Raw genomic sequence first — 72,089 nt, 5'->3', positions numbered from 1 at the left:
AAATCATAAAATAATGAAATGAAAGCACAGACCAGAAGACTTAAGACACTTTAGAGTTATCGTGGATTTCTTCAGGGGTTATCAAAATTTCTTATGAAATCTTGAAGGTTATAGTGTGAAGACGTCATTAAATTGTTTAATTTTTACCACAATATAAAGTCGTGTACCATCTAATTCCTAGATTACCGGTAATGGGATCTGTGTTGCGTAACTTAACGGGTGCAGTTATACCGAAGACCGGTTTCAGGACTTTAATTTTATAGCCAAATTTCACTGGAACCTACGTGAAATGGTTCTTAATCGAGTGTGTCGAATTTTGCTGTCTTGGAAACAAATCAAAAGACCCTACCGATACTGTGTATCTCTGGCGACAAAAGGGTGAAATGTGTTATTTCTGTCAGTGGTACATAAGATAAATGTATTTCTCTCTGGTAGATAGACCGCTAATTAGAGGGATTGTATTGTTGTTTCGGTGAATCATTTACATAAAATGTTGAGCATTCTGAGAAGATGCGCTCAGCGTGACGTTAAGAATTGACACATCGTCATTGGTATCTATTATTCGTATATAGATGTACATGGATATTGATTTCGGATTTCTCCTTAGTAAAGAAGAGAAAACGGAAACCACATGTGTACGTGTACCTCACCCCTCATGGTAATGTACATGTGCGTCAGTGAAAAAGACCAATAAAAAGGTGTTAGCATGTGGACGTAATGTGCTGTTCCAGTCTCTTCTGTACCTAAGGTCGATCACCGTTCCCTTTGGATTCCTACGTAATTCTGTGCTCTCCGATACACACGATCGAACACCGGAGGAGTGGTACTCAAGCGTCAACTTTAGGTTACAATATCTCCGGATGTAATTAACATTTTACAATGCAACAAACGGCACTGATTACGTATTTGTTTATATGTTCAGATGTGCTAACAAAACTAACGGGGTTCCATTTAAAAAAAATAGGTTTGTGTTAAAAAACATACTTCCGTGCATTTTTTTATGGTTTGTATTAACCAATTACTCTAGCCCCTCTCCTCACGTTCGGTCTGTGGAATCGATTCGTCAGTATTTGATGTGGTTTACGAAATATATCCAGCGGTAATGTTAGGCGACTCACCCTATATATATATATATATATATATATATATATATATATATATATATATATATATATATATATATATATATACCGGGTGATCAAAACGTCAGTATAAATTTGAAAACTGAATAAATCACGGAATAATGTAGATAGAGAGGTACAAATTGACACACATGCTTCGAATGACATGGGGTTTTATTAGAACCAAAAAAATACAAAAGTTCAAAAAATGTCCGACAGATGGCGCTTCATCTGATCAGAATAGCAATAATTAGCATAACAAAGTAAGACAAAGCAAAGATGATGTTCTTTACAGGAAATGCTCAATATGTCCAGCATCATTCCTCAACAATAGCTGTAGCCGAGGAATAATGTTGTGATCAGCACTGTAAAGCATGTCCGGAGTTATGGTGAGGCATTGGCGTCGGATGTTGTCTTTCAGCATCCCTAGAGATGTCGGTCCATCACGATACACTTGCAACTTCAGGTAACCCCAAAGGCAATAATCGCACGGACTGAGGTCTGGGGACCTGACAGGCCAAGCAGGACGAAAGTGGCGGCTGAGCACACGATCATCACCATACGACGCACTCAAGAGATCTTTCATGCGTCTAGCGATACTTTTTTTTTTTGTTCTAATAAAACCCCATGTCATCCCAAGCATGTATGTCCATTTTTACCTCTCTATCTACATTATTCCGTGGTTTATTAAGTTTTCAAATTTATACTGACTTTTTCATCACCCGGTATATATATATATATATATATATATATATATATATATATATATATACTTGACGATTCATGGAGTTTGGAAGGCAACAGCAATCTGCCTCCACTACGCCTTTGCCAAGAGGCTACCAAGTTCACAATCCAGATTGTCACTATGGGAATGGGATTTGATTTTTTACTTTTAAAATTAGAAACCTTTTGCAATATAACAGTGATCCGTTTACCACCACAGACAGACAGACAGACATTTCAACCATATCAGTTTCTGGTGGTTCTCCATACCACTGGAACAGCTCTTTATCCTCCATAAAACATTAGAAATAGTAAGATGAAACTTTGTTTGTACACAATCAAAAAAACCAGGAAAGACTTTTTGATGCTAATAAACAGAATTTTCTTCAAGTCCATAAATTAACCGATATTTTTCGGAGCCATCCTTTATTAATCGCTTTGATTATGGTGTTCCGTGATGAAATGAGGAATAATCGTACAATATGCATTTCTCGCATTAAAATTAAATGGCAAGCTGTTAGTGACTTAAATTACGATTATAAACTGTTCCACGAAGAAATTAATATACAAAACGCTCAGCAAATCGACTGTTCAATAAAGTGGTACTCAAGAAATCTGTGATGAATAACTGAATGTGGAGTCATGTCATAACTGTTTTCGGCAGTTTTGTAAATGGTTTGATGCTTGATTACTATGCATGTTGTGATGTTTTAGAACGGTATTTTGCTAAACAAACACTTTTGCAATTTTCATAGATATTCATTATGATTGTAGTACTAGCAGTCAGTGCCTCATTGAGACATGACATCTATATCTGCCGATGTAGAGGAAAATATATTTCACTCAACGCACTTTACGAAGGCTGTCAAGGTGAGTATTGCCTTGGTGTTTACATCAAAAAGTATTACGAAGATATCACATAAAACTATCCTATAAAGAACTATTGGGTAATGACAATTTCACCTCGATTCCACAGGCCTTTTGTCGTGAGACATTCTCACAACTTAGGGTACGTTTTGCTTATTTTCGATACATGCGGATTTGATTTCACTTAGAGCTACACGATGGAGAATAAACATACCATTTCTTTTAAGACATATCTTGGAACATGAGCATAGCTAAGGATTTACCAGTGGAAAAGCTACGCACAGGGTGCGATTACAAGCCGACATTAAAGTTTTCATTTCCCACAGTAGGTAAACCTATTATATTGAAACTTCTATACCCTATAATTCCCTCTAATTGTCAGATGTAGGTCCATTTATCGTCTAGCAGATGTTAATGGTGTCCAATGTCCTTCCAGAAATCCTATCACGTCCTGTAAGTTTAAGACACGTGATGTTTCGTTTTTCTCGAGCTGCCTTGTTCTCATATTCCACGTCTGGTTAGCAATATGGGGGCGGTCCAAGAATTGTGTGAACGCACTGGCTGGCTCGCGTGCCTAAATTTCGCCCGATTCTGCTACAAAGTACTGTAGCCGAGTCCGACTCATATCTCTGTTCCGGGCACCAGCGCTTCGGGCATTTTGTTATTCATGTCGTGTAAGTTGTTTAGATAAAACTTTAGGCTTAAATTACGATTAGAAACTCTGCCGCGTCCCCCTAATACATAATTGCTAAATCATATCGATGCTGTTCGTACTGTAAAAGCTTCGTTATCGAATGCTATATTACTGAGTTTTGGAACGCCTGAAATATCGTGAGTTCAAAGCGCTCTTTAGATATAGTCTGCTGATAACTCTCACTCTTCGGTCTATCCAGTGGGGAATGGAAGCTACAGATGTTTGCTGGTTTTTCTTTTGTAGGATGTAAGTCGTCGCCCGTTGTTTTTAACGATTACGTCAGTGATTTATCGATAGTTAGATGCAATTAATTTTTAATCCGCGAAAGTATTATAAGTGCAGTAGAAAGACCCCGGCTCAGTAACTGTGCTTTTTCCTTCTGGCACTGAGAGGTAGAGAGTTCTCTAATACTGACTACCATACTGATCCTTATGTGAGGGATGTGAGAGGAGGACCCTATTAATTGAGAAAGTGATAGCACACAACATTCAGACCAGTTTCAGTGCCTGATCATCGCTCACCTAGCTCGGGAGGAATACTTTATTTTTTACTTTAGCCATTTGGTGGTCACGGCCACTGTTGATTAGTCTTACACAGCCACAACAGCTAATGAGTGCGCATCGCCTCTTTGCATTTAGTGGAGTATCGGGTCATGCTAGACGTCGGTAAATAGCCAGTCCCTTCGATCATCCAGCTGGGTTTCTACAGGAGTATATTATAGAATTTAGAGGAACAAGTCAACAATGGTTGATTGTTTGAAACAACCATTCATTAACAGTAAAACAGAAGCCACTCAAGATCTTAAAGAACTTGTTTCTACAAAGAATCAAGCTCAACAAAAGTGTAAATTAATTACTGAAGAACTGTAGGCCCCTGGTGTCTTCATGTTTTCCGGCATGGCGCGTTGCTGAACTGAGAATGCCTACAGAAAATCTTCTTTGTAGAGCTCGATTTGTGCTCTGAATATGAGTTACGTTTTAGCTTGAGTAGCGTTTAAGAGCGAAATGTTACCAGTGACCAGGCAAAGATATTTGGGGATGTGATTCATGGTCGAACGTTCCATAGCAAGAGCTGCTCACTTTTGCTTTGAGGAATACAAACGAGAACTTCAGAGCCTGCATGGAATGAGCAGCTACGTCGCTTGCATTCCACAGATATCCGTTTTGCTGAATCCAGTTTGTCTTTCGTGCAGCAAATGACTGATGGTCGTCACGAACAAAGGAGTAAAGTTGCACTTTGAAACGCTTGTGGCACACACATTACGTATAAGAAAATCCATTCTGTGCAAAATTTTAATAAAGAATGCATGAAGTGTTCCAGTACTCCTCCGTGAAGTCGCACATTCTGTATCATTGTGGAGCTACAGCGTGGTGCGCCTGAATCGAAAGAGTGAAAAAAATCTTTAAGAAGGAGAAGGGTATCACCGTACAGCTGCTGACAAATTTCCTGTGCACCGCTCATTGACGAGCTATGGGGCAAAGCATGTGCAGGAAGCGGTTTCAACTCGGTCCTCCTTTCAATTGTATATTTGTCCACAAAATACGCTAAACAAACACACTTCTTCGCACTCATACGTGCGACTCCCTTATACGTCACCCTCTCGCTGGCGGAAGAACTTTACCGGCGCAGTGCAGGATTCCAACGCTCATTAGCGAATATAAGATTTCCAAATTATTGACGATTTGAATACTTTGTCCACTGTCTGTCGTATCTGTTCCGTACCTACGTATTCACGAACGACAGCAGAACGTTCCTACTCTCGAGAAGTATACGAAAGGACAATTTAAAAATGTAGCTTACTTTCTGTTTTGTTTGTCTGCGAGCTGTCAGTGGAGTTTAGGTATTCGTAAGAATCACCGCCGGACCGGACTGCGTCTTTGGCGGCAGCACGTGACAGGGGCCCCGGAGCGCGTGCAGTCGCGTGCCGCGCACCGCGGCCCGTAACGCCCGCCCCTGCCCGCCGCCCCGCGCCGCACGTGACACATTCTTGCCGGCGCGCCGCTGGCGCCCCGCCAGCACGCACGCTGCTCTGTGCTGGCATTGTTGTCAGGAATCCCGCGCCCGCGCCTCCCGCCCACTATCCTATGTTTACCGTCGTAGCCGCCACGATTCCGTGCCACACTCACGAAGACGGCTGTAGTACTAGCGTTGCTATCGAAATGAGATTCTGACAACTAAACAAAGACAAAAATGTTACTCGTACAGCATACACAGATGTATCACAATTTCTATTCTCTGGCGTAGAGCTACGTTTAAGAAGAATATCTTCACTAATATTAAGTAACACCATATTCTGAAATTTTTGATAAATTTTCCGAACAAGTGTTACATGTACGGATAATACAAGTTGGCCGGGTAAAACTTGCAGATGGAAGGAAGTACGAAACACGTACATAATCTTTGCTAATGATACCTGTGTTTAGTTTATTGTGCAGATGACTGTCTAAGTGGATCATTTCCTTTCGTCACCTAGTGACACTTCGGGTCTTACTAACAATTGCGAAAAAAGACAAAAGCTGGAGGCTTCCTGTTCCATTCAGGTTTCACGAAAAAAAAAATGCTCTTAAAATTGATTGACACGATATCCTCATCAGCCTCTATGATGCCGGTTTCGGGATGTTTGCGTGTGCAGAGGTTGACTGAGATACAGCGTGCTAGTGCAACGAAAACTGTGGGCAAATTCGTTTAGCTCCCACAGTTTCATATGCTCTTCAGATGTCATCAAGGTGATTCCAAGGGATTGTAGCCTGCGAAAATGCTACGGACGCTGGGTATACATTTAACGTACTTTAAGTCGGTACTAGATAAATGCAGTAACTTTAAAATTAGTAAATTTCCTGTTTCCAAAGTACAGTCATTTCTTAAAAATATGGTCTGTTCCGGCCTCTAGTATCAGGCCGTCTTCAGATAAGCCACCATCCGGCGACGATGATGATGCTCGGAACAGCTGTGCTGACCCCAGTCGCAAACATAGTATCATAAGTGCAGGATGCTTCTAAAACGCATCTTACTCAATAGTTTGATTTCTGTGTTTAGCTGACTACTGGTTCACGCATTCGACACCCCAACTCCCATCCAGAACGTTGCGGGTAATCAACCGCCGCAGCGACAGAACAGGGGTGCCGTTAACAATAACGGGCTTCGTAACATATCTGAGGAAAGAAACAAAATTCGGCAACATCGCAAGAAGTATGCGTTACTGATGCAGACGCGAACGGTCGGAGCGCGGCGCGGCGCGGCCGTTACCTGTTGATGTACATGTGTTGCTATGCGGAAGTCATTGGCGCCCGGAGTGGACGTCTCGGGTTCGCTGCCAGGGTGGCGGTGGCGATCACTAGGGCATGTTCCGGCGGCGCGCCACTTTGCACTGAGTCTCGAACCGCGGGCCCGCCCCCACCAGGCGGCCCGCCCGCCGCCGGCCACGTGACCGGCGCCGGCCAATGGCGCGCCGAGCTGCGGCGCCGCCGGCCCGGCGTCTCGCCCGCCTCGCGCCGCCGGCGTCGGCGTCGCCGTCTGCGTCTGCCCTGCCCGGCTGAATCACCCTGCGCGATCACCATGCTACTTCTTTTTTGCTCGTCACAGAAATTTCCTGTTTCCAAAACTCTGTATTCCAAACGCGGAAAGAAAAGGTGAAAACGAACTTCCGTTTCTCAAAAACGCCTACAAAATTTTTATACAATAACTTGATGCTGTTTATCGCATTCTTTAAACTGCCAGTAACAGTTATATGAGACATTGGTGACGCAGTTCGATTTCTTAAATTATTTAAAATATTATTGCCCGAAGAAAAATCAGTGTGCCTGCTGCATTAGAATGAATAAGACTGGTTAACTTCAAAGCCGAAATGCAAGAAGAACTACGGCTCCAATGTGTGCTCTAGTGCGAAAGGTTACAAGCCGTCTGGCTTGCCTTCTTCCATTTATATGCTAAATTCAAACGACCCTTGTCACGACTGGTGAGAACCAGGATACACACTAAAAATCTCATGACGTTATTTGATGCTGTAGACGTAATTTAAAAAAACTGCAGTGGTTGTCGATCGATGCTTGTGGTTCTTTTCTAAGAATTTGTAAAAAACGCTCACTTTGCACAGGACTCCGAAGGCGACAGGGGAGGGCACACAGCATTCAGAGGCTCTGTTCCAGCTTACGGCTGTCAAGGAGCCACCTACAAGGGCTCACCGAACTCCCCTCAATCGCGCTGAGACGGAGTTCGCGGTATCCGGTCCGGTTTGGCTAAGTAGAAGACTGAGGGGTGCCGCCTAATAATTTATGGTGAGAAATCACAAGTCTCGGAATGTTGGGGTTACGCGATGGGAGGCGCAGCGTCGCAGAGTTCCCGTCACGTTGGTTAGGCTTCTGGTCATTCAGAAGTATGAAAACTACGCTCTGATTTGCCCATCACCTGCTGACGTCAGACGGAAATTTCTAGAGCAAACTGTTGAGGAAGATGTGCTGTGATTGGCCCGCGTCTGGAGACATTCAGTAATGTGAAGTTATTAAACATGTCAGTTTTCACGGTATTGGCGGAAAATAGGAACTTTTTTCCTGACTGGCTGGAACGGCGAAAACAGCCAAGTCGGGTGCAGGGACACAGGAAAACGACCCTTGATCTGGATATGGATGGTGAAAGGTCGCCGGTTTTACTCGCGTCGGGCATTGAATTCAGACGGTGGGTGGAACTTTAGGGTGCCCGAGTCCTGACGAGCGAGATTCTGGTTCTTCACATGCGACCACGAACTGTCAACCTACCGTCACAGCAGACTGCTGAGAGTGTGCATCATCATCGGCAATAGGTGGGCGTTGATGTTTGCAATGAGGAGTACCGTTGCCACAGTACCGATAACCCTGATTCCAGTCGTAGTACCGTTTTGATCTATTATTGAGCGGTCCATTGCAGTAACTAAAACATTTGGTGGGTTGCATTTGTACTGGTGATTGAATACACGATACAGTCGTGCTCTCCCAATTGGTTCATACCTTTATTGCAGGCACTTTTTCTACCAGTTATGTCATTGAGTTTTATGCTATGTTATTGCTTTTAATGCAAATAAAACATCAATTTAATTTTATTTGTATTTCATTTGAAGGAACTTGTAGTTTCGTTTGACTAATTATTGTTTTAGTACAAACAGTCATTCAGTAGGAGTTTATAGAAATTCCCCACCTTAGGATTCCACGTTAGGGTCATTTTTGAGATAGCGATTCCGTTAGGAAACTCAAATTTAACATCGGGTCATTAAGGGGTGTGCGCCGGCCGCTGTGACCGAGCGGTTCTAGGCGCTTCGGTCGGGAACCGCGCTGCTGCTACAGTCACAGCTTCGAATCCTGCCTCGGGCATGGATGTGTGTGATGTTCAAAATGGCTCTGAGCACTATGCGACTCAACTTCTGAGGTCATCAGTCGCCTAGAACTTAGAACTAATTAAACCTAACTAACCTAAGGACATCACACACATCCATGCCCGAGGCAGGATTCGAACCTGCGACCGTAGTGGTCGCTCGGTTCCAGACTTTAGCGCCTAGAACCGCACGGCCACTCCGGCCGGCTGTGTGTGATGTCCTTAGGTTAATTAGGTTTAAGTAGTTCACCCAGAAATATTCGGCTGGCACAACAGAGAGAGGCTTGGCTATACAAACAGGGGAGGTGCCGGTACCTTGTTTGAAGTCTGGGTATTCATTCCCAAAACAAGGATGCCGAAAATAATTCTGGGGAAGTATTGTCGCGTTTTGCGGGTCCCCACGAAGTTGTGTAGATTATTGCGCCAGTCACCTTTTGGGTATAAAGGACAACCATGGACAAGACAACAAGGGTTCGTTTAAGTCATATTAAAAATGGAAGAAGCTCAGACCTAGAAGGAGCCAATACTGAAGCCCTTAACCATGCATGAGAGTAGAGCTGGGAGGCTGACAAGGGGAGGCCGCCAATTGTGAAATTCAGATTCAATTCATACTGAGCATAATAAAAGCTCATGGCCAGAGGTGTAATGTGGCAAAGCACCAAGATGCACTTCTCAGCCGTTGTCGAGAAAATCGAGTTACAAGAAACCGTTACCGTGAAATACTCTCAACGACTAATAATCATCGACAGCGTCGTGGCGCAGCGATAAGCGCTCGGGTTTGTAATCCGAAGGTCGCCGGATCGAATCTCGCGCCATGCAATTTTTTTTTAGTATTTGTTTTTTGTTATTCAAATGTGTCTACACACACACACACACACACACACACACACACACACACATATATATATATATATATATATATATATATATATATATATATATATATAATTCCCGGCAATCAGTTGCAACAATTATGCATATAATAAGTTGTTGAAAGTCGTTTGTCGTGGAAAACCTGGCGACTTCGAACATCATTATGTTTTCCGCAAACAAAGTTGTATTTCACAAATGTTATTAATTGTCTTCATAATGTTAACCACGTATAGTTAACGGAAGACGTAGAAACGATATTCCGAAACGAATACGTATAGCGTAAGTCAAACGTTCGAATTAGAATAGAGACCCCACGAACACAAATTTGCTGTGGCAGGTATGAAATATAAGCTCCGTTACTCGCTCGTTACACTTGAAGGACAGATGTTGAATGGGCCGAAACGAGACGCCGCATAAAAGCGTATTTGCCTGCTAACTTCGAAAGAAGGTAGATGCGGTCCCTAGCGCAACTTATAACATCGTCGAAAATCAGTGTGGACGTGAGAGCTTTGGTACACCCTGTTAAACAAACGGAAAAATGGAGGCGGTACAATTGGAGAGCGAGCCGCCTTCACTAAAATGCATAAGCAATTCATTAATAGTTTTAATAGTTTATATATATATATATATATATATATATATATATATATATATATATATATATATATATTTGAATTACAAAAAACTAATAATAAAAAAAATGTTGCATGGAGCGAGATTCGATCCGGCGACCTTCCGATTACAAACCCGAGCGCTTACCGCTGCGCCACGACGCTGTGTAAGATTATTAACTGTAGAGGGCATTTCACCGCAACGGTTTATTTTAACTGTCGATTTTCTCGACAACGGCTGAGAAGTGCATCTTGGTGCTTCGCCACATTACACCTCTGGCCATGAGCTTTTATTATGCGCAGTATGAATCGAATCTGAATTTCACAATTGGCGGCCTCCCCTTGTGAGCCATGCACCGGCTCCTATCGATACCTGACAAAAGCGGACAAAGACGGTGTTACTGCATGGCGGCGCCACGGTTTTCGCTGCCGCGTGATAGGAGGCACGTGAAGATTTAATGCCGCACAGCGGAGAGAGCAAGAGGTCTGGAGCTCTCGGTTGTTATGCCGCGTGGTGTGGAAGGCTCCGCGCATTGCACTGGTCGCGCTGTACCGTCTGTTTATCGGGTGGGTTGCACCGTGAGGAACGACTTTATCGAGATGTGTCGTCCGGCAGCGCGTTGCGTCGCTTGCGTTGAAGATTTCTGCCAGGCAAGATTAAAACTTCGCCGCAAGTCGCTGAGGCACGTTCGCTGGTGATTTGGTGATTTTCGGCCATTTCATTGCGTAATTGGATTGTGTAAGATTGCTAATCTGAGCCAGCGCGTCTTCTCCTGTGGGGGGCGTGCTTTGACTGTAGTGTCCCCAGCTCCGCTTTGGCAATAACAGAAATATTTCAGTTTAACTTTGTTCAAAAAATGGTTCAAATGACTCTGAGCACTATGGGACTTAACATCTGTGGTCATCAGTCCCCTAGAACTTAGAACTACTTAAACCTAACTAACCTAAGGACATCACACACATCCATGCCCGAGGCAGGATTCGAACCTGCGACCGTAGCAGTTTAACTTTGTTTCAAGTGGCTTTTCTTGTGGTGAAACCAGTTGTACTCTAGTCAGTTTCTCGAACTCTACTAACTTAATGTATGAGCCAACTAGAAACTGATGTTACATAAACTGATAACATTTCTGCCGCTGGATTATTGGGTTATTGTAGTGCCTAGTATAGCTTAACTAGTAATTTTTCTTGCAATGCATTTCATGTTCTAATGTCCATTGACTCGCTATATTTCTTACGCATCCCATGTATGGCATGTGTGTAATTATCATTTATGTGTGTTGTAGTCAAATGATCCATTAGTGCTAGTGCATTCGTAACTTCTAAGGCAGACGCACCAACTGCGCGGACCTGATTTTATTTGCCTGGTATGGAGGAGCTGATTATGAATTGTTGTTTCTTTAGAAAACTGTCGTCTATCAGCGTTGCTAGTATCCGAGTATTTAAGGTTGTAACTGAAGTGTGTTATTTTATCCTTTTATTTGTATTTCAATAGCTTTGATAATTGCATTTGCTTAGTACAAGCTGCTACCTTAATAGTCACGATTTGTTAAATAATTTTTTTTATTTAATTTCAATTGGTGGTTCATTAAAAGTACTTTGTTAAATTGGAATATGCCTTCTAAATGATTGGCCGAATTTCTTTTGTGGAGATCTCTGAAAAATAAAAACAATTATTGTGTTAAAGCCTTACTCTACTGGATCCCAGTACCTACCATTTCCCTGCTCCCTGCAGTTGCTATCATGGTAAATATCCCTCAGGATGTTACACGCATCTCAGTAATCTTCTGGCACAAATCTAACAACAGCCAATCACGTATGAATGAGCTTAGGCAAATTGCGATCTTTACACTGAGGTGCCAAAAATCATGGGATACCTCCTAACATCGTGTCTCACCTCCTTCAGCCCGCCGTTGTGCCGAAAATCGACGTGGTATGGACTGAACAAGTCGTTGGAAGTCCCCTGCAGACATGTTGAGCCGTGTTGCTTCTATAGCCGTCCATAATTGCGAAACTGTAGCCGATGCAGGATTTTGTCCACCAACTGTCCTCTCGGTTATCTCCTATAAATGTTCGAAGGATTCCTATCAGGCGATCTGGGTAGCCAGACCATTCGCTCGAATTGTCCTAAATGTTTTTAAACCGATGGTGAACAGGTGTGGCCTTCTGACATTGCGCATTGTCATCCATAAAAATTCCATATTTAGAAACATGAAGACCATGAATGACTGCAAATGATGTCCAAGTAGCCGCACATAACCATTTTCAGGCAATGATCGGTTCACTTTGACCAGAGGAACCAGTCCATTGCATGTCAATGCAGCTCACACCATTATGGAGTGTCCGCAGCTCGTGGTCGTGGGGTAGCGTTCTCGCTTCCCGCGCCCGGGTTCCCGGGTTCGATTCCCGGCGGGGTCAGGGATTTTCTCTGCCTCGTGATGACGGGGTGTTGTGTGCTGTCCTTAGGTTAGTTAGGTTTAAGTAGTTCTAAGTTCTAGGATACTGATGACCGTAGATGTTAAGTCCCATAGTGCTCAGAGCCATTTTTTTTAACCATTATGGAGCCACCAACAACTTGCACAGTGCCTAGTTGACAACTTGGATCTATTGCTTCGTGGTGTCTGCGCCACACTCGAACCCTGCCTTTAGCTCTTACCAATTGAAGTAGGGACTCATGTGACCAGGCCAGAGCTTTCCAGTCGTCTAGGGTCCAACAGGTTTGGTTACGAGCCAAGGAGAGGTGCTGCAGGTGATGTCACGCTGTTAGCAAAGGCACTGTCCTAATGGTCACATTCGTCGTATGTTCGTCATTGATTTCTGCGATTGTTTCACGCAGGGTTGCTTATCTATCGATCGGTAAGTGAAGGGTGTCAGCCACTACGTCACCCGAGGCGCGAGGTAATGCCTGAAATTCGGTGCTCTCGGTAAACTTTTGATATAGCGGATCTCGGAATACTGAATTCCCTAACTATTTCCGAAATGGAATGTCCCCTGCGTCTAGATGCAACTATTATTCCGCATTCAAAGTCTGTTAATTCCGCGGTGTGGCCTTTTCATATGAATCGGCTGAGTACAAATGGCAGCTCCGCCAATGCATTGCCCTTTTATACCTTGTGTACGCGATACTACAGCCATCTGCGTATGTGCATATTAGTGTCCCACGACTTTTTGTCACCTCAGTTGCTTTCGATGCGAAATTTGTGAGAATACTACAGTTAACGAGTCAAGAAGAGTAACTGCGCCCAAGCTCGCTTTCCTTGTGATTGGACGCCTGCTCTCTCTCTCTCTCTCTCTCTCTCTCTCTCTCTCTCTCTCTCTCCATTGTTAAACAGCAGACGTACAGAATTAATGTCACACAGCAGACGTATCACTTCCTCATCTCTTACTGGTTAATATTTCACTATGGATAACATCAGACATTGGTTGTTCTTGATGATCTAGAGACGCCAATTGTTTACCGTGCATGTTACCTCTATGCATACGCCATCTTTTAGTTTCTTCGTCGGCACAGTCCCACTCACGAGAGTTTAAAATGCGACACACAGCGATCTGTCGTTGCATCAGTGCCTTGACAGCGGTGTCCATCTTTAGAAATATTGGTGGACTTGGAAGACAGTGCCAGGTGCATTCCAGGAAATTGTCTGTGCAACAGAATAATTTCCGCAAAATTTTGCTGCCAGAAGTTCAAGACCCCATCCGACAAACTGTCCAGATACTTGAATGAAATTTTCACTCTGTAACGGAGTGTGCGCTGATATGAAACTTCCTGGCAGATTAAAACTGTGTGCCGGACCGAGACTCGAACTCGGGATCTTTGCCTTTCGCGGACAAGTCCTCTACCAACTGAGCTACCGAAGCACGACTCACGACCCCTTCTCACAGCTTTAATTCTGCCAGTACCTCGCCTTCTACCTTCCAAACTTCGCAGAAGCTCTCCTGCATACCTTGCAGAATTAGCAATCCTGGAAGAAAGGAAGAGCACTTACCCGCAAAAGGCAAAGGTACCAAGTTCGAGTCTCGATCGGCACACAGTTTTAACCTGCCAGGAAGTTTATATCAGCGCATTCTCCGCTGCAGAGTGAAAATTTCATTCTGGAAACATCCCCCAGGCTGTGGCTAAGCCATATCTCCGCCATATCCTTTCTTCCAGTAGTGCTAGTTCTGCAAGGGATGCAGGAGAGCTTCTGCGAAGTTTGGAAGGTAGCAGGCGAGGTACTGGCGGAATTAAAGCTGTGAGGACGGGTCGTGAGTCGTTCTTGGGTAGCTCAGTTGATAGAGCACTTGCCCACGAAAGGCAAAGGTCTGTATTTGAGTCTCGGTCCGGCACATAGTTTTAATCTGCCAGGAAGTTTCTTGTCCAGATACGTCCCTCATCAAAAATTGAAGACGAGTGAAAACAGTCTATCGTAATATCACCAAAACATTTAATTTTAAATCATAAAATATCTGTACAGAACGTACACTATCCGAATAAAAGTGTCTGGAAACCTATTAGAGGACATTAAAACGGGGCGTGTTCACCCTTCGCCTTTATGACGGTTTAATCCCTGCTGGGGAGACTTTCAGTGAGATGCCCCAACCTCTGTGAAGGAATTGTTCCTCAGGAGCTGAGGGCATAGGGGGCAGGACGCCGGGGTCAGAGCTAAATCGATGTTGTAACTCACCCCAAACGTGTACCATAGAATGCAGGGGGGGATCTCTGGGCAGGCCAGTCCTTTCGGGAACGCTGTTGTCCACAAGCCATTGCAAAAAATGGTTCAAATGGCTCTGAGCACTATGGGACTTAACGTCTGAGGTCATCAGTCCCCTAGAACTTGGAACCACTTAAACCTAACTAACCTAAAGTCATCACACACATCCATGCCCGAGGAAGGATTCGAACCTGCGACCGTAGCGGTCGCGCGGTTCCAGACTGTAGCGCCTAGAATCCCTCGGTCACCCCGGCCGGCCACAAGCCATTGCCTCACATATGCTGCTTTACGACAGGATGCTTGTCATGCTGAGACAATCGTCTCCGAACTGGTTGTCATGCTGATATGAAACGCGGTACACAGGGCAGTCAGATGTGTTCGTGTAATTCCGCATCAAGCATTTGCTTAAGCTCCAGAAGGGGACTACACCCTAACCACGAGAAACACCCCCATACTGTACACCAACTCCTCTGTACTTCACTTTCTACACACAGTGATAGGTAACGTTCTCCAGACGTTCCCCAAACCGAACACTCACATCCGATTGCCACATGGTGTAGCGTGGTCCATCACTCCAAATCACTCGTTTGCAGTCATAGGCTGTTCAGTCGCTCTTTATACCAGTTTAAGCGTCGCTTAGCATTAACCACAAAAATGTGTGGCTTATGAGGAGCTGCTCCACCATTGTACCCATTCTTTTTAACTCCCTGCCCCCTGTCCGTCAGTACAAGAAGTGTCCTTTGTCTTGATTTAGCTGTGTCGTCGTTCCACGTTTCCATTTGACAGTCACGTCATCAATAGTCAACTTGGGCAGCATTTCAAGGGATGAAGTGTCCCAAATGGATTTGTTATTCAGGTGATATCCAATGACTAGTCCACGTTCGAAGTCATTGAGTTCGTTGACCGACTGACCCAGTCTGGTCTTAGTGCTTCTCCATTGACAACACAATAATCCCCACTTCCTTTTATACTGGCGGGTCCTCCTTTCGCCACACCTAGTGCTCAATTCCGCATTAGAAAGAGGTACCTGGATACTTTTGGTGAGATAGTGTTCATCATACCATCAATAATAAACGGGTAAACGCAAACAACTCTGCCTAGAGCCGTAGAAAAAGGGGAAAATAGTATGTAAAACAAGAAAGAAAAAAATCTGGATGCATTCCTTTCACCCAGCTTTATCAAAACCCTTATTCATAAACCACATTCAGGTGAAGCTTTCTGGCGGATTAGAAACTCTGTGCCGGACCTGACTCAAACCTGGATTCCTGCCCTCCGCAGGTATGTAGTTCTCTTACCGACAGAGTATTCCAGTCACGTCTCATGAGACACCCTCACAGCTGTTACCAGTGCCTCCCTTAAACTCTACAGATTTCACAGAAGCTCTGCTACGTACCTTACTGCACTAGGCCTGCTGGAAGAAGTGATGAATGGTGTTGTAAATAGGCCTTCCAAAGGTTACCTGCGCGACTTTTAATCGACTAGACTCTTCTTCCTCCCTCTGAGAGGAGAAGTAAAGAAACCAATGCTAAAACACCAGGCCCTTACTTCTTGAAGCAGAACCTGAAGGAAACTCGTAAGAGCATTCCTATGCCCATATCTAACGACGTGGGTGTCTGAGGAAATGAAATATGTAAGACAACTAACAGGAGGGAAGAAACGGCTGCAGGCTTACAAGTGATGATGATGATACCAGTGATGATGATAAGATGACGATGATGGAGTCATCGCGGAAATAGTGATTGCCTCAACTGTAGAACAGGTAGATGGAAACAAGCTGTGAAAGCAAAAATACATGTCTTCTTTTTATTGTTATTCTTGTGCCTTTGTACCGCGTCGGCGCACGTTCGGCAAGGTAATTGATGGATTTGACGTCGTTCAAAATGGCTCTGTGCACTATGGGACTCAACTGCTGAGGTCATTAGTCCCCTAGAACTTAGAACTAGTTAAACCTAACTAACCTAAGGACATCACAAACATCCATGCCCGAGGCAGGATTCGAACCTGCGACCGTAGCGGTCTTGCGGTTCCAGACTGCAGCGCCTTTAACCGCACGGCCACTTCGGCCGGCTTGACGTCGTTAGTTTAAGCGTTGGTTGGAGGCCCTTCCTGTCACCACCCCGTTACCTCTGGCAGAGAATATGTGTATCCCAAATGTCTGTGCGTAATGTTATTCACGTGAAAGTGAGCGGAATATTTCTAAATGTTTGCGAATCGTATAAGTGTGGCAGAACTTGGGTACCAGTCTGGTATTCTCATAGTTGGCTGTGGGAAAAACAGCCAAAAAGTTACATCCAGACTGACCCATGTCGTTAACCTGCCGGGCGGATTCGATCTGTACCTCCCCGTTCCGAAAGCGGCGCTTTAACACGCACGACTGCCCGGCTGAAACGAAAAATACAAGTAATCTGTGTTATTTTGTTACAAATAATTACGGCTACCAATGGCTGGTTACTTTCCACAGGTAGTGTCAAATCTTTAGGTGGATTTTAAGATATTTAATGTCAATAACACATTATTTAATTTTCATTAATTAGAATTCGTTAAAAATTAGAATACTTCAAGAAGCCTCTTCAAAATATGAGGCACAGCTTATATTCGGGATTTCTTTATTCGGTGGTACATCAACTAGCGCTAAGAAGGCATTTAATATGCCATTTTATCTTCGGCAATGCCATTTAGATAGAGCAACTGGAATGTTTTCCGTAATTTTCACTCATTTATCAGTTTTTATGCCACGCGATTAAATGTCATCTATCCTTGCCTTTTTTTTAGCCTGTTGCCAAAGCTTTCGACGACCCTGGAGGCTACACCAGAGCTCACAATACATACGGCGTGGCAGCGTTCAGCATTCATTCCATTTCACGGCACAGCGCAGCGCCGTCGCTTCGGCCGCGGCATGGCAGCCTGCCACCGGCAGAGAAACTTTCTGCTCTGCCTCGCTGAAGCGTGCCACTTTAAACGCGACGTCTCTCTGTGACACTCACGTTGTTAAGTAAACAGCTTACCATGCAACGAGAGAAGAGAAATAATGTTTTAAAATTGAGGCTCATTTAGTAATTACGCTGGTGAAAGAGGTCAAACGAGATATCACACGTTATGTAGAGATAAATTGTTTATTCATTCTGATATCATAAACAGTGAGATATACATTCATACGGGATAATATACTGGCTAAGTCTGATATGAACATTCTGTTTATGACTTTACGGCTGGCAGTAAGAGAGGACAATTTTTGCAGCAGCGAAGTAGCTCGTTAACGGGTGAAGTAATTACACTGGCGGGAAAAAAAAACATCGTTTTAGAGGCTTCCTATTCACTCAAGATTTATTGTTGCAACAGTGCATATGGATTACATGAAATGATTACATTTACAGATCAATAGGACAAGCATTTCTGAGGTACCAGGTATTCAACCATACCGAAATATACACATTCGTACGTGGTGTAGCCTCCGTGGGCGGCTATGCGGGCACGGATTCAGGCATCCAGCGGATCGTACAGATGGCTAACAATGTCCTGGGGTACGTTATGCAACGCCTACTTGGTCTGTTCACGCAGTTCTGTAAGAGTTATTGGCTGACGAGTCGCACGACTCACTTCTCGTCCTAACATATCACACGTGGTCGACTGCAGACAAGTCTGGAAATCGTGCTGGTCAGGGAACTTGCTGCACGCCTTTCAGAGCTCGTCAAGTTTCACGGGTGGTGTGTGGGCGAGCATTATTCTGTTGGAACAACGCATCACCTTCGTATTGCAAGAATGGCAAAAGAAATCGTCTAACAATATTCTGGACGTACCGAGCGCTGGTAAGCATCCCCTCCCCCCCCCCCCCCCCCCCCCAGAAACACCAGAGGTGAACGAGAGTTGCAGCTTATCGTACCTCAGACCATAAGGCCTGGGATGGGGCCAGTTGGACCAATGCACTCTTCGAGACGGAGATCACCAGATCTACGCCGTACTCGCAAACGACCATCACTTGCCTGCAAGCAGAATTTGTTTTTATTGCGGAAGAGGACGGCGCGCCTTTCTATCTTCCAAGTGATCCTCTGACGGCAACAGTCGAGCAGTGTACGTCGATGCTGTGACGTGAGCGGAAGACTGGCCAGAGGAGTGCGTCCCTGTAGTCCCTCTGCTAATAAATGGTTCGTAACACTTCGTGTTGACACGTCTATGCTCACAAGCCCTCTTATCTGTGCTGTGGTAGCTGTACTATCTGTCGCTGATGCCCTTACAATACAACGACCCTGGTGGGTATTGGTGCTGCGTGGACGCTCAGAACTTCATCTACTAGTGTGAGAATGTCCACGTGATAACTGATACAAGCATCGTTGCACAAAGCATCACCGCACAAAGCACCGTTGCACACTGACACAGCACGTCCAGCTTCTGCCCCATTTCTCCGAAAGGACCATCGCGCCACTCGGAAGGTCACAATCTGACATCTTTCAAACTCGCTCCGTTGGCTGTGGGAAACAAGCGTTCATGTCCATGCATGATTGTCTGCGTGCTTCATATGTTACCAGCACACTGATGCTTCTGGCTGTGAGCATTATTTATTGAAGGGTAGACACAGATGGAGTTCTGGTAGGTATGCCAGAAACCATTATCAGCATATCTGCTATCCCCCATGTGGCATGTGCCTTCATCGGATCAAACTCGACGTCATCTTTCCAGGTATATTGATTTTTTCCGACGGTGTTAATTATTATTTTCTAAACTGTTATCCGATCACTAAACGAAGGACAAATTTCATGTCGCATCTGCCTGTCGGAAATATGGCCTCTTCATGGACACTTTTCACTTCTCAGTAATCGAGTCGACATCAGGTTCACTGTTTTACATGGATGTAGCTGAAAATCGGTCGTGGCTTATTCAAAACCTGAAGTGGTTTGTGGATATACCGGATATCTAGTTCTGGGTGACAGTAAAAAGGTTTGACGTGTGATCCTTCTGAACACGGATGCATAAGTTTAGCGGCTGAACCATTTTGCTCGGCTATTCAGTCCTCAGCTCCGGGTCACGGTAATTGTTGATCGTGCTGCAATACATTTTCCATCCGAATCAGAAATACACTGAGGTGACAAAAGTCAGGGGCTAGTGATATGTACATATACAGAAGGCGGTAGTATCGCGTACGCAAGGTATAAAAGGGCAGTGCATTGGCGCAGCTGTCATTTGTACTCAGGCGATTCATGTGAAAAGGTTTGCTGCGTGATTATGGCCATACGACGAGAATTAACAGACTTTGAATGCGGGATGGAAGTTGGAGCTAGACGCATGGGATATTCCATTTATAAAATCGTTATGGAATTCAATACAAAATTTCAGGCATTACCTCGTACCTCAGACAACGCAGTACCTGACGGCCTTCACTTAACGACCGAAAGCAGTGACGTTTGTGTAGGTTTTCCAGAGCTAAAAGACAAGCATCACTGCGTGAAATAATCGCAGAAATCAATGTAGTACGTACGACGAACAGTGCTGTGAAATATGGTGTTAATGAGCCGTAGCAGCAGACTCCGGCCGCGAGTGCCTTTGCTAACAGCGCGACATCGCCTCTCCTGGGCTCGTGACCAAATTGGTTGGACCATAGACGACTGGAAAACCGTGCCTGATCAGATGATCCCTATTTCGGCTAATAACAACTGATGGTAGTGTTCGAGTGTGGCGCAGACCCAACGAAGCCATCGAGCCAAGTTGTCAACACGGTACTGTGCAAGCTGGTGGTGGCTCCATAATGGTGTGGGCTGTGTTTACTTGGAATGGACTGGGTCCTCTCGTCCAACTGGGGCGATCATTGACTGTAAATTGTTATTTTCAGTACTTGGAGACCATTTGCAGCGATTCATGGGCTTCATGTTCAGATAACAATACATGATATCATCGGGCCACAATTGTTCGCGATTGGTTTGAAGAACATCCTGGAGAATTCGAGCGAAAAATTTGGCGCGCAGATCGCCCGTCATGAAACCCATCGCACATTTGTGGGGCTAATCGAGAGCTCGATTCGCGCACAAAATCCTGCAGCGGCAAGACTTTCGAAATTATGGACGGTTACAGAGGCTCCTCGGTTCACTATTTCTGAAGGGGACTTACAATGATTTGTTGAGTCCATGCCACGTCGAGTTGCTGCAAAACGCGAGGCAAATGGAGGTCCGATACGATATGAGCAGATATTCCATGACTTTTGTCACATCAGTGAATGTTCGATAGGATACAAGCCCATCGGCAGAGCCATTCCGGTGACTTTCTGATCTTGCAACATGTGTAGCAGCAACTAGGGAGATGAGAGTTTTCTCTCACTTACAGGACAAAATGGGCAATGGCATCATGGCGCAACAAAATGTCGTAAGATTTCGTTCCTTCGGTAGCGATTTATGATTTCCTCTTAGTGAACAAAAATGCTGAAAGAACCACATACAGATTCGATTATATTTTAGCTTATTTATGTGTTTCCGTGACTGTTGAATTATAGTTTATATAATGCGCGCATTTCTAGAAAGATTCGTTTAGTTTTTATCTAAAGATGCGTTTGTGGAAGGATTCGATCATGTTTCAGTCTAAATGTCCATTTCGTACTGGCATGAACTCTGGATATGGTAACAGTGCATCCGATAATGTTTTCTTTGCTCGTCAGAGGATGCCGCAGAAGAACGTTAAAAATTAGGTGGCCGATAAGATAAGCAATGTGGAGTTCCTCCGCAGAACGGCGAAGAAAGGTATATATGGAAAGCACTGACAACAAGAGAAGACAGGATCGCAGGATATGTGTTAAGACGTCATGGAATGACCTACGATACTAGAAGAAGCCGTAGACGATAAAAACTATAGGGAAAGACAAAGACTAGACTGCATCCAACAAAATACTGAGGACGAAGAGTGCATTGGCTACTCTGAGATGAAGAGGTTAGGGCAGGAGAGAAGTTCGTGACGGGCAGCATCAAATCATTCGGAAGACTGATGACTCAAAAATAGATAGATAGATAGAGAGAGAGAGAGAGAGAGAGAGAGAGAGAATTGGGGGGAGACTGGATTGTTGCGGCCCTACCTATGGTACTCCTCCGTCCAGTGTATTCGTTATCATATTGTTAAAGGGATACACGAAGGGGAACAGTAGATAGAAACACACCTTCACTAAAACGACAGCCGATAGATCAGTTTCATATTATGCGTTATGTATTTGGTCGCCAATTCTCTTGGGATATTAGTTTCAAGTAAGGATCGTATCAGATGCCCATAGTCAAAATGGTTCAAATAGCGCTGAGCACTATGGGACTCAACTGCTGTGGTCATAAGTCCCCTAGAACTTAGAACTACTTAAACCTAACTAACCTAAGGACAGCACACAACACCCAGCCATCACGAGGTAGAGAAAATCCCTGACCCCGCCGGGAATCGAACCCGGGAACCCGGGCGTGGGAAGCGATGCCCATAGTCATTCGTGGATGAATAACGCTGATATTTTTCGAAAAGTAAAGGAGGAAGATTACGGTTTAATGCTCCATCGACAAAAAGTCATTGTGGACGGAGCGTAAGTTTGCATGGGGTAAGGGTATGGCGGGAACCGGCCATGTCGTTTTCAAAGAAAACGCGGAATTTGGCTTAAGCGGTTTAGGAAACAAAAGGGAACCAACATCTGAACGTCTTGAGGGGTATTTATGATCTAACCGAATACTATTGCAATGCCTTAATCACTGCGCCACATCGCTCGGTAACATCTGCCAGATACCTCCCACAGCTTGAAATCGAATCCACATTCAAAAATGGTTCAAATGGCTCTGAGCACTATGGGACTTAACATCGGAGGTCATCAGTCCCCTAGAACTTAGAACTACTTAAACCTAACTAACCTAAGGACATCACACACATCCATACCCGATGCAGGATTCGAACCTGCGACCGTAGCGGTCGCGCGGTTCCACACTGAAGCGCCTAGAACCGCTCGGCCACGAATCCACATTCCTTTCACTTATTTGCTGCATTAATCATGGCTTAAAAGGATGTTACACAATTGAAAATCCTCTCTTGTGCAACATTTTGTTTTAAATATAATCCGATAAAATTGTGTTAATAGCATGGCGATAAAATTGTGTTAATAGCATGGCAAAAGACAGTTGAAATGTAGTGAAACAAATCAGAATCGAACTGAAATATGAAATTTACTGCAGCACAACGCGACTGACAATATTCAGCCATAGCACTGCCTCACTGTACAATAAACGGCGGTAAGATTCGTTGTTGAGACACTGTACAACTTTTAAATGCAACGAAGTGAACGTCAACATCCAACGTAGGCTTTCTAGCTCCAATAGTTGTGCAGACCGACGTAACGAAAATTGCTCTGACGAGATTAAACTTCTAGCCTTGTTTCCCCAGAGTCTGCTAGCTAAACTATCGAATACTGACTGTGGATATGTCTAAATATTTAACTCATAACCTTAATGAAACAACATTTAATGACTAGAAAATTGGAATAACTCGAAAATAAAATTACTATAAAATCACGTTCACAATTAGTAAACAAAACTTTGAGAAGTATAAATTGCAAAATTCAAATAAATACTGTTGTAAAATAACCGAAACACATGATAGTATTGCCCAGAGATAATTGAAAAAGTAAGCACGCTCACTCATGATTTCGAAAATCGTGCTATATGACGAGTTCCAGAATGTAAAAGCAAGATCATTCCCACTTTTTAAGACATTGTAGCTGTGAGAAACAACATATTTTATTCGGACTGGTCGGAGCCAGAAACCTAAAAGTGCACGCCACAGATTGCGCACATTTTACGGAAAATAAAATGTAAACATGTAAAATTTCTTAACATCATCACTGAACACACATATCACATTTGCGGAGCGAATCTTCCAGAAATATACGTGAAGATGTATATAACGGCAGACTAGAACAAAAATAAAGCTAAATCAGCAAACAATAGTTGTACCGATATGATATGCTAACAGTGAGAACTTGTATTCTATAGTTACTAATGAGCTATCTTCACTGTAAAGCACATGTCTGATTAAAAACGAGCTCCTAGTCCAGGCCTTGAAGGCTCAAGGGATGTCGACCGGCCGCCATATCATCCTCTGTCATTCGGCATGATGCAGATACGATATGGAGGGGCATATGGTGAGCACGCCGTCGTCCCGGCCACGGTCGGCTTTCTTCTCACTCAAGCAACTCTTCAATTGGCTTCACGAAGGCGAGTGCATCTTGTTCTAGTCCCCCTTCCAAGAGAAAATCCCTATCAATACTAAAAATACGTAGGCAATTCAGCCTAGAGCATTTCACGAGACTCCCGCTAATTTAATCACACAATGTTCATCGCAATATTAAGTCCAAACGGTATTCAGAATATGTTCAGCGGTACTTGGCATACTTTTCATTCCAACACGACACCGACCCACTGCTATCTCCGCATTCATGCGAATGTCACACGCAATCACAATATTCCACTCTTCGACTATTTACATACTGCTCCCACTTCCCCTCTCGTGTAGCAGTTCATTATATCCAATACATGTAGTGTAATTATCACATGATATTGAAATATTGCACACCAAAAAAAAAACATGTTAATAATAAAGATGTGGCACGACGTGATAAAAGTAATGTATAATTATACATTTTGCTATAAAAGAAGCAGATAAACCAGCAAAAGAAGTATGTACAATGTTACTAGGTTGCAGTGACGTAAAAAGAGAAAAGAATTAGCAGGGTCCTCACTCCCAAGTGTCAGTTACAGGGGTTGGACAAAATATGTACACACTGCGAGAAATGCATGCCTCAAGGTAGATGGAGAAGCTAGCCAAGCCTGCAAGATGCCTGTTGTATTTCACCAAGAACGACTGCTGTGCAACACCCTCAGTATGTGTTACTGGCCGCGCGGTCTGGGAGTCTTGTCACGGTTCGCCCGGCTACCCCCGTCGGAGGTTCGAGTCCTCCCTCGGGCATGGATGTGTGTGTTGCCCCTAGCGTAAGTTAGTTTAAGTTAGATTAAGTGGTGCCTAAGTTTACGGACCGATGATCTCACCAGTTTGGTCCCATATAACCTTACCACAAATAACTACCAAATGTTCTAGTATGGTGTGTGCTCCCGTAACCAAGGTAGCTGAAATGCCTGGTGTTTCAAGTATACCTCTTGTGATTCTTGAACAGGGTATTCTCTATTACTAGCTGAAACTTGTTACAGAACTCAATTAATCTTTCTCCTCTTTCATTTCTTTTCCCAAGCCCATATTCTCCTGTAACCTTTTCTTCTACTCCTTCCCCTGCAACTGCACTCCAGTCGCCCATGACTATTAGATTTTCGTCCCCCTTTACATACTGCATTACCCTTTCAATATCCTCATACACTTTCTCTATCTGTTCATCTTCAGCTTGCGACGTTGGCATGTATACCTGAACTATCGTTGTCGGTGTTGGTCTGCTGTCGATTCTGATCAGAACAACCCGGTCACGGAACTGTTCACAGTAACACACCCTCTGCCCTACCTTCCTATTCATAACGAATCATACATCTGTTATACCATTTTCTGCTGCTGTTGATATTACCCGATACTCATCTGACCAGAAATCCTTGTCTTCCTTCCACTTCACTTCACTGACCCCTACTATATCTAGATTGAGCCTTTGCATTTCTCTTTTCAGATTTTCTAGTTTCCTTACCACGTTCAAGCTTCTGACATTCCACGCCCCGACTCGTAGAACGTTATCCTTTCGTTGATTATTCAATCTTTTTCTCATGGTAACCTCCCCCTTGGCAGTCCCTTCCCGGAGATCCGAATGGGGGACTATTCCGGAATCTTTTGCCAATGGAGAGATCATCATGATTCTTCTTCAAATACAGGCCACATGTCCTGTGGATACACGTTACGGGTCTTTAATGCAGTGGTTTCCATTGCCTTCTGCATCCTCATATCGTTGATCATTGCTGATTCTTCCGCCTTTAGGGGCAATTTCCCACCCCTAGGACAAGAGAGTGCCCTGAACCTCTATCCGCTCCTCCGCCCTCTTTGACAAGGCCGTTGGCAGAATGAGGCTGACTTCTTATGCCGAAAGACTTCGGCCGCCAATGCTGATTATTTATCAAAATTTAGGCAGTGGTGGGGATCGAACCCGGGACCAAAGACGTTTTGATTATTAATCAAAGACGCTACTCCTAGACCACGGGTACCCCTCGTACTGAGGCATATTGGCAGTAATTTTCCCCTAGCTCCATTTGCGAGTGGAACAGGAGAGGAAATGGGTAGTTGTGGTACAAGGTACCCTCCGCAATGCACCGTACTGTGGCGTGCGGAGTATATACGTAGATGCAGATGTAGAATGTTTATTTCCCAACGGCGAGCTGTTCACAAAGCTCACATCGTCCAGGTTTGGTTTTGTGAGCACTAAGATGAACTGTCGCAGCTACCCTGGCTACCGAGCACCAGGTCTCAATATTACCAAGTCTTTGTGGTCTACTTTGGAGAGAAGGCACGTGGTCTCTATATGCCTCCACCATCATCAATAGATGAGTGGTCTGTGTGGCAGAATGCCCTGCGACGGGCCAGAGCACGATTCCTAGCTGGGTCGGAGATTTTCGCCGGTCGGGGACAGGATGTTGTGTTGCCTTCGTCATCATATCGTCCTTGCCGACACGCAAGTCGCCGAAGTGGCGTCAACTAAAAAGACTTGCAGCAGACGACGGGTCTATACGACGGGAGGTCCTCGCCACACGACATTTCATTTCATCGTCACTTGAACTTGCCACAATTTCGCAGGAAAAAAGGTATAACATTCCCTTGAAAACCTGTATTTATCCATTCCGAGACAACCTGAAGCTGTTTTGAATGGCAGTGGTTTCAAAAAAGTTCAAATGTGTGTGAAATCTTATGGGACTTAACTGCTAAGGTCATCTGTCCCTAACCTTACACACTACTTAACCTAAATTATCCTAAGGACAAACACACACACCCATGCCCGAGGGAGGACTCGAACCACCGCCGGGACCAGCCGTACAGTCCATGACTGCAGCGCCTTAGACCGCTCGGGGCAGTGGTTTCCCTAAGCGGTATTAGGCATGGTAATTTGTTGTTTTTGTAGTGTTTCCTTATTTTTGTTACACCTTGTATATCTAGATGAGCAGAGTGGTATCAACCTAGTTCATGTATCACTTCTAGTACCGCACTACTGAACTGTCACTACGTCTCTGCTGTATCAGTGGCGTACCAACTAATTTTTAGTGCGGGAGCAAGCAAAGCTATTCACTGATTTCGTCTAAAGTGAATTAGACACACATGTTTCAACAATTATATATATACACGGTGCCTTATTTATCTTGACCACCTAAATAACTGTTTGTCCAGATGAAAATTACCAAATGTTTCAAGCAAATGTTCTTTAGCCGTCAGGGGGACATGAATCAGCATGATTGCCTTCGTTGTAGCTTTGTTGTTTTACAAGGATATGAACAGCGGTATGACTTTTGTAAATGGCACCCTGAATTTTTGTTCGGTAATTCATTTCCTCGCCTAAATACCTATTCAAAAATGAATCATAGTGTACCTTTCACTGAAAAACAACGTTATTAATTACGTAACACAACACTGACTTTGAACCTGGGATCACAAACTCGTCCACCTGCTGCAGAAAACAAATGAAAACCAAGTAAGAATACAATACAAAATTGACTTTGACTCTCCTGTACCATTTCCAGGAGTAGAACATTCAAAGATGCTCAAAGTAGTGACCCTGGACACAGATACACTGGTGCACTCGTTGAATGAACGAATTATTTACTGCTTCCAGTGTTGGCTGCTGAAGAGAATTACAAGCAAGCACGATACGTGCCTGCATGTCCTCTGGAGTTGTTGGAATATCGCGATAGAGAACGTCTTTAATGAATCTCCAAAGAAAAAAAGTCCAGAGGATTTAAACCAGGAGACCTAGCAGGTCAAGTAACTGTTCCTCGTCGACCAATCCATCTGGCAGGATAGCTTCGGTTCAGAACACGACGTGCACGGAAGGCATTATGTGCTGGACATCCATCGTGTTGATAGCACGTAAGCATTCTGGTTCTTAGCGGCACTTCATCCAGAAGAGGAGGAAGAATTCGTGTGAGAAAGTTGGCATACGCTGTGCCGTTTAGACTACCATTGATAAAATAAGGGCCAAGAATTGAAGTACCAAGCATCCCACACCAGACGTTAACTCTCCATTGACGCTGATGTTCCACCTGTCTAAGCCATCGTGGGTTGTCGCTGGACCAATAATGCATGTTATTTGTATTTACCTGTCCTTTCTTTGAGAAGGAACTTTCATCGGTAAAGAGAACATTGGAGAAGAAGTTCGGGTTGACAAGGATTTGCTGCTGTGCCCACTGACAAACTGTACACGATTCTCGAAATCATTTGGTGTATAAGGTAACGATGGAACCGGCGACGTATAAGAATATGATATACACTGGTTTTAGGAATGCCAATCTCGTGTTCAAGCTGTCGTGTGCTCACTTGTGGATTCATAGCAACGGAAGCGAGAATAATAATTTCCGCAGCTTTGTCTGTGCGAGTGCTACGACGATTGCGTTATCGTGGGTTGAAACTCCCGTTTCCTGAAGCGTCGCAACAAGATGAGAAAACATCCGTCAGGAAGATGGATTCTTGTCAGGATATCACTCTCTGTACAGTTCCGCTACCTGCGAGGCATTTCGCCTACCTTCAACAATAACAATAAAAGGAACGTTATGTCGATGCAGTTTGTAGGAAGGGCAGCATTTACTGTATACCTACTCTACACAACAGTATTTAAAAGGACTAAACCACTGTACTAAATGTAACCGTACATAAGAAAACTATATTGCAATTACTGTTCTGTTAACTTACATTCTGAGTAGCATTTCTACCTTCTCTTCGTTGGTATACATTCTACTCACACAACTCTTCAACTGACGATGGTTGACGGTATGACGGGTGTGCATTCTACTTATGTTTACATTTGTCCTCTGTCAACGTCAGCACGTGGATGTGTTCCATTACCCCGAGTACATGCACTAAGCGCTGGGAGTGTCAACGTCAATGTTGTGTTATGCAATTAATAACTTTGTGTTTCAGTGAATGGTACACTGTGATACATTTGAAAAGGTCTTTAGGAGAGGAAATGAATTACCGAATAAAAAATACAGGGTGCCATTTAAAAAAGTCATATCGCTGCTCATATCTTTGTAAGAAACAAAACTACAACGAAGGCAATCATGCTGATTAATGTCCCCCTGACGGCTAAAGAACATTTGCTTGAAACATTTTGTAATTTGCATCTGGACAAACAGTTATTTAGGGTGGTCAAGATATATGAAACACCCTGTGTATACTGCATATACAGGGTGGTCCATTGATCGTGACCGGGCCAAATATCTCACGAAATATGCGTCAAACGTAAAAACTACAAAGAACGAAACTTGTCTAGCTTGAAGGGGGAACCCAGATGGCGCTATGGTTGGCCCGCTAGATGGCGCTGCCATAGAGCAAACGGATATCAACTGCATTTTTTTAAAATAGGAACCCCCATTTTTTATTACATATTCGTGTAGTACGTAAAGAAATACGAATGTTTTAGTTGGACCACTTTTTTCACTGTGTGATAGATGCAGCTGTAATAGTCACAAACATATGGCTCACAATTTTAGACGAACAGTTGGTAACAGGTAGGTTTTTTAAATTAAAATACAGAAAGTAGGTACGTTTGGACATTTTATTTCGGGTTGTTCCAATGTGATACATGTACCTTTGCGAACTTATCATTTCTGAGAACGCATGCTGTTATGCGTGATTACCTGTAAATACCACATTAATGCAATAAATGCTCAAAATTATGTCCGTCAACCACAATGCATTTGGCAATACGTGTAACGACATTCCTCTCAACAGCGAGTAGTTCACCTTCCGTAATGTTCGCACATGCATTGACAATGCGCTGACACATGTTGTCAGGCGTTCTCGGTGGATCACGATAGCAAATATCCTTCAACTTTCCCCACAGAAAGAAATCCGGGGACGTCAGACCCGGTGAACGTGCGGGCCATGGTACGGTGCTTCGACAACCAATCCACCTGTCATGAAATATGCTATTCAATACCGCTTCTACCGCACGCGAGCTATGTGCCGGACATCCATCATGTTGGAAGTACATCGCCATTCTGTCATGCAGCGAAACATCTTGTAGTAACATCGGTATAACGTTACGTAGGAAATCAGCATACATTGCACCATTTAGATTGCCATCGATAAAATGGAGGCTAATTATCGTTCCTCCCACAATGCCGCACCATGCATTAACCCGCGCCGGCCGGTGTGGCCGTGCGGTTCTAAGCGCGTCAGTTTGGAACCACATGACCGCTACGGTCGCAGGTTCGAATCCTGCCTCGGGCATGGATGTGTGTGATGTCCTTAGGTTAGTTACGTTTAAGTAGTTCTAAGTTCTAGGTGACTGATGACCTCAGTAGTTAAGTCCCATAGTGCTTAGAGCCAGTCATTAACCCGCCAAGGTCGCTGATGTTCCACTTGTCGCAGCCATCGTGGATTTTCCGTTGCCCAATAGTGCATATTATGCCGGTTTACGTTACCGCTGTTGGTGAAGGACGCTTCGTCGCTAAATAGAACGGGTGCAAAAAAATCTGCCCTCGTCCCGCAATTTCTCTTGTGTCCAGTGGCAGAACTGTACACGACGTTCAAAGTCGTCGCCATGCAATTCCTGGTGCGGTTCTAGACGCTACAGTCTGGAACCGCGCGACCGCTACGGTCGTAGGTTCGAATCCTGTCTCGGCCATGGATGTTTGTGATGTACTTAGATTAGTTAGGTTTAAGTCGTTCTAAGTTCTAGGTGACTGATGACCTCAGCAGTTAAGTCCCATAGTGCTCAGAGCCATTTGAGCCATTTGCAATCGATGTTGATGTAGCATTCTCAACACTGACGTTTGTGAGATTCCCAATTCTCGCGCTATTTGTCTGCTACTGATGTGCGGATTAGCCGCGACAGCAGCTAAAACACCTACTTGGACATCATTTGTTGCAGGTCGTGGTTGACGTTTCACGTGTCCTGAACACGTCCTGTTTCCTTAAATAACATAACTATCCGGCGAACGGTCCGGTCACATGGATGATGTCGTCCAGGATACCGAGCAGCATATATAGCACACGCCCGTTGGGCACTTTGATCACAATAGCCGTACATCAATATGATATCGACCTTTTCCGCAATTGGTAAACGGTCCATTTTAACACGGGTAATGTATCACGAAGTAAAAACCGTCCGCACTGGCGGAATGTTACGTGATACCACATACTTATACGTTTGTGACTACTACAGCGCCATCTGTCACAAAGCGAAAATAGTGGTCGAACTAAAACATTCATATTTCTTTACGTTCTGCAGGAATATACAATAAAAAATGGGGTTCCTATTTTTGAAAAATGCAGTTGATATCTAGCGGGCCAACCATAACGCCATCTGGTTTCCCCCTTTAAGCTAGACGAGTTTAGTTCTTTGTGGTTTTTTCGTTTGACGCTTATTTCGTGAGATATTTGGTGCGGTCACTATCAATGGACCACCCTGTATATAGTATGGGATATGCTGTGTTGCTTTACAAAGAGAAAACATCATTAATATTAAAAGTTGTGAATATGGGCCCCTATTTTATAGATGCATTCATATGGCGGAAGATGTGAACGCGGTGTTGAGCATGATGTTTTTGGTGTTCCCGGTGTTATGATGTAGGGACGCATAAGAATGGGCGTACTGACCTCCAGATCTTTGAACACGGTATTCTCGTCGGACAACGCTATTGCGACACTGTACTCCTCATCTACGTGCGTCTTTCCATTTCACGGGTGCATTTGGCTCCGACTTCATTTTTATGGAAGACAGTGCGCGACCGCGTCGAAATCCGCAGTGGAAGAATACTTGAAACGAGAGGATATTCAGCGAATTGACTGACACGTCGATTCCCCCTGACTTAAATTCCATCGACCACGTGTGGGATGCGTTGGGGAGACGTACTGCAGCGCGTCCACATGCACCATCGACCGTCCAGCAGCTGTCATCCTCGCACATGAGGGAATGGAATGACCTACTGCAAGAACTCCTTACCAACATCGTGGCCAGCGTAGGAGCCCGTTGCAGAATATGTCCTGCCGTCCGTGTCGATCACGCATCCTATCAGAACCACGCCCCGCCTTTTGTAATGTCTAGAAGACTTACATAAATCATGGTGACATCAGTGTAATTTTTGTTCAAATGGTTCCAATGGCTCTGAGCGCTACGGGACTTAACATCTGAGGTCATCAGTCCCCTAGAAGTTAGAACTGTTTAAACCTAACTAACCTAAGGACATCACACATCCATGCCCGAGGCAGGATTCGAACCTGCGACCGTAGCAGTCGCGCGGTTCCGGACTGAAGCACCTAGAACAGCTAGGCCACCGCGGCCGGCGTAATTATTATCATTGAGTGGAAATATCATTTCAGCTCGTCACTTTGCTTATTACTTTCAGTTACTTTCTGTTCTGTACTGCCGGCCGCGGTGGTCTCGCGATTCTAGGCGCGCAGTCCGGAACCGCGCGACTGCTACGATCGCAGGTTCGAATCCTGCCTCGGGCATGGATGTGTGTGATGTCCTTAGGTTAGTTAGGTTTAAGTAGTTCTAAGTTCTAGGGGACTGATGACCACAGCTGTTAAGTCCCATAGTGCTCAGAGCCATTTGAACCATTTTTTGTTCTGTACTGTAGCGGTTCTTTCTGTATATGTTGCAAGTTTCATCGAGCTATGTTACGTGGCAATGAATGACGCATTGAACGAAACTTACTTTCGTCCTTAAGCTTGGCACACCAGTTTATTTGGGACGTCTTTCTTAGTTACGAAGACGTAGCACAATGGTCACAACATCTAGAAATTTTCTGTAGTGCGAGATCCAAACAGTGACTACTACAGTGAATGTAACAACTATTTGGCTGCTGTTGAGCGAGAACTTCTTTGAAAACCTTGTTCTGCGACACGTTAGCTGCTCCATCGAAACAATGGGCGCGTGTTCTTTTACTTCGAGAGTCTGATGATCGACGTATCGTACACAAAGATTGAACTGCCTCTGGCCAGTTACAGCTGTCATTGAATCTACCATCATTCCATAAAAAGCAGAATTTTTTATTTGATGCACAATGTCTCACGCGAGTCATAATCCAGGGTATTTGGTCAACCAAGTGTCGTGTCGCTTCAGCAATATCTTCAGTTCCTGTACATCGTTCTTTCCTTCGTCGTGAAGTTTCCACTTATCGTTTGATTACCTCTCAGTGCGTTTCCTGTTCGATCCAGGCATGTTAGCAGACTGATAATTACTAGTAAGCTGTGTTATTTTCCCGTTGATGGATAATTTAGATACGCTCACGACGAAAAACAAACTTTTCTCCTGTATTTTGAACTTTTCTGAAGTTTCTCTTCTTGTTACAGGAACCTTCTTTAAGAAACGCTGTTTCTTTCTGTGGCCAGAAACTCCTCACCTTTTGAATAGACGTAATGCAGAAATAGCAGAGAACGCTGTCAATCTCTGCATCGTAGTGTAACCCATTACGTTATAGAAAATTCTCTATTCCTTCGTTGAGGTTTACGAGAGGACAGGACAAAAGGTAACTCGAGTTATAAGGCGTTTGAAATTGTCTAGGCGATAGCACCTTCAAGCGTGCAACAGTTTGATTGAATTATAAGCAAAGATTACCATCTACAAAAAATATGATGGCATATTTGTTTAGATGGAGCATAATTTTTATCGTTTGCTGCAAATTTTGGAGGTCAACGGTCCCTAGGCTTACACACTACTTTTTCTATCTGAAATTATCTTACGCTAAGGACAATACACACACCCATGCCCAAGGGAGGACTCGAACCTCCGACGGGGGGAACCGCGCGAACCGTGGCAAGGCGGCCCAGACCGCGCGGCTCGTTTGATGCAGAGTATGTAAATCTCCAAGTGCGTTTGAGGGGGGACGTGCATCTCGCCACCAGCCTACCCGCCTCTCCTCCCCCCCAGTTTCAGGTGGGGAAGGTGGGCGAACGACGCCCCCTCCCTCCATCCCGGTTGATAAGCCGCTGATTATTATTCAGTGCAGCTGTGTCGGTGTCGATCCGCATCAGTTGTATTAGCATGTGCATCGCTTTAAGGATTGTCTGATAGGAGCTTAAAACGTTTGAGAGTCTATACTACCAAGAATAAGCATCGCATTTTAGTTTTCTTTCTTCTCTGCCAATGTCTGTTAAACTGTCGGATTCCTTATAATTCGCTGGCTTAGTCCTTACAAAGGTCGAAGGAACGCATTGGCTTGCAGTAGGGCCATCTAGTAAAGCACTGTGGTGCTCAACCTGTCTTCGTGTTAATGACAGCTTTACTTTTATTAGCTCAAACGAATGAAAAACCTTTATTACAAAGCGACAAGTGGATTAAACGTTTCGAACAGCTGATAAATAGATCTCGACGCCAAACTCGATTTTATTCTTACAGTCTGGTGTCTAAAAAACAATAAAAAAAAGTCTCAAGAAATTTTGTGTTGATTTATATGAAATTCGTTTCCTCCGAAGGCACCCGTTAACGGACGGAGTGCACATGATTAACAACTGATGATTCATGGCCGGTTACGGATGATGATGACGTTTGGTTTGTGGTGCGCTCAACTGCGCGGTCATCAGCGCCCGTACAAAGTCCCAATTTTTACACAGTCCATTTTCTTTTCACAATCCAGTCTAGTCACTCTGACAAATGATGATGACGATGATGATGAGGACCACACAAACACCCAGTCCCCGGGCAGAGAAAATCCCCAACCCGACCGGGAATCGAATCCGGGACCCCGTGATCCAATGGCATAAATGCTAGCCCCTAGACCACGAGCTGTGGACCCGGTTACGGATGCCAGTTACGCATCAAGTCTGTATACGTCTGCTGTCAGATTGAAAGTTCAAACTGCGCCTAGACAGAGAGAAGAATGACTTTACATTGATCTACATCTTTTGCAGACGATGTGCTCGCTAAAAGCGCTGTCACGTCGATCTGTACAAGACCTTCGGTGGTTTTACGCTTACAAACACACTTTTGTTCGCTCCCTATTATTCTAAGTACGTAATTGCAGTTATCATACTCAGCTTGGTAATGCTTGCTCTAAAGTATATTTTTGAGGAAAAAAAATATATAAATAGTTATCTTTTTTTCCAAACCATAAATTTTTCCCAATTTCTTTACTCAAATATTTGTTTCATAGAACATTCATTCGTGTCAGATAGTGAACCGGACATTATTTTGATTATTTTTTGTCGATGGTGTTTCCCACGTGGAAACGAACTGGCTGAAGGAGTTCGCACCTAACTTATCAACGACGCTCGAATGTACCGGGTGGTTATAATTAAACTTTCCCTGTTTAACACGTTATAAAAGGAAACTAATTGCCGGCCGCGGTGATCTCGCGGTTCAGGCGCGCAGTCCGGAACTGCGCGACTGCTACGGTCGCTGGTTCGAATCCTGCCTCGGGCATGGATGTGTGTGATGTCCTTAGGTTAGTTAGGTTTAAGTAGTTCTAAGTTCTAGGGGACTGATGACCACAGATGTTAAGTCCCATAGTGCTCAGAGCCATTTGAACCATTTTTTTGAAACTAATTACCGTACGAGTACCAAACTCGGTAATATTAATTTCAAGGACTTGTGGAAGAAAAATAAAAACAGAATCAATTCAACTGAAACACTTTTAATGTGCTGTTACGGTGCATCATACCATTACACACCGGTACCATTACTGCTACAAAAGGAGCTCGGTATGGTGCGCATCAGTCTCCAGAGGAGTCTGAAAGCGCAGGATTGTATTCTGCACAGCAGAACGAAGCATGTCCCTATGCTTGCTACCTCTCTTGATATGTTGCGCTTCAGATCAGCACATGTGTGGACGTTCCCGTGGTAAACTCTGTCCTTCAGGTAGCTCCACAACCAGAAATCATACGGAATGAGATTAGGTGATAATTCGATTGTTTCCAGATGTGTTTCGGAGAAGCAGGTGAACTTCACAAGTGATTTGCGGTGGAGCCCCATATTGCACGAAAACTTTTGAGTTCAATGCGTCTCTCTCCTGTAGGGCGGATATGACATGCTGGCGAAGCACATCGCAGTAACGCAGGCCAGTCACATAGCACGTCTTTGGTTCTTGAGCGCCAACCTGTTCAAAAAAGAATGGGCCAATGATGACGTAGTCGTGAAGCAACACCATACGGTGACACGTTCACCATTCAGATGAACTTCATGCACAGTGATTGGAAGTTAAGATCCCCACACTCGGCAGTTCTGTGTGTTCAACTCATCCTCTGAGCTTCATTTCTCCATAGAACGGTCCAGGGCCAACCCTCGTCAACTTCAATCCTTGCAAGAAAGTGGAGAGCGAAGTCAACACGTCGTTGTGCATCCTTTGGTGCAAGCTGCTGTACGATATAGAATTTGTACGGATAGCATTTGAGAACGATTCGAAGAACCTTCCGCACAGTGGACCACGGGATGTTCAACTGTCGTGACACAGCACGGGCACTGCCGCTCGAGAATTGCGCGTAGGGTAGTCTGCCACAGCAACAGCGATTTCATCAACCACCTGTGGTGCAACCGGTCGCCGGCCTCTTCCCGGAGACACGCCCAGTTCTCCAGTTGATTCGAACTTCTTCATCATGCTCCGCACAGCAGTTGGAGAAAAAGGACCCTGACGTAATCTTTTCAGCCGACGATATTCTCGAAGTGCAGTTGCGGCATTGCTGTTGTTCAGATAACAGAACTTCACCAATACTCCCTCCTCCTTATGTCCAAACACATGTTAACATGTCAACAAGTGCACTGCGACTGGTCGGGTGTGTGAGAATATGAATCACGATGACTGATCACGGCACCTGGTAGCCATAATTGTAACTGGACGGTGGCGATGTGAGGCATGGAATCATGCACCCCATACTCTGCACATTTGTTGTGTACATAGTTCCGCGTAGTCAGCGCGTACACAACTTTCCCACTAGAGCGTGCCCCGCTAAGCACAACAGCGCAGGCGCAGCGCTCGTCCGTCTCCGCTCTACGAGATGGCGCTACCATAAAGACGGACCAAATTCTGCTTCCGCCGATCCGCTTATTGATATGTAACACAGCCAATGAGATTGCTGCTAACGCAGAACCTTTTCTCCTCGCGGATCACGCTCGCGCAGTGATACCTGAACGCGCGAGGTATTATAACGAGTGTAGAGACCTCCGATCAGTCAGTCTGCATCAGTCTGCATTAGTCTGCACCAGTCTATAGTCAAGTTTCAGTCTGTGCCCAATAAGATTACCATATTCCAGTACATAGCCATGAAGGGAAATGTGTAGATACTTTGTCAAGTATCAGAGATATGTGAGAATAAGATTAATGTACCAAGACCAAAGGAACTTCAGATTGTCAATTGTAAATAGCATCCAGAATCAAGTTAAGTAAGGTTTATGATTTTTATTATTTTTAATAAATATGTGTGAAAATTAATCAAGTTCTGTGTAAAGTTGGTCACCGTCAATCTGCTACTCTAAGCGTGCAAGTGGCATTTCTATCCTCTGACCTAACGGCAGAAGATAAACACGCCACGATAAGACCACGAGACATATTGCTGACACTCGCCTACTTCGTTAGAGCGACAAGTCAAATAATCTAATGGTGTGTGTACCGAAAGTCTTACAGTACGCACACCACAACATTAATGCTACGAAGTCTGGTACTCGTATGGTAATTATTTTTCATGTTATAGCGTGTTAAATAGGGAAAGTTTAATTGTTGCCACCCGGTATTAAAACTTGATCCATGAAACACAGTGTTTTCGTGTTTACTACACTTAAGACAGTACTCGATATCTGATAATGTGCCGTTAAAACTACGGTGTTCCGTACAAAACAATGTTGGTCAGACAAAAATGGAGCAAAATGATTAAATCTTTGAAACGACTTGACAGTGGTAACTTATAGCGTAATAATGGCAGAATCGCCAGATTTGAAGTTTCAAAGTTCACGTTTAGATCATTTGAACGAAAATGGTATCTTACGACACTTGTGAGGCGGGAGATTCTATAATGTGTGCACCGTAAGCATACCTTTTATGGCTGCTGTGTGTCAGGTTAAAAACTGTATGGTCTAGATTCAGACCTCGGATGAGCAAAGAAACCTCTCTGGCACTTATAGTCAATACCACCAGTGGTGAAGCGTTACGTATGAAAAAAAAATCTATCTGTACTGTAAGTCGGTTCCACGTTTAAAGCCACTTGTATCTGATGGAGTGCGCTGAATCTCATGTCTGAAGAAGACAAGAGCGCATCGTTTTCAGTGAGACCATGCCAAGTAAAACCACATATTGCGTTGACGACGTTGTACTTTTTATATATAATGACAACGAAGCAAATACCCTTTCACCGCTGTCTGACGTATTTCTCGTGAGACAGATTTGATACGTGTCCGTGATTCACCGGTACTTCATTCTGCTAATTACTATTGCATCAACTACATGACCAAAAACGAAAAGTATCCGATCTATGATAAGTCTGGCAAATGCAAAAGTCAAAGGCGAACACGCTCCACATTTTGATTTCAAGCAGTTGGGGCTGTCTTTCTAGAAAACCATGCAGCCAGAGTGCTGACAGGGTGGTGCGAATGTGATGTCTGTTGCTTCTCCGGGATAATGAATCCTGTTGGGAACATCCAAAATTGATAATAAATGTGATCACTGACGATAAGATAAATCTTTGTAAAATACGGTACTGTGACATGGTGGAGAGGCTACAGTGGACTGGTTTCAGCTTTCTAAATATTTATTCAGCACAAAATCTCGCAATTATTTCTCTGTGTTTCCAGTTTTAGCTGCCACAGGAAACATCTCCAGATCGCTTTACAGCTGTAGTAGTACAGTGAAAAATTAGTATGTGTTAAAATACGTGTACGTCAAATGAAATTTTAGTGTCACATAGCATAGTTCTTTCTGTTCGTTTATCATCAAAATGCCACAAGCTCATGAATATTGTTGACGAATACATCCGCCGTGAAATCAGAATAAACGTAGGGAGTTGGCAGCAGGTCGCTTTATCGGGTATATTTCGGAAACAACGGATAACGATGATGCAGTTTTCTGACATTAAAATGATTAGCTGATCATCCTTGCCTTTCATAGACATAGCTTTTACCTATTTTTTCTTTTTTATCTATGTGTTTCGTCGTCATTTTTCGTCATTTCTGTGAGGATGTCACATAACACCGCTGAAATTCCATCATTGAAATTTTCACTGAGTTTAATATATTACAGAGGGTAAACCGTCCCTGACCGAACACGCTGAGCTACCGTGCCGGCATCTACTGACCTATCCGGCACAAATTACGAGCGCGTCTCTGCTCTTTTTCAGTCCCTGGCATCGCAGCACTCTCGAAGGAAAGCGTACACTCTGCTGCGGAGTGAAAGATTATTTCGTGCTACGGCTGTAATTGCACATAAATTTTGCTTCTTATCCTTTGGTAAATGGGAGACCTTAGATACTGCCCTCGAGTCCAACTTTCAGAAATGGAGGATGAAGCTAATAGCAGAGTCTTCGTGTGGAAAATTACGTCTCATTTTTCCTACTCCTGAGACAGTATTCCAGAAAGAAAACATCTAATCGTACGATCCATGGCAGGCACAGCCTTCTTCGCAGTACAACTCGCAAACTTCCTTTTCCTATCACTCACCTGACATGTGATCAGTTAAAAATATATAGTACATCATGACTTATCACCTTACCACTTACATTTATCTCACCGTTTACCTCGACAAAGTTTTCCGCTTACTGTAGTCTCGTATCATAAAATGTGGCGGATGAGATATCGGAAGCGACTCAGTCATTTTCATCTGTATCGTGATATGCACAAATTCCTGCGGTAGTAATTTATGACTTCATGAAATATTGTTTTTATCTTTCAGTAACACTCGATAGCCGCATTAAAACGTTCGTCAGACGAGTTCTTGAGTAAATTCTTTATTGTAATTCGGTCAGAATTGTGGCTAATTATGCTAGCGACTAGTTTCGAACTACATGCTTCAGCCAGGTGTACCAAAGCCACACTAACAGCGCTTGATTAGGTGGTAGTAAATGTACACTTAGTAATATACGCATAGCACATAGGCAAATGGAATGAGAGACCAATTTCACAATGTAGGTGTGTTTACAAAGTGCAGTTGAACTAATTACACTCCTCCTACCATTGTACAAAAACTTACGACTACACTGTTTTTCCTTTATTCGACGTTTCTTGGTCTTCATTGTCTGGGCTGTATCATGTATTTCTCCTGTCACGCATACCTTGCACGCCAGTTGGAATAATTCTGTCGTGACTGGCTCTCCCGAGGATCTTAATAATTGTGAAGAAATATCGTCTACTCCAAGAGCCTTGTAGGTCTTTCAGCGCTCAGTCAAATCCTTCGTGTTGTACCGTACCTCCCATCTCATCTTCACCTACTTCGTCTTCTCTTTCTACAGTCATGTCCTCAAGTTCAATTCCGTTGTATAGACACTATACATATTTCTTCAACCTTTCAACCCTTTCAGCTGTACTTTCTTTGTTTACCTTGGGATTACCATCCGAGCTGCTTCTCTTTTCTCTAAAGGCCTCCGTAATATTCCTATTTATTCTTGCTTCTACAACCTTGCATTTGTTGGATAACCATCAGCTGCATAATGGAATGACAAAATGACAACAATGAAAATTTGTGCCGGGCCGGGACTCGAACCCGAATTTCTCACTTATAGCGAGTGGTCGCCTTACCATTTAGCTATCCGGGCACGAGTCTCGGATAGGCCCAAAATTTGTGGCGTCAGCCATGTGTCTACAAATTGTACTCGTACATCCATAATGTATATTCCCGTAAGGGAGGGCATTTTACTTAAATGTCGCTTACCCGATGTCGGAGGATAAATACTATACTGTAGTGCCTGTTCGAACGAACAATGCATCGTAATTCGGAATAACACAGACCTGCAATATCATATAGGTAAATATTCTGTCTCTTTGACCCGATTTGAGAGAGCCTCTTGGAATCATAGTGATGCAAATAATTTTGGGCAATACCAAGATAAGACGAAATTATGAACAAACAGTTACTAGATAGCGGACTGTATGTCAGTGTTTTGAAAGCAATGCCAAACCCGTGGTCGGTATGTTATATAGTTCCATCGTACGACGCATCTGACGTAGATTTGTCCTGTAGATTGTCACGTTACCTAGAGAAGAGATGTAGGCTTTCTGCTGTATTGGTCACCTAGTTCTCTTTTCTCAATCATCGCCATCATCATCGGCGTCGTCGGTGTCGTCATTACCTAAACACAAACACTACAGGCCTGTATAATGTCTAACCATTGTCATCTTCACTGGAATGTTCAACTAGAGAGACAGTAGTATTCGTAATGTGTCACGAAATGAACCAACTACGGCGTCTTTACTGACAGGTTTCAGAATCTCTTTAACACGTATGTCGTATATAAGTTATTACTTTCATTTTCCTCTTTGAGTGGTGCTTGTCTGAAGAAGATGTATCGAAGTCATTTCAGTAGTTCATCTGTACCAACGTATTTGTCATCACAATAATAATGCTTATTCACAGCGCCGAGTAAACTCAAGTGAGTTGCTTCACGTGTGTACTAGCACAGTGATATCAGCTCTCGCAGCTGGTCGTTTCCCGCTCCGCCAGCCACTCTGATAATCTGTAGATTACGCGTAATCTGCTCGGGTTTAAGCGCTGTGTGTCCTCAAAAGAACTTTAGAGGAGACATCGAGATTAATGGAGGAGGAGACACAGGTCGACCGCTGTCACTGATGAAGCGCTATCGTTGACAGCGACTTCACCTTTTGCTTCTATTCTACAGATGCACATTCTGATACTCTCCAAGATAAATTCGATTTCGAGAGATAAGTAAAATAAATGCGGAATGTAGCGTCGTAACTGAACATACACGCGTCAAAACATGCTTGTAAATCATGTTACCATTATCAATCAGAAAAAAGGAAGGGAAATGGAAGATTAGTGTGTAACGTCGCGTCGACATCGAGGTAATTAGAGACGGAGCACAAGCTCGGATTTGGGAAGGATGGGAAAAGGAGTCGGCGGTGCTGTTTTCAAAGGAACCACCCCGGCATTAGTCTTAAGCGGTTTAGGGAAACCATGGGAAACCTAGATCTGGATGGCTGGACAGGGATTTGAACCGTCATCTTCCAGACTGTCTGTCCATGATGCTAACTACTGCGTCACCTCGTTCGGTTCTGTCAGCAGAAAATCTCACCCAGTAGAAGAGCAACAACTGTTATCACCAACTTGCGCAGCAGTATTTTGCGTTTATTCAAATTGTATGTTCACTTTCAAGATGTTACAAACGAACAGTCTGCTCAATGGCGTACTGCTCTGGATCAATATCCACGGTCTCATTTGTTATCCAGACGTTTCCCGATTACTTCGATTCGTAATAAAACCACACAGAAGTCTTCATAAGTGATACTTTAGCCTCACGCACAAAGCTCTTCCATGTTGAAATATCTGCGTAGCACGCGACGTCCCTTTCACTAAGGAACCTTCACATGTCCAGTAATATGCGTCACAGTTCTAAACTACGGCATTTTAAAAGCTTAGTGTTTTCACTGCTGGTCTGCCTCTGATAAATGATTTTAAAGGTTATTCATTTTTGTAACAGTAGTCGAAGTAGGCTATTCATCAGTGAACCGGAATTATGAGAGTGTCAGAATAGAGGGTGTGCGTCATTTATTGGTAGAGCGCTGTGTCCGGCTTTTAAATTACACGCTGCCCGTCATCTGCATATGAAAAGAACTCAGTAGGCGTCTGCTGAGGCGTGCACATGGACTATTGAATGACATCACAACATACATGACTCTCGCCTTCCGAGGCTCCCTTCGCTGCGCCAGTGTTTAGACGTAGTCTGCTTCTCCCATCTACGCTCACATATTAACCAATTTGCTGCTAAGTGGGACTATAAACGTCACTTAACGCAGCTGATACTTTCTCAAGATGCAGTAAGAACTTCTGGCGTTACGGGGTATCCATTCCCTTCATTTCGGAAAATAACTAACACCGAACGACGAACGACGTGCATAGAAAGTACACTACCAGATCAAAAGTATCCGAGCACCTATTAGTGGGAATTAATATGGGGCATGTCCACTCTTTGCCTTTAAAACAGTTGAACTCTGCTGGGGACACTTTAAATGAGGTGTCTGGATATCTGTGGAGGAATGGCGGCCCACCCTTCCTCAAGAGCCGAAACCAGAGAGGGTTGTGATGTACAGCGTTGGGCTTTGGAGCGAAGAACCAGAAGTGTTCCATTGGGATCAGGTCGATTCTCTGGGCAGGCCAGTCCATTTTAGGAATGTTATTGTCGACAAACCATTGGCTCACAAATGTTCCCTTAGGACACGAGCCATTGATATGCTGATACAAACAATCATCGTCTTCGAACTGTTCCTCTATCGTACGCAGAACGCAATGCTCTACAATGTGTTCATATCCTTCGGCATTTATCGTTTTCTTAACTGCAATAAGAGGACCACACCTATACTGTAACACAACATCCTCTGTGCCTCGGTTTTGGCACTCCACACCGGATGGCGACAGTGTACAGTGTGACTGCTCACTCCAAAGCAGCAGTGTCGCTCTTCACACCAGATCGAGCGTCGCTTAGCATTGGCTACAGAGACGTGTGGCTCATGAGGGGCTGCTCCACCACTGGACCCCACTCTGTTTTATTTCATACGCACAATCATTGTAATAGCTGAACTTCTGGTCGTACTATAGAACTTCAAGTGATAATTTTTTACATCCACCCTCCGCAGTGTTAGACGGTCCCCGTCCATCAGTACATGAGGCCTGCCTGGTCTCGGTTTGGCAGCAGTCGTTCCTTCGCACAGCCACTTCACCATCTGCCGACCAACAGCCGACTAGGGCAGCCGTAGAAGGGTTGAAATGTACCTAACGTGAAATCCACTGAACGGTCCACACTCCAAGTTACTGCCAGACTCATTCTGCCGTCACTGCTTCTCAACTGAGAACACAATACTCCGTGTCTCCTTTTGAACTGGCGAGTCCTCCTCTCGTGGCATCCAGCGCTCAATGCCAGATTACACAGGGTTGTTTCAAATACGTTTGATCAGATAGCGTATGCTAGTCAGGTTCCTTTCAGAGTATGCTGATAGAATAGCTCCATATTTAGCAATATTTAGCAATCGTTGGCTCATAGAAAGATCCGTATCTAAAGACTGGAAAATTGCTCAAGTCACATCAATACCTAAGAAGGGAAATAGGAATAATCCGCATCGTAAATCGCACGTGCGAAAAATTTGACCCATGATATAACAAGCTTGAGAGAACATGCAAGTTATGGCTGGATGAGACATCTGCCTAGGAGTTCTATTGAAATACGTTAAGGAGGTTTCACTAACTTTATTGGGAATGAAGGAAGATAAACCGGACGAAGACGAAAAATTTAACTACGTAACAAAATCTCCTCCGTGGGTTGTGTGTGTTTGAGTTTTCTCTTTTCTGAAGAAGGCTTCGGCCGAAAGCTCAAGGTGCAGCAGTCCTTCCGTTGTGCCTTCCTGCAACTCAGCGTGTCTTCTTTACTGTGACTCGCTATCTATTTTACACTTACGTTTACCGAATATTTGTCACAATAGTCCCGTTCTACATGCGAAATTTAATTACTTCGAATTTTTAGTAGGTCATGAGGAACTAACGTACACACAGAATTAATGTAGTTCAGGGATGAGATGCGGTACGACGGGAGCAGGCCGCGAGTCTCTATGTAGGGCAGGCACCACACCTCTGCAATGTGCTTCAATTGGTTCAAATGGCTCTGAGCGCTATGCGACTTAACTTCTGAGGTCATCAGTCGCCTATCACACACATCCATGCCCGAGGCAGGATTCGAACCTGCGACCGTAGCGGACGCTCGGTTCCAGACTGTAGCGCCTAGAACCGCACGGCCACTCAGGCCGGCTGCAATGTGCTTCGCGATGGCAGAAGTCGGGCATTGAGACAGGAACATACAATGTTTCGCTTAGTCGAAAGTGAAACTAGTAATATTATATTTTATATTATTATTATTATTATTGGTGTTTTGTCCTTAAAGAGCGCATTTGGACTGAACTACATGGCCAGTTCCTTTTGCTGCCTTCCTTGCTGCCCAAACTTCCCTCATTCGCTCGCTGTGTTTCTGTTTCCGGTCCTCTGTCCATGCTTCTTGTCGGCTTTGTGTCTTCGGCTTCATCTTGATTGCCTTTTAGGTTGCCCATATTTCTTTCATCTTCTGGCTGTGATCTTGCTCGCGTTCTTCGGTCCATTTTATACCTGTTCGTTTGTCACATTGTATCTCATGTAGTTTACTTTTCTTAATGACGTTTCTGAATTTTATTCTGTCGTTTATTGTGTCTCCTGTTATGTTGAGTTGGTTCAGGTCGTTTTCTACCTCTGCCACCCATTTGTTGTTTCTAGTGGTTACCCAGTCAAAGATGTGTTTCTTCAGCCTGTGAGATGGCATTCTGTATAGGTGTCCATAGAATTGTAGTCTGCGTTTTCTAATCTTTTCACAGAAAAGGCCAGTCCGTATGTTTGTACAGTTCCTCTGTAGGTTTCCTGATCCATATTCCATTGTTGTTAGTTGCGCCAAATATTTTCCTAAGTATTTTCCGTTCTACTTTTTCTAATTGTCTGATACGTGTATGCCCTAGGATTAGTGTGGTCTCTGCTGCACATAGTGCCTCGGGGATCACCACCGTGTCGTAATGGCGTAATTTGGCTTTTTGTGAGATAGACTTCTTGTTGTAATGATCCCACACTACTTTGTATGTATTTTATATATTATAATATATAATATAATATAATAATATGTTCAATAAAGATACTTGAGTCCATAAGATACGCACCAGTATCAGGGCAATGAAACGCAGCGTTTAGTAGTTGATCAAAAATGCTTCTGCACAACAGAGTGTGTTTCACGATTCCTACACACAGGCTTCTAGGGGTTGTTGAGAGGATTTAGTTGATAAATTTGTGATAAGAAACACATGTCGGGAAATGTGCCGTTTGAATATGAAGTGAGCTTGGAGATCAAATTGCTTTCAAATCTCGCACAGAAACTGAGAAGAGGACACAGCAGTATGGTATCACATACCATTGTCGTCCGACTTCAACGGCTGCGAGACTGGTTTACTGCGGTGTTCCAACAACGCGCTGCACTCCGTCGTTGAAGAGGACTCGACGACGAGTTCTCCAAACAGTGGCAGCGCCGAGGCCTCCTGCAGAGCACCCAGGTGAGAGCTCACAGTCTCCACTATGCGCGTACTGTGCAGTGGGACATTTAAAACTGATTCGGTCTTAAAACTTATTTTGCATCCAAACGGTACGTTTTCGGTCATAGGTTCCCTATCAGAGTTTTATAAGTCTCCTTTAGAGCTCCTAGAAACCTGTAACAGTAACCGTGAAACACCCTGTAAATTACAGATAGGCAGTGGCCGGACACAAGCGAATATCTTATGAGCGTGTAGTCATCAGAATTTTTCAGATTCAGAACCAGGAAGTTCTGACACCAAGATTTTACCGCATGAGCGCTGCATCTGGTACCATCTGAAGACGTCGAGCAGAGGGGGCCATTGGTTAAGAGGCTGGACTTATATTCTGGTGAAAGGGGCGGGGATAGGGACGGGAGAGAAAACACCAAAATTTCGTTCTGAGAGATCCTACGAGACCTCCCTTGTAACTGAACTTCTGCTGGCTGCTCTGGCCGGTCTAATTCCAGTCGCAGGTCTGTCCTCAGGAACCAATGCAAACTACTGAAGTTAAGGCAATAACTTTTGGTAACGCGATGTCGTGTGAGGCGTCCATACCAGTTTACCCCAAGTGCGGTCTGGGGGAATCTTCTATACTCTTTTCTGTAAAATAGGATTTACTAGTTGTGAAAACCAAGCACGGAATACAGCATTGAGAATTTATTTCACAAACAACATTGAAGTTTGCAAGGATGGAACATTCATTATTCACATAGTCATTTCCGACAGTATAAACTACGTGATCAGAAGTATCCGGACACCTGGCTGAAAATGACTTACAAGTTCGTGGCGCCCTCCATGCTGAATTCAGTATGGTGTTAACCCACCCTTAGCCTTGATGACAGCTTCTACTCTCGCAAGCGTACATTCAAACAGGTGCTGGAAGGTTTCTTGGGGAATGGCAGCCCATTCTTGCTGTACTGAGGAGAGGTATCGATGTCGGTAGGTGGGGCCTAGCACGAAATCGGCGTTCCAAACCATCCCGAAAGTGTTCTATAGGGTTTAAGTGCAGGCCAGTCCATTACAGGGATGCTATTGTCCTGTAACCACTCTGCCACAGGCCGTGCATTATGAACAGGTACTCGTTCGTGCTGAAAGATGCAGTCGTCATCTCTGAATTTATCTTCAACAGTGGGAAGCAAGAAGGAGCTTAAAACATCAATGTAGGCCTGTGCTGTGATAGTGCCACCCAAAACAACAAGGGTTGCAAGCCCACTCCATGAAAAACACGACTATACCAAAACACCACCGCCTCCGAATTTTACTGTTGGCACTACACACGCTGGCAGATGACTTTCACCGGGCATTCGCCATACCCACACTGTGCCATTGGATCGTCACATTGTGTATTGTGATTCGACACTCCACACAACGTTTTTCCACTGTTCAATCGTCCAATGTTTACGCTCCTTACACCAAACGAGATGTCGTTTGGCATTTACCGGCGTGATGTGTGGCTTATGAGCAGACGCTCGACCACGAAATCCAGGTTTTCTCACATCCTGTCTTAGTAATTGCGGTGGATCCTGATGCAGTTTGGAATTCCTGTGTGATGGTCTGGATAGATGGTCGCCTATTATACATTACGACCCTCTTCAACTGTCGGCGGTCTCTGTCAGTCAACAGACGACGTCAGCCTGTACTCTTTTGTGCTGTACGTGTCTCTTCACGTTTCCACTTCACTATCACATCGGAAACAGTGGAACTAGGGATATTTAGAGTGTCGAAATCTCGCGTACAGACGTGCGAAGGCCGTGAGTTCCGCGGAGCGCCACATTCTGCTCTCTCACGATGTCTAATGACTACTGAGGTCGCTGATATGGAGAAACTGGTAGCAGGTGGCAGCACAATGCACCTAATATGAAAAACGTATGTTTTTGGAGGTGTCCGGACACACAGTGTATTACAGTTCACATAAACAATCGCCATTGTTGGTTGACAAGGGTCACAGGCAAGTAAGGTCCTGTAAGGATATCAGTCGGGTTACAACGTATCCCCATCATATTTAGAGAAGTGCGAAGTCGTATGGTAGGTAAGCAGTGACTGCGTGGCAAGGAACCGACAGCAAATGAAGACAACTCTCTTACTGCAGTAGAGCGACCATTATAGAGGACGCCATTTCCATCCAGTCGATCAAAATAGCTTGCCTATCCGTCCCTAACATGCTGATGCAGCAGTGTAATCTTACCGTGATCTGTGGCTGGTTGCCATCGAACCGTAGTAACTCGAGGTTGACCTCCGTCACTGTCGGCCGTATGTGCGCTCTGCTGCTGCCGTCCGAATGCAAATCCCCAACCTTTCTCAGTCCCCCATCTGATTCCAGTGTTGGTCTTGGTTACTAGACCGCCCGATTCCGAATTCTAAAAAGCACATTCGTCCGCGCCTGGCTGCAGCTTTTCATTTGCCTGAAATTTCGCAGCGAATCTTTTTCTTTGCTACCAACTTTGACCAATAGTATAATTTTACAAAGTCTGTACTACTTTCACCATCGGCACCGTAATAACTCATCTTCTAATCGCCTTCTTTATCGCACGTCTCTGACGACTTCTTTAGTGCTAGTCTCTGCTCAAAAAGTGAATCTCAGGGAGGACGTCTACCAACGACAGGGCGTGTTCTGCCCGCTACCATGGGAAAACAAGAGGGAACAATTGGTTCTGCCCGCTTAGGTCGGCTGGGAGACTCACCGGCCCCACAATGACGGCAGATGGTGTTGTGTTTTGGTTTGCTCCAGAGCCTATAGTTCTACATTCCGTGAATAGCATTTCTCTGAATTCCTTCAGGCAACCAACGAGTTTTTCTCGTCGATCTGCAGATGCTCTATGCTATCTGCAGGCTGAGCTGGAGGAAGCTGTGGGGTGGCTGCATTTTTACCACCGTAACTGCGCCCTACCGCGTTTTCCTAGGCTAGGAAGGATTAACGTCCGGCGCCTAGCCATCCGTTAGCACAATAGTACGTTCTTTCATTTTCTCCCTGTCGTGAGTTCAACGCCCAGCTATCAAAAGACACCGCTGTCTGCATCGCAAGGGAGCGATCCTGCGGCAGCCCTCATTGCCTCTTTATCTCCCGCTCCAGACGACCCAGTAGAGAAAGAGCAAGCATACATAATTAGTGCTGCCCCTGCAATCACTGCCATATCTGACTTCACGATTCTAAGTGCAGTTTTCACATTCTGCCTCTCACTAGCATACTATTCCATTCTGCATATCACTCGGGTGAGATGTAACTAGCCGGAATGGGTAGCCACACCCCAACACAGATTTAAGTTTTCCATTGTGTCTGAAATAATGTCGCACGAATATTAGGACAGTCTTTTCAAATAGCCACAGAGATTCCTTTTTGCAATTCTTTTCCGCCTCCTCTGTAATTGAACTAAAGGAAGTTTCTGTGATGTTGATACCGAACATTTAGGAATTATAGACACTGGAAAATGTATCAATGTGAAAAGGTAACCGTGATCTGCATCTTGAAAACTTGCACTGAGTGCTACATTCGCAACAGTTTTTTAGTGTGGCGTCTCCCAGTTTACATGCGGCTCTATCAGACTAGTTAAAACAACTCTACTGTTGCCACAGGAAGCGATAACTATTTTCACAATATCCTTTTCAGGCTTTGCAGATTTTTCACGTTGTAATATATCATTTCCTGGCGACACGCGTACTAGCCCTGTTTCGCTTCCAATTGCAGAGGGAAGGATTTTCCTTTCATTCAGCTGAAGATGGTGGTAGTTAAAATGTCCAGTGGTTGCCAGCTAGCAGGCGAAAAGTGCCTGAAGTCTTGCCAGGAGGCAGCACCTTACAGAAACTCTGTAAGCAGGAGCAAAGAGAAAAAGTTCTGCTCCTAAATCTCATTGGCTGAAAGGCCTAGGTGCTAAATAATTTCGTGGAATGGTTTGAAGGGCAGAAATCGAGAAGTCGACCGGGAGCCCTCTTGGGCGGAGGTGGTGTCTTCATGGTGCATTTCAGAGGTCGGCAGTAAGTGATCCTTCGTGATCAATGTTACTTTTCCGATGCGAAAAGGCTACAAGGTGTTCGAAAGGGCGTTCCTGGTGTAAGTGTTGATCTTTCCTTAGGTACTTATCGGTTTTTCTCTGAGAATAAAATAAATTATAAATTTGTGGTAAGATCTTATGGGACCAAACTGCTTAGGTCATCGGTCCCTAAGCTTACACACTACTTAATCTACGTTAAACTAACTTACGCTATGGACAACACACACACCCATGCCCGAGGAAGGACTCGAACCTCCGACGGGGGGGAGCCGCGTCTCTGAGAGTGTTACTTATTTTGAGAGTGGACTTGTTTGGTAAAAGAAAGTCTCAGATCAAAGTATGGAGGCATTAGCTAGCTGGAGGTGTTGTTGAATAAAAGTGAAGGACATCGATAGGTTTAATTTACATCAAAAAAATTTCATTTGTTTCCGTGCCAATATGTGAGCGGTGTTTCTGAGCGACCATTTCCTCGTTGACTTTGAATTGTGTTCCTGTTTGTTGTTATGACAATCACCATTACAATTGGTAACATCTCGTTGAAGGTGGCGTACTTAACCTTTAGGAGTGAACATATTGGGCCTCGGAATCTTTCCCGAAAATAGTTAAATGACGAAGGGCTTTTAATTACTAACCTTTGAATTATAATGTACCGGCGTGAGAAGCAGAGCCTGGTCAGGATGCGAGAAGAGGGCGCCACTAGGAAGTTTTTCGAAATAAAAAAGTGAAATGAAGTAAACTTGGTCTATATTCTGAAATTACGGAGTACAAAAGGGCTCACCCAGGACAGTAGTAAAGGGCGACTGCCTGTTTATGTGATGGAATACAAGAAAGGGAACTGGCAGCGTAAGAGGAAGTAGATCACGTTCGAATGACTGATGGCCGCTCCTGGACAACAGAGGGCCGTCTACTCTGTCTAAAGGTTGGACTACTGGAGAGAGTCCAGGCTGTTCTCCGTCTTCCAAGACGCTCCAGCAACCATACACATGAATCGTTTCCCAGATTCACTATTGGTCGTCTGGGTGGTGCATGGAGGTGGTTTATTTAACAGTCGTTCAAAGCCTGTACCCTTAACGTAAAAGTGGCGTGACACTGACTGTAAGTTTCCATAGGCTGCTACGATCTGTACAGGCATACGGAATGAAACCGAATAAAAGTTTGAAGACACGACTTATTCCCTCGAAATAAAATTTGTCATAATAATCCTCAAATCTTTTCAGAATGGCCGGCCATCCTGTACGTGAAGTTTAACCCTATGTCGTGGATTAAGGCGAGGCTTATTTACACTGATTTCTTAATGTAGTATTGCAGACACTTAATCCGGGTCTGCCAATTAACATTTCCATTTAAATACGTGGAGCAGTATGTCGCGTAATTTGTCTAGCACACTGCATGTCACTAAAAATATGTATTCAGACGACGGCCAAAAGTGTGATTTCGCACGACACTACAGTAACTTCGAGACATGGGCAATAGGAACATTTTATATGGCGGCAGTGACTGGGTTGTAATCACCAGCTTCGTGTTCAGCGGCTGGAAGCATCGAAGCATCGATCACTGCATCGTCACTAGCTGGAGACATCGACTGTCGGATCATTATCTGTCGGAAGTATCGATCGTCGACTCATCAACGGCTGGAAACATCGATCGTTGCATCATCGTCAGGTGTAAAGCGAAGAAAACGCAGTAACAAATGGGCAGCGTGATTGATTTTGAGCAATCTCAGCGCAATAGATCAGTTTTATGTTTGTCGCTGCTGTTTTTTTGTGCTGCGGACTGCAGAAATTTGTGTAGATGCATGTCAACTGCATTTGAATTCCTCTGATAGAATTATTCCACGACAGGTCTGGCTTCGTAAGTCAGTCGTTTACTTATCTGTCGTCCCTGAAAATTCATATCATCGTCACAGGAACGATTCTTCCGTCGAATGTGTATTTCGGTCATGATCCATGCAATTTATTTTACATCTTACATGTATGTCTTGCTGCTTTGTTAAGGAAATAAACATTTTTGATGGCGCTGGCTGCAACGTCCCTTATACTGGCGCTATAATTGGATAATTTGGAGTTGTTTCCCACGTTTGTTTTTGTATTTTTTGTATCTACGGCCAGCTACTACTCGAAAAACCAAGTAAGAATACCGTTTAAGTCAACACATATCGATGTTAATTTTGAACCTTGGATTGTTTTGTTACTTGCAAATGGCAAGCTGTACTAAGTGTGATACATGATACATCATATTATTTTGCGATTATACTTTCTTGGAGACAACAGCGTGGTCAACAAACTAAAAATATCTTTCGCCCCATTTGATAAAAATCGTCGCATTTCTACAGCTCTGTCTTTCTTTGTCAGTAATTGTATACATACGTATCAAATTTCAAGTTTCTGGAGCTATTTCATCCGCGCTGTAATCTCACATTCAAGCTACATAGATGGTTGAGGACGCCAAAGGATGATTTTTTTTTTTTTTTTTTTTTTATCAGAAGGAACTTTCATGCGTGAAACGTACATGTTGCAACAGCTATTCAGCGAATAGGTTAACATGTAATTTATGAAGATGCTGACGTGATTTGCTTATTCAACATTCTTTTATTGATCCATTGAAGTACAGTATCCATTTTGTTTCTAGTGGAAATGTGCCGACGGGACAATAAATGTCTGCGCCATTAGTCGCAGTAGCGGTATCTAGTGAGTAAGATGGCAATAAATGAGCATTAGGAAATTTTACCCATGGCCGAGAACATTCTGCAATAGTCTTTTACGAGCACCTTACTTAGAAATCGCTTAAGCGTGGAATATTGTCAATATGGAGCTATAACTGCATAATACGACATCCTCGACCGTTGCGCTTTCTGGACAGACGGCAGCCATCTGTTCAGAGGCTGAATGCGTAAAGCTTGTTACGACCTCATCCAGTTCCCTCTCTCTCTCTTTCAACAGGATTGAATTTTCTCATTATGCAGGCACTGTATACTTTCAATTACCGCACGTACGTGAAATGCAGGTGTCATGCCAGTATAAAACTTTAATGCAAATCCTAGTCTTTCTTTCAAATTTAAGTTGATTTCCTTTAATTGCAAGATCACACTTTCACTGAAAAAGGAAAGAAAGAAACACGAAGAAACTTGTACAACTTGAATGGTATACGCTACTGATTTTGTTCATTGTTAGACTCTTTTTGCCCATGTTGCTTTCCAGATCGTTTTCCGAATGCTACGAACTTGAGTTGACTGCTCCGTAGCGAAACAGTAGCTGCGCAACAGGCGCACGTTGACAATGTGTACTTATTCTGCCTGTTCCGTTTTTATTTGGCTGTAGTGCGAGATTTTCGTCGCTCGTGTTATGCTAGACGAAAACGTAAATTATTTCATTAGCTTTGGCCAACGGTGTGGCCATCTACAAGCGACTACGTAATTTTTGTTCAGGTGCTAAATGTGTCTGCAAATTTCCGGGAAATTTTGAGTAAAACGATGAAATCACCCTGAACATATCTATCGAATGCCCTGCCGCTAAATGATTCTGTAACGTAGTGTCAAAGGTCAAAGTTTCTTTCTCCTAGACGCACGGAAAATTGTGCTAGAGAAAAACAGTGCTTTAGGTTTCATGTTTCAGTCACGAAAACACAAACATTCCAATCGCGAAATGAAGATCTCGTATTTTGTCTCGCGAAGATAAAAGCTCTGTCTGTTGATTTGACAAATGTAAATCACGAATGAGATCGCTGAAATCCCCTTGACACAAAAACTGTTGGCAACGCGATTGGATACCACAAATATTAGTGGCTCGCTGCAATCCACAAGGACGTATGGGAGTTGCTCCTGAACACCACACCTCCGCTCTCAGCGTAGCAGCGCCCTCACGCTGAGGTCAATATAGCGTTGAGCATGCAACAGCGCACCCCAGTTCGTGAACTCATCTGTGGGGGTCAACGACATAGTATAGAATAAACGTGGTAGTTAAAAGACTCTGATGGGCTTGTTCATTTAAGTGTGGATCATCATGCTTCAAGAGAACAGTTTGTTAGTATGTGCATCAAATCATGTTTTAATAGAAAATTGTCAAGGCTATCGTGGTCACTTTTTAACGAACTGTCTGTTGGCTTCTGTCTAGAGTTCTTGGGCTGACGTTTGTTTGATGATTTTTCTGACGCTTCGCCAGCACGACTGGCTGGCATTGTCAAAGCTTCACCATCCATTGCTATTGGTGGACTGAAGTCGAGCTGGCGGCCGCAGATCATGTGTACCTGACGCGACAACGTCCAAGGGCTTTTCCGTGGTCATTTCCGGTGCGCTTCTTCCCTACCTACTTGCAACGGTCGTTTGCTGCAGTACGGAAGGCCAGGATCTGTAAACCTTGAGGTTTTCTTCTTTCTTGTTGATGCTGTTCTCATGTTTGTGTATTCCTATAACTTCTCCGAACAAGCGGATGCGAAAGCTCTTTTCTTCAGCAAGAACTTCCTTGTCGGCGAATTTTGCTATATGGTCGATCTCAGACATTGCGAACTCTGCCACGGCTGATTTCTCCACCTGCCCCAACCTTCTATGCCGTTTGTATTCTGTGATTCTGGTATTGACTGAAAGACCAGTTATTCCAGCATAAACGTTTCCACGTGTATGTGGTGTACGATACATTCCGTACATTGCAAGTAGGTTCCTTTTCACCTTTGCGATCTGAGACACACTTTGATCTTCTTTGTCAGTTTATAGTCCGCAGTTCGTGGTCGTGCGGTAGCGTTCTCGCTTCCCACGCCCGGGTTCCCGGGTTCGATTCCCGGCGGGGTCAGGGATTTTCACTGCCTCGTGATGACTGGGTGTTGTGTGATGTCCTTAGGTTAGTTAGGTTTAAGTAGTTCTAAGTTCTAGGGGACTGATGACCTCAGATGTTAAGTCCCATAGTGCTCAGAGCCATTTGAACCACTTTTTTGTCAGTTTATAAATAGACCTTACGCCGTGATTGTGCAATATATGACCGATTCTGTCCGTCACTCTCGGAATGTATGGCAGAAAGGCCGTACCCGACGTTTCGTTTTCCGATGTGTCACTTCACCGATTGTTTTACTCTGTGACATTTCTTATGTAACTGGTGGAGTACCCATTGTTCCTCAGAACGCCTTCCAGGTGTTGCATCTCGCGTCTAAGGTTCTGCGGCTCACATATTCGTCTTGCTCACTTTATTTTGAACGTATTAATCATATGTCTTTCCTCGCTAGTGTGGTAGTTTGACAGTCTGTGCAGGTATCGGTCCGTATGTGTCGGTTTTCGGTACACGCTATATCTCAGGTTTTCGCCAGCTCTTGTAACCAGCACATCTACAAAGGGTATCTGTTTGTCCTTTTCTACCTCTATGGCAAATTTTATGTTGGCACTGAGGCTGTTTATGGTGTGGTACAGATATGTTGATGACACCTTCGTTGGGTAGAGCCATGGAGAGGAACAGCTCGGTGACTACCTTAAGACACTTCAACAGTCTCCATGTCAGCATAAACTTAACCCTGGAGGTAGAAAAGAACAAACAGCTACCCTTTCGAGATGGGCTGGTCACGAGGGAAGGTGGAAACCTGGTTCATAGCGTGTGTAGGAAACGGACATACACGGACCGATACCTGCACGAGCTGTCAGGTCACCACTCAAGCAGAAATGAGGCATGATTAATTTGCGCGTTACGCGAAGATGACGAATATGTGAGCTGCAGCACCTAAGACACGAGATGCAACACCTGGAAAGCGTTGTGAAGAACAATGGGTACTCCACCAGTTACATAAGAAATGTCACAGAGTAAAACAATCGGTGAAGTGACACATCGGAGAACGAAACGTCGGGTACGGCCTTTCTGCCATACATTCCGAGAGTGACGGACAGAATCGGTCATATATTGCACAATCACGACGTAAGGTCTGTTTACAAACTGACAAAGAAGATCAAAGTGTGTTTCAGACCGCAAAGGTGATAAGGAACCCACTTGCACTGTAGGGAATGTACCAAACACCATGTACATGTGGAAACGTTTATGCTGGAATAGCTGGTCTTTCAGTCAATACCAGAATCACAGAACACAAACGGCATTGCAGGTTGGGGCAGGTGGAGAAATCAGCCGTGGCAGAGTTCGCAATGTGTGTGATCGACCATATAGTAAAATTCGCCGACAAGGAAGTTCTTGCTGAAGAATAGAGCTTTCGCATCCGCTTGTTCGGAGAAGTTATAGAAATACACAAACATGAGAACAGCAGCAAAAAGAATGAAGAAAGCCTCAAGGTGTACATATCCTGGCTTCCCGTACTGCAGCAAAACACCGTTGCAAGTAGCAAGGGAAGAGCCGCACCGTAAATGACGTTGGCGCATAAGGTACTCATAATCTGCGGCCGCTAGCTCGACTTCAGTCCATTGCTCGCAATGGATGGTGAAGCTTTGACAATGCCAACGAGTCGTGCTGGCGAAGCGACAGAAAAATTATCAAACAAACGTCGGTCGAAGAACACGAGACAGAAGCCGACAGACAGTTTGTCGATGCTTTAATAGTCAATGACAGTTGTAACTTATCAAGCAGTCCTGTGGCAAAGATCTGTCTCAAAGTTAAGTAGATCTTTTATTCACTTATGTAATAAAGTGAATTAATATTTCATGTGTTCTACAGCAGAACAATCAAAGAAACCACAGTTGTGCCCAGACGATTGAAGTGTCGTCTGATCACAACATTTAGACTGTTTTCCTTATTGTCGAGATTACGCCATCCATTTTTGCCAGACAAAATTAACAGTCTGTTGTATGGTCTGCTGCTTTCTTTCAAATCACGGGAGCAACAGAGTACACGTGACGCAGTCCTTTTAACCAAACTGTCAGGAGTGAGATAGGCTACATGACTAACAGAGTATGTAGGGTCCAGTTACTGTCCTGGTCACCAGGCTTACTCTTGAAATAAAATTCGTAGCAATTCATAGAGTTATTTCTCCACAGATATAACAAACGAAAATTATACTATTTGTTCAGGTATGAGGCTTTCTTCTTTTGCATTAAAGCAAGCCATAGACCACCACGGACTTAGAACACCAAGCACCTGTCACAACTCTCACTGCTGAGAATCAAGGGGCAACAAACGCAACGTGAGTGTACGTGTTCAAGCATGACTCATAGGCAGTGCTGCCAAACCACCTTTGTTTCCTAAAGTTAGTTTTTTGAACTGTGGGACATCTTTGGTAATTCCTTGTATATATTTTAATTACTTTTCAAAAATTAAATCCGCAGAATGTTTAAAAGTGACAGAAGACTAATCAATATGCAGCCTTTTCAAGGATGTCGGTAGATAAAGGCTGGCACATCAGGAGAAAACTAATTTCACTTTCTAATTTAGCATCCACGCCTTGGCAAAGAACACCATTCACATTGTTTGTGACAAAAATATTGTTCACCAGCGTTATTAGGGTTCTAATAGATAATGTTGCAGATCAAAGTGGTTAAATATTTAAAATATAAACAATTTTGCAATAAAATTTTAGTTAAAAGATTCTCACTCTATCTTATTCACAAACGCTTACCCTCACAGCCACACAAACTCTAAAACTAGTTGCATAGTTTTAGAGTATATGTTAAAAAACAAATTCAAAGAACTGAAAATACTGAAACGATAGGCCTCTTACGTTGTTATAGGTTGAGCCAGTCACGCTGACTACACGTAAAAATCTGCTTGATACGGATGGTACCGAAGCTTTCTGTGACCTGGCGGTGGTTGTGTAGGGGTATCAGCTGTTGTCTCGTTAAACAGTTTGAGTGCTCTGATTTTCGGACATCGGTCAACTAATCACGGTGACTGTTTCGAGACAGTTTTACAGCTTCGTCCAATTCATGTTCTCTGCTAGTGATAGGTTGTTCGCCGGCCGCTGTGGCGTTTCTAGGCGCTTCAGTCCGGAACCGCACTGCTGCTACGATCGCAGGTTCGAATCCTGCCTCGGGCATGGATGTGTGTGATGTCCTTAGGTTAGTTAGGATTAAGTACTTCTAAGTCTAGGGGACTGATGACCTCAGATATTAAGTCCCATAGTGCTTAGACCCATTTCAACGATTTGATAGGTTGTTCGAGCAGTATACTATATGTTTATGTGTTAACTGTTCTAAAAAGCTTTGAAAGAATGTTGTAGCAACCTCGTCCCCCCGGTGATTAGGACCTAAGACGCTACACTTACAAGATATCAACAGGGAGCTCTTGAAAATTATTGGTGGTAATCTCCTGCAGCTCTTCCACCTCCATGCTGAAAAATTCGACATTTCTTTGCATATCTTGCGTACCCCGTGTGATTTATTATGTTAGTGTAACGTCTGAACTGTAGTGAACAAAGTTCGCTATGTGAATCATCTATAACATTAAAACTACAGGGTGTTTCAAAAATGACCGGTATATTTGAAACGGCAATAAAAACTAAACGAGCAGCGATAGAAATACACCGTTTGTTGCAATATGCTTGGGACAACAGTACATTTTCAGGCGGACAAACTTTCGAAATTACAGTAGTTACCATTTTCAACAACAGATGGCGCTGCAAGTGATGTGAAAGATATAGACGCAACGCAGTCTGTGGGTGCGCCATTCTGTACGTCGTCTTTCTGCTGTAAGCGTGTGCTGTTCACAACGTGCAAGTGTGCTGTGGACAACATGGTTTATTCCTTAGAACAGAGGATTTTTCTGGTGTTGGAATTCCACCGCCTAGAACACAGTGTTGTTGCAACAAGACGAAGTTTTCAACAGAGGTTTAATGTAACAAAAGGACCGAAAAGCGATACAGTAAAGGATCTGTTTGAAAAATTTCAACGGACTGGGAACGTGACGGATGAACGTGCTGGAAAGGTAGGGCGACCGCGTACGGCAACCACAGAGGGCAACGCGCAGCTAGTGCAGCAGGTGATCCAACAGCGGCCTCGGGTTTCCGTTCGCCGTGTTGCAGCTGCGGTCCAAATGACGCCAACGTCCACGTATCGTCTCATGCGCCAGAGTTTACACCTCTATCCATACAAAATTCAAACGCGGCAACCCCTCAGCGCCGCTACCATTGCTGCACGAGAGACATTCGCTAACGATATAGTGCACAGGATTGATGACGGCGATATGCATGTGGGCAGCATTTGGTTTACTGACGAAGCTTATTTTTACCTGGACGGCTTCGTCAATAAACAGAACTAGCGCATATGGGGAACCGAAAAGCCCCATGTTGCAGTCCCATCGTCCCTGCATCCTCAAAAAGTACTGGTCGGGGCCGCCATTTCTTCCAAAGGAATCATTGGCCCATTTTTCAGATCCGAAACGATTACTGCATCACGCTATCTGGACATTCTTCGTGAATTTGTGGCGGTACAAACTGCCTTAGACGACACTGCGAACACCTCGTGGTTTATGCAAGATGGTGCCCGGCCACATCGCACGGCCGACGTCTTTAATTTCCTGAAGGAATATTTCGATGATCGTGTGATTGCTTTGGGCTATCCGAAACATACAGGAGGCGGCGTGGATTGGCCTCCCTATTCGCCAGACATGAACCCCTGTGACTTCTTTCTGTGGGGACACTTGAAAGACCAGGTGTACCGCCAGAATCCAGAAACAATTGAACAGCTGAAGCAGTACATCTCATCTGCATGTGAAGCCATTCCGCCAGACACGTTGTCAAAGGTTTCGGGTAATTTCATTCAGAGACTACGCCATATTATTGCTACGCATGGTGGGTATGTGGAAAATATCGTACTATAGAGTTTCCCAGACCGCAGCGCCATCTGTTGTTGAAAATTGTAGGTACTGTAATTTCGAAAGTTTGTCTGCCTGAAAATGTACTGTTGTCCCAAGCATATTGCAACAAACGGTGTATTTCTATCGCTGCTCGTTTAGTTTTTATTGCCGTTTCAAATATACCGGTCATTTTTGAAACACCCTGTATGTGAACCACTTACGCCTAAGCAGTGCCAATTTCTTCCTTTGTTTATACTGGTAACCTCCCACGAAGTAGTTTACTATCTTAACGACAATGATCACAGAAGACTTGGGCTTATTATGAAGCAGTAGGCAGCGTTGTTCCTGGATAAGTGCCCTTATATGTGACTCATTATATCTAATGTGAAACGAGAGTGTCTCCTGTAGGGTTTTATCGTGCACTCGACAGAATTTTCTTCAATGAGACAATTCTTGGAAACAAGTAATAATTAGTAATGTATGTCTGTTTCCCAGGCTCTATAAAAAAACTCTGTATTTATGGCTGCACATTCTTGATGATGGATATTTAAACCGATATATGTAAAACGAAATTGTAAGTCAGTGTACACACATATATGTCTGTGACTTAGAATGTAACGATAATTACAAGTTCTTCCTGTAATTACTAACTTGAGCGTCGCCGATAAACAATAATTTCCCAGGGCGTTAAGAAATTTGGTGTTTTATATGCAAGCACATTGTCTCTTTAATCTAGCATAGTTGCCATCTCCATAACTGGAGAAATCGATACCTTGCAGCATTGTAGTCCAGGCGACTGTCGAAGATGGAAAAAATCAGTGGCAGGGCGAAGTTGTTGCGTAGAGAGCATAATGCCGTTGAGGAATGGGTAAAAGCTGTCAGTCGACTGGTTACTATTGCTAAATGACGATTGGTTTTCTGGAGGATGATGTGTTATCAGACCACTGCAAGTGCTGTGGAAGTGTCAAAAAGTGTTGTAATAAGTGTGCAACAGAGAGCGGAGATTAACCGTACCTTATTAGCACTTCTGATAGCGAGTGGAAGATATATACTGTACTCGTGCACAAAATACTTCTGATTTTGTTAATATTTCACATAGTCACGTTACTCCAAGCAGCACCTTCTCACATCGGAGTTAGTGTCGGAAGGTATACTCGGAATCTCTTATGCTACATTTCACAGACTCCTGGTCACCATGCTAAGTACAATGGTGTACAGCATGTAATAACTGGAAACAAAGACGAAAGTAATGAGAAGTAGTAGAAATGAAAACTGCGAGACGCTTAATATCAGAATTGGAGTTCTCGAAGTAGACGAAGGTAAGGAACTCTGCTACCTAGTCAGCAAAATAAACTATGAATGGACGGAGCAAGGAGGACATTACATGCAGACTAGCACTAGCAAAAAAGGGCATTGCTGGCCGACAGCAGTCTGCTGGTATCAAATATAGGTTTCAATTCGAGGAAGAAATTTCTGAGGCTGTATGTTTGGAGCATACCATTATATGGTATTGAAACATGGGCTGTGGAAAAAGCGGAACACAAGAGAATCGAAGCATTTAAGATGTGGTCCCCCATGAACCATGGACCTTGCCGTTGGTGGGGAGGCTTGCGTGCCTCAGCGATACAGATAGCCGTACCGTAGGTGCAACCACAACGGAGGGGTATCTGTTGAGAGGCCAGACAAACGTGTGGTTCCTGAAGAGGGGCAGCAGCCTTTTCAGTAGTTGCAAGGGCAACAGTCTGGATGATTGACTGATCTGGCCTTGTAACAATAACCAAAACGGCCTTGCTGTGCTGGTACTGCGAACGGCTGAAAGCAAGGGGAAACTACAGCCGTAATTTTTCCCGAGGGCATGCAGCTTTACTGTATGATTACATGATGATGGCGTCCTCTTGGGTAAAATATTCCGGAGGTAAAATAGTCCCCCATTCGGATCTCCGGGCGGGGACTACTCAAGAGGATGTCGTTATCAGGAGAAAGAAAACTGGCGTTCTACGGATCGGAGCGTGGAATGTCAGATCCCTTAATCGGGCAGGTAGGTTAGAAAATTTAAAAAGGGAAATGGATAGGTTGAAGTTAGATATAGTGGGAATTAGTGAAGTTCGGTGGCAGGAGGAACAAGACTTCTGGTCAGGTGACTACAGGGTTATAAACACAAAATCAAATAGGGGTAATGCAGGAGTAGGTTTAATAATGAATAGGAAAATAGGAATGCGGGTAAGCTACTACAAACAGCATAGTGAACGCATTATTGTGGCCAAGATAGATACGAAGCCCACACCTACTACAGTAGTACAAGTTTATATGCCAACTAGCTCTGCAGATGACGAAGAAATTGAAGAAATGTATGATGAGATAAAAGAAATTATTCAGGTAGTGAAGGGAGACGAAAATTTAATAGTCATGGGTGACTGGAATTCGAGTGTAGGAAAAGGGAGAGAAGGAAACATAGTAGGTGAATATGGATTGGGGGACAGAAATGAAAGAGGAAGCCGCCTGGTAGAATTTTGCACAGAGCACAACATAATCATAACTAACACTTGGTTTAAGAATCATGAAAGAAGGTTGTATACATGGAAGAACCCTGGAGATACTAAAAGGTATCAGATAGATTATATAATGGTAAGACAGAGATTTAGGAACCAGGTTTTAAATTGTAAGACATTTCCAGGGGCAGATGTGGACTCTGACCACAATCTATTGGTTATGACCTGTAGATTAAAACTGAAGAAACTGCAAAAAGGTGGGAATTTAAGGAGATGGGACCTGGATAAACTGAAAGAACCAGAGGTTGTACAGAGATTCAGGGAGAGCATAAGGGAGCAATTGACAGGAATGGGGGAAATAAATACAGTAGAAGAAGAATGGGTAGCTTTGAGGGATGAAGTAGTGAAGGCAGCAGAGGATCAAGTAGGTAAAAAGACGAGGGCTAGTAGAAATCCTTGGGTAACAGAAGAAATATTGAATTTAATTGATGAAAGGAGAAAATATAAAAATGCAGTAAGTGAAACAGGCAAAAAGGAATACAAACGTCTCAAAAATGAGATCGACAGGAAGTGCAAAATGGCTAAACAGGGATGGCTAGAGGACAAATGTAAGGATGTAGAGGCCTATCTCACTAGGGGTAAGATAGATACCGCCTACAGGAAAATTAAAGAGACCTTTGGAGATAAGAGAACGACTTGTATGAATATCAAGAGCTCAGATGGAAACCCAGTTCTAAGCAAAGAAGGGAAAGCAGAAAGGTGGAAGGAGTATATAGAGGGTCTATACAAGGGCGATGTACTTGAGGACAATATTATGGAAATGGAAGAGGATGTAGATGAAGATGAAATGGGAGATACGATACTGCGTGAAGAGTTTGACAGAGCACTGAAAGACCTGAGTCGAAACAAGGCCCCCGGAGTAGACAATATTCCATTGGAACTACTGACAGCCGTGGGAGAGCCAGTCCTGACAAAACTCTACCATCTGGTGAGCAAGATGTATGAAACAGGCGAAATACCCTCAGACTTCAAGAAGAATATAATAATTCCAATCCCGAAGAAAGCAGGTGTTGACAGATGTGAAAATTACCGAACTATCAGCTTAATAAGTCACAGCTGCAAAATACTAACACGAATTCTTTACAGACGAATGGAAAAACTAGTAGAAGCCAACCTCGGGGAAGATCAGTTTGGATTCCGTAGAAACACTGGAACACGTGAGGCAATACTGACCTTACGACTTATCTTAGAAGAAAGATTAAGGAAAGGCAAACCTACGTTTCTAGCATTTGTAGACTTAGAGAAAGCTTTTGACAATGTTGACTGGAATACTCTCTTTCAAATTCTGAAGGTGGCAGGGGTAAAATACAGGGAGCGAAAGGCTATTTACAATTTGTACAGAAACCAGATGGCAGTTATAAGAGTCGAGGGGCATGAAAGGGAAGCAGTGGTTGGGAAGGGAGTAAGACAGGGTTGTAGCCTCTCCCCGATGTTGTTCAATCTGTATATTGAGCAAGCAGTAAAGGAAACAAAAGAAAAATTCGGGGTAGGTATTAAAATTCATGGAGAAGAAATAAAAACTTTGAGGTTCGCCGATGACATTGTAATTCTGTCAGAGACAGCAAAGGACTTGGAAGAGCAGTTGAATGGAATGGACAGTGTCTTGAAAGGAGGATATAAGATGAACATCAACAAAAGCAAAACAAGGATAATGGAATGTAGTCTAATTAAGTCGGGTGATGCTGAGGGAATTAGATTAGGAAATGAGGCACTTAAAGTAGTAAAGGAGTTTTGCTATTTGGGGAGCAAAATAACTGATGATGGTCGAAGTAGAGAGGATATAAAATGTAGGCTGGCAATGGCAAGGAAAGCGTTTCTGAAGAAGAGGAATTTGTTAACATCCAGTATTGATTTAAGTGTCAGGAAGTCATTTCTGAAAGTATTCGTATGGAGTGTAGCCATGTATGGAAGTGAAACATGGACGATAAATAGTTTGGACAAGAAGAGAATAGAAGCTTTCGAAATGTGGTGCTACAGAAGAATGCTGAAGATTAGATGGGTAGATCACATAACTAATGAGGAAGTATTGAATAGGATTGGGGAGAAGAGAAGTTTGTGGCACAACTTGACCAGAAGAAGGGATCGGTTGGTAGGACATGTTCTGAGGCATCAAGGGATCACCAATTTAGTATTGGAGGGCAGCGTGGAGGGTAAAAATCGTAGAGGGAGACCAAGAGATGAATACACTAAGCAGATTCAGAAGGATGTAGGTTGCAGTAGGTACTGGGAGATGAAAAAGCTTGCACAGGATAGAGTAGCATGGAGAGCTGCGTCAAACCAGTCTCAGGACTGAAGACCACAACAACAACAACAACAGCTACGGAAGAGCCTTGAAAATTATGTGGACTGATAAGGTAATGAAAGAGGAGGTTCTCGGCAGAATTGGTGAGGAAGAAAATATATGGAAAATACTGACAAGAAGAAGGGACAGGATAGTAGAACATCTGTTGAGACATCACGGAATAATTTCCATGGTACTAGAGAGAGCTGTAGAGGACAAAATCTGTAGAGGAAGACAGAGGTTGGGAAACAGCCATCAAATAATTGGGCACATAGGTCGCAAGTGCTACCTTGGATGAACTGTTTGGCACAGGAGAGGAATTCGTGGCTGACCACATCAAATCAGTCAGGAAACTGATGGGAAAAAAGAAAGAGAGAGAACGACAGTAGAATAAGGTGTTATCAGATGATTCGTGGGCTACAGTAACGAGCGATTCTGGACTGCAGCTACTGTAGAAATACTCTGCTTTAAACATACACACACTAAAAAAAGTTTTGCATCACCCCAGTTCCCAGAACTCCTGAAGATAGGCCTTGACTTTGGATGTTGTATCACAGACACAGTCCCTTTGACTGTTCAGAGATATCACTAAACTCGCCCAAAGATCTAAACAATCATACGTGAGCAGCGCCTATTAGACAGAGGGGGTTCGACAGCCGATCAGTTCCAGTTACTCCACTAGGAATAGGTACACGACTCGTGTTGTCTGTAGTTCAACCATGCCTAGAAGGTCATTACCGTGGTTCGATCGCGTCCGCATTGTTACTTTGTGCCAGGAAGGGCTCTCAACAAGGGAAGTGTCCAGACGTCTCGGAGTGAACCAAAGCGATGTTGTTCGGACATGGAGGAGATACAGAGAGACAGGAACAGTCGATGATATGCAACGCGCGTGCCGCCCAAGGGCTACTGCTGCAATGGATGACCGCTACCTACGGATTATGTCTCGGTGGAACCCTGACAGCAACGCCACCATGTTAAATAATGCTTTTCGTGCAGCCACAGATATCGTGTTACGACTCAAACTGCGCGCAATAGGCTGCATGATGCGCAACTTCATTCCCGACGTCCATAGCGAGGTCCATCTTTACAACCTCGACAAAAAAAAAATGGTTCAAATGGCTCTGAGCACTATGGGACTTAACTTCTGAGGTCATCAGTCCCCTAGAACTTAAAACTACTTAAACCTAACTAACCTAAGGACATCACTCACATCCATGCCCGAGGCAGGATTCGAACCTGCGACCGTAGCGGTCGCGCGGTTCCAGACTGTAGCACCTAGAACCGCTCGGCCACTTCGGCCGACCCTCGACAACATGTAGCGCGGTACAGATGGGCCGCCGAATGGACCGCACACGATTGGCATCACGTTTTCTTCACCGATGAGTATCGCATATGCGTTCAACCAGACAATTGTCGGAGACGTGTTTGGAGGCAACCCCTGTCAGACTGAACGCCTTAGACACACTGTTCAGCGAGTGCAGCAAGGTAAGGTTTCCTGCTGTTTTGGGGTGGCATTATGAGGGGCCGACGTACGCCGCTGGTGGTCATGGAAGGAGCCGTAACGGCTGTACGATACATGGCTCTAAGGCGCGTAAAACGTTCCTCTGTAATGGTGCAAAATCGTGGTGCCCTGCGGCGTCACCTTCGGGCTCGACGACGATTCAAGCAGCAATGTGTCGACACTTGCGGAAAAAAGCAACAGCTCAGAAGTTCGTGTGAGGTGTAAGGTGGGTTAACATCATTACATTGGCACAAAGTTTCACCACAAAGCTGCCCAATGCCACGGTGAACATTTCACACGTTCAGGAGGTCGTCACACCTCGTCTTAACCACGGTTCACCACTTCCTTTGACGCTTCTGCGATGGCGATCAGAACAGCGGCAACCAGAGATGAAATCACGCGGTTTTCTTATGAGTGGCCGAAGAATATACTCCAGACACAACGCCGCTGAGAATCTGCACTAAAAGACATCAATGGGCGGCATAAAGGGCGTCAAAGAAACCGCTCCTTTCCTTGGGCTGATTATTGCCACACATTTCGTAGTCAAAGCGACAGTTCGCAGTACGATGAGCAATGAGAAGATCTTCACAAACTTTGACACTGCTGATACCCTCGGACGTTTCAACCCTTCTGTAAGGACAATGTGGGGGCTGCATCCCCATCGAACGTGACGCACCCGTCCGGTACGCAGGTCTCCTGTACAGGTTGGTATCAGTGGGGACCGTGCAAAACAATTCTACGAAATTTGAACGTTATCCAAACCAGGGAAGGACACTTCTGCTTTCTCACACATCCTATTTTGTGTCGTCCTATGGTGTGATCACGGAGGATGCAACAGTAACCCCGGAGAAATAAAACAGTAAAGCGCCCCTCTAAGATCCCCACCCCCACCTCTGCGGCAGCCGCCCATCTTTATTGAGAATTTTTAAAATGTACCTGTACATACAGAACCCGTGACGACGTCTTAGGCACTCGGAGTTCAGCAACCCCTTTGATACTCGCCGATCCTGTATGACCTACTATCAGGTGCAGGAGCTGCATTGTAGCGCAGAAAGAGCAGCAGCCTAGCCTGCCTGCAGGCGCCTGGTACTCGCGTTATGGTTCGGTGGGTTGTTACTTCCACACTAAGAAGAAACTCACAACATTCTCAAGAGATAAGGTTTATAATTTATAAAAAACAGCTACCAGCCACATGTATGGTTTAAAAAGGTTTATTATCTTCAGACCACGACCGGTTTCGGATTTTTCTTTACAAATCCATCTTCAGATGGCAGTTACAAGCATTCTAAGTTGGACCTAGTTTTGTTTTTGTTATTCGTTTGCTGCAGAGCTGTGTAGTTCTGCCTGACGAAATATTCGTACGTTTATGTTTTCGAGCGCAAGCTTAATACACTTTTCAATATGCACTGTGTGAGTGCTATTCCAGTCAATGGAATGTCGACTTTCGACAAAATAGCGCATTCTCAAGAGTGTTCACGTGATCGTTTGGCGTCACGGTAGCCACGATATATAAATCTGCGTCACGGCGTGTGTTTGCTCTTAATCGATTGTGGAACAGTGTAACTGTGACGGCTGACGGTGAGACGGCTCAGAGAGCGCGGCTGTGACCTTCACGTCACGCAGCGGCGGCGGGGGCGGCGGCGGCGGCGGCCGCGGCGTGGCGGGGCGAGGTCCGCTGGCGGGCGTCCCGGGCGCGCCGCCAGGGCACAGTGACCCGCTGCCCGCCGCCGCCGCCGTCGCCGCCCCCGCCGCCCCCGCCGTCAACGCCCCCGTCACCGCCGCCCCCGCCAGACCGCGTCGCAGACGGCTCTGCGCCCCGTGCAGCAGGTGCCACCGTGAAGCGTGTCCTTGCGCCTGTATAACCACACCAATGTCTCTGACGTACTAGTTCACTTCAGGAAGAGTTCTGATACCTTTACATTTAATGCGTGACCAGTATTAGACTGTTGATATCTCTTCATAATATTGTCGGAATTACGGCACTGCTCGTTCTCGAAGTAATACGTAGCGATTTTAGCGTAACCTCCAATCTCAGCTGTCTACAGCTGTCAATATACTGAGAAACGATGTCAGCATTTCCAGTAAACAGAAAGCTAGATTTACTCGTCCGACATCCTTTGAATGTTCAAGTACCGGTCAACATCAGTAACCAAGGGAGGAATGTTAGCTTCTCCTTGCCAAAGGAATTATCCGAGATCTTACCTCGAACTGTAAATCAAGTACCACTTAAATTCAGGCTGACGGAACAATGGTTTCACCACGCTGCTTGCACTTGTGGAAATTAATTTTTGTCATTAACACATTGTTAGATGCGTACCACTGACACTCGTGAAAATAGAACTCTGCCTGGCATGTTGATAAACGATTCTGGATGAATTTAAAGTGACCTAAGAAAAAAGGGGGGAACTTTGTCAAGCTTCGACAGTGGTCCAAAGTGACACTACGAAACAAAAACAGAACTTACGTAAACTGTTTTTTTCTAGCGCGCAGCGTCATGAAAGATAATATTTCAGTGTTACATGAAAAAATCCGGTTACGTGCGATTATGTCTCACACATCGAGGGTTCCGTACAAACTAAATTATGTATAGAGGGAATTCATCCATCCCAGGAATCGAGAATTTCGCCAATATTTGCCCGTTATCAATATCGATACTGGCAAAATAGCAAAATATGTGACAAAACGGCATAAATGTTTTACACTGCCAAGGGACCATAGACCTTAGTGTGTGACATAAAGTTCAACATCGTAAGTGTACCCGTTCCTGAGAAAAAAGGGGTGTTAAGACAGACAGACAAGTAAGCTGATAACAAATGGTTCAAATGGTTCTCGGCACTATGGGACTTAAAATCTGAGGTCATCAGTCCCCTAGAACTTAGAACTACTTAAACCTAAGTAACCTAAGGACATCACACACATCCATGCCCGAAGCAAAATTCGAACCTGCGACCGTAGCGGTCACGTGGTTCCAGACTGAAGCGCCTAGAACCACTAGGTCACAACGGCCGGCTAGACGGATGAGAAACGACAAACAAAATATCGTATGTCAACTGGAAGTACCCTATACGTTTTGACGAGTGAGATTGCGACTATGAAAATATGTGACGTAAATGGCCGTGTCTTTTGATTGCAGCCACTGTCTTAAATTTTTTACTCTGTAAATGGACACAGACCATATCATCTACCGGTTAATGAGAAAAAGCGGTCTTAAACGACAGACAGACTGTCCGATAATACAGACAAAAAAAATTGTTCTATGTGGAATAACAAAGTAATAATTTTCGTATTTTTTTTATTTAGTTGTACTATGAAACGTTGCTTCTTGCCAAATTTCATGATTCTGACCAACGGGAAACACCACATAGGCTTTGATGAGTTAGTTTACGAGTATCAAAACGTATGGCTCTATATATTGATTGCTTTTTTACACAGCCAACAGTCCACAGACCCTAAGTGTGTGAGACAAATTTCAGCTTGATACGTCTGCCCGTTCCTGAGAGAAACAGGTCTTAACACACGACAGACAGACAGACAGACAATCAGATAACAAATGACAGGGAATTTTTTTTGTCATGTGAGATAATTACAAATTAAAAATTTTCAGATTTTTTCCCCTTTAGGTTTACTGTTAAACATTGCTTCATGCCAACTTTTATGCCAACGGGAAGCGCCCTATAAGTTTGGGTGAACGAATTTGCTAGTATCAAAATATGTGGCATGAATGACTGTATTTTTTGATTGCATTGGCTTAGAAGTTTCAATTTTGTACACCGCCAAGGGACGATATACCGTAGTATATGGCATAAATTTGAACTTGGCACGTCTCCCCGTTCTAGATAAAGAAATATCATAGACAGACAGACGGATGGACAATAAAGTGATCATATAAGGGTTCAGTGGTTTGATGCGGCCCGCAACGATATTCTTTTGTGCCAAACTCTTCATCTCAGAGTAGTGCTTCCAACCTACTTCCTCAATTATTTGCTGGATGTATTCCAATCTCAGTCTTCTTTTACAGTTTTTGACCTCTGCAGCTCCCTCCAGTACCGTGGAAGTAATTTCCTGATGTCCTATCATCCTGTCCCTCCCCATTGTTGGTCTTTTACACATATTCCTTTCCTCTCCAATTCTGCTCAGAACCTTCTCATTCCTTACATTTAACATTCGTCTTTAGCACCACGTCTCAAATGCTTCTATTCTCTTCTCTTCCAGTTTTCCCACAGTCCATGTTTAGCTATCATACAATGCTGCACTCCAAACAGAAATTTCTTCCTCAAATGAAAGCCTATGTATGATACTAGTAGACCTCTCTTGCTAGGAATGCCATTTTTGCCAATGTCGGTCTGCTTCTGATGTCCTCCTTGTTCCGTCCATCATTGATTATTTTGTTGACTGAGTAGTTCATCCATCTTCTTCGTGACCATCAATCCTGATGTCAAGTTTCTCGCTGTTCTCATTTCTACTACTTCTCATTGCTTTCGTCATTCTACGATTTGCTCTCAGTCCATGTTCTGTACTCATTAGACTGTTCATTCCATTCAGTAGATCCTATAATTCTTCTTCACTTTCACTCAGGATAGTGATGTCATCAGCGAATTGTATCATTGACATCCTTTAACCTTGAATTTTAGTTCCACTCTCGAACCTTTCTTTTATGTCCATCATTGCTTCTTCGATGTATAGGCTAAATTGTACAGGAGAAAGACTACGTCGCTGTCTTACACTCTTTTTAATCCGAGAACTTCGTTCTTGGTCGTCCACTCTTATTATTCCCTCTTGGCTCTTGTACATATTGTATATTACCCGTCTCTCCCTACAGTTTACCCCTATTTCTCTCAGAATTTCGAATATTTTGCACCAATTTACGTTGTCGAAGGCTTTTTGCAGGTCGACAGATCCTATGAACGTGTCTTGGTTTTTCATTAGTCTTGCTCCCATTATCAACCGCAACGTCAGAATTGCCTCTCTGGTGCCTTTACCTTTTCTAAAACTAAACAGATCCTCATCTAGTAAATCCTCAATTTTCGTTTCCATTCTTTTGTATATTATTGTTGTCATGAACTTCGATGCATGAGGTTTTAAGCTGATTGTGCAATAATTCTCGCACTTGTCAGCTCTTGCCTTCTTCTGAGTTGTGTGGTTGATACTCTTCCGAAAGTCAGGTGGTATGTCACCAGACTCATACATTCCACGCACCAACGTGAATAGCTGTTTTGTTGTCTATTCCCCTAATGATTTTAGAAATTCTGATGGAATGTTATCTATCTCTGAAATTCTGCTTCTAATACTGGATACTCTGTCTCTTCTAAATCGACTCCTGTATCCTCTTCTGTCACATCAGAAAAATCTTCCCCCTCATAGAGGCCTTCAATGTACTGTTTCCATCTATCCGCTTCCTCCTTGGCATTTAAGAGTGGAATTCCCGTTGCGCTCTTAATGTTACCACCCTTCCTCCAACGTCATCAAGGGTTGTTTTGACTTTTCTGTATGCTGAGTCAATCCTTCCGACAATCAATGCCTTTCCGAATTCTTCACATTTTTTATGCAACCATTACGTCTTAGGTTCCTGCACTTCCTATTTATTTCATTCCTCAGCGATTTGTATTTCTTTATTTCTGAATTTCTCCGCACGTTTTCATACTTCCTTGTTTCATCGATCTACTGGATACCCATGGTTTCTTCGCAGTTACCTTCTTTGTGTCTATGTTCTTCTTTCCAACTTCTGTGACAGCCCTTTTTAGAGATGTCCATTCCTCTT

This window comes from Schistocerca serialis, chromosome 1 (assembly GCF_023864345.2).
Source record: "Schistocerca serialis cubense isolate TAMUIC-IGC-003099 chromosome 1, iqSchSeri2.2, whole genome shotgun sequence".
NCBI classification, from domain to species: Eukaryota; Metazoa; Arthropoda; class Insecta; order Orthoptera; family Acrididae; genus Schistocerca; species Schistocerca serialis.
The sequence above is the reverse complement of the archived record's forward strand: the minus strand, read 5'-3'. Positions refer to the sequence as shown.